Genomic DNA, 72,089 nt, shown 5'->3' with positions numbered 1-72,089 from the left:
GTGGGAAAAAGGTTTTTATCACCGAGTTAAATGAATTAGCTTGCTAATATAAGATTGAGCAAGGCAGCTAGGGAAGAAAGAATAAAGGAAAAAAGTGAAATTTTAAACCAATCAGAGCCAAGAAGGACAATAGTGTTTCCCAAACAATGTGTAAGGAGAAAGGGTATTAGAAAAAGGGCATCACTTTAAAAGAGAGAAGGAGAAATGAAGAATCTTTGAATACTTGCTGGAAACACTGAAGACTAGAATCTTTCTGGTCCAGTGGAGACATGCAAGATGGGGGTGACATGAGAAATATGGGGGAAGGGAGAAATAAATGACTTAAACCTCCAAGAAACTTGGAGAATCAATGAGAGAAAAGAAGTATATATTTTGTGAATGTGTTAAATTTGCATTTGGCTCTGGGCCCATGGGGAAAGGAAGTGAGGGATTATTGTAATTGTATATGAAATGAGGTAACCATGGCTTTTACCTTGGAGAACTTGTTATTAATTACATATAAACTCACTTTAGTTTTGAATAATCAGGGGACTGTTCTGAGAATTTTTCAAGGTTAAGATAGGAGACAACCTAAAATATTTGCACTAGTATTTGACCAATCTTGTTGCAAGAATAGATATTTTCCATTATATAATATTTCTATTTTTTTCAATGCAGATTTCAATCCACAGGAAACTTCTCCTTTATTTCTTTAAATGTTTTCCCCCATCTTTTTTGAGTTTGATAATTTTGCTTTGGGAGAGAGGTGGTAGAAAACTCAGAATTTATCTCTCTATTGGGTTTATAACAACCATGGAAAGGAACCCCAAAGGTTCTCTACCTAAGACAATGGTGTATATCAGTACATTTTTTATTTTGTTCATTGACAAACTCTCACACACCCTGATACTTGGAAGTGTTCCTAATCCTCTACTTCATCGGATCAAAGACAGTCACCCAGTTCTGCTATAATAGAATCATAGATCTAGAACTGAACAGACCTCAGAAGCCATGATGACTGGCATTCTAACAAGCCCATAGAGGGCAGAGGAAAGAATTGAGACCCCTGGTTGATAGGAATTGTATTGTTTATATAAGCTGTTATGGGTTTTATTAAAGTATATGTTTTGAGCATGATGATTACGTTAGCATGCCCACTATTCAGATAGGAAAAGTGAGACACAATTTATTCCAGATTTCTTGAATATATGGGCAAATAAGGATAAGTATCATTACATCACCTGATTTGCATCCTGAATGGCTCTTTTCTTTCTCATATCCTATAGAGAAATAGTCTTTGTGAAATTGACTTTTAATTGTCTACTATTCCATTTTTTCCAACAGTTTTTGAAACCCCCTTCAAGTGAAATTTTGTGCATACTTGGTGCTGGTGTCCAGGCCTACAGTCATTATGAAATCTTCACAGAGCAATTCTCTTTTAAGGAGGTAAGGCAGAAAAAAGTAAAGAAAAGAATGTGATTACATCTGTCAGAAGCAGTGATAATTATTACTCACTTTTTATATAATACTCAGTTTTCCAAAGCATTTTTCCTCCCCACACTGGAAGAATGGAAATATAAATATTATGCTCCTGTTTCTCAGATGAAGAAACTGAATCTTGAGAGAGATTAAGTGACTTGTCCTTGGCTACAAGGCTAGTTAATTTCAGAGACAGGATACAAATCCCAGTCTCCTGACCCAAATCTGATATGTTCTTTACTGTATTTGATTGTCTCCTTTATATAGATGTATATGCAATAATAATTTATATAACTATATCAATATATAGTATAGTATGTAGTATGCATCCTATATGATATATATTAATTATATAGCATATAAGTATATAATAAATAATATGTGCTAATTATATAATATAATGTTATATACTATATATAATTATATAATATTTCATATAGTATATAACATATTGATATAAACAATATATACATATTACCTCCCAAACATGATTAAATCAGTGAATTACATGGAAACATCTAGAATCAGTAGATAATACAAAATGTTCCAAGTATATTAATTAAGTTATGAAAGCTTAAAACTGCACTCAGATTTTTGGGACACATTATATACTGCAAGGTTGTGATCTGTTTTGGTAATGGGATACCCATACTTATGAACTCCTCATGGATATTTTAAAGTGTTAAAAGAAATCTACTTCAGTGTTTCCTAACATTTTTATCTCATGGATCCCTGGGACATTAAGTATATAGGACTACAGTGGAGCCATTGAAATATATTTATCAGAATATTTTTAAAATAATAACAAGAGGAGCTACAATTTATATAATGCTTCAAGGTTTGCATAATACATTACAAACATTATTTCATCTTCACATCCATCTTATTGAGTATCCCGTTTTATAGATGAGATAATAGTGTTTGAGGCTGCTTTTGAACTCAAGTCTTCCTTACCTTTCCTCCCTTCTAAGATCCAGCACTCTCCACTATGTCCCAGCTTCTTAAACTGACTTGCCACCCTATATAATGTCTTGTAACTGAGTGTGGATTTTGCAAAATTGTGATTTATTATCAGTAAATGTTCTATTTGTATTTTATATACCTATGTATCCAGGATCATGTAAAAATTTCTTGGACAAAAAGGGATAAGTGGAAAAAGTTTAAGAAGCCCTGCACTGTGCTACCTAGTTGCCTAGCAAAACAAGCTTATGGAATCCCAAGTTAAGAGAGTCTGGCCTAGAGTTTAAAAAATGAGGCCATGTGACTGATTTCCAAAAATTCAGTTCATCTCTATTTTTTCAGGTTTTTTTCTCACTAGGTTCATGGAGATCCCATAGCTAGTCTTTAAAGTATGTGTATTAATAATACACAATAAGTTGTCTATCTTGCCTGGATTTTGGCTTCCATACTTATTATTGTTACGTGCAACAGTCTACTGGGAAACCAAAAAGGGGATCCAATCACTGATAATCTTGAGGGATACTGAGTATAGCATCCTTCTGGCTAGTAGATCACATGAGACCTCATCAGCTGCTTCCCTTGATTGAGTTACAAATTGGTTCCATTTTTCTGACTTCATATATTTTAGTGTGATTCACTAATAATACTCAATCCTAAACACTAAAACCTCCCAAACCCCAAAGTCTCAACTCCTGATCCTTGCTTGTGTTGCTGCTTCCATTTCAGTTCCTTTCCTAGGCCTCCTTTTACCTGCTACCACTCAATCAATAAGCATTTATCAAGTATTTAGTAAGTATCAGGTATCGCTGTACAGATAGGCATTAGTAAAACAAAGACAAAAAAAAAAAAAAGATACAGACCATGACTTCAGTGTCTTATGTTCTGTCAGAAGAGACTTACATATATGTGCACACATACACATGTTTAAATAGATACAAACTTACATCCAGGTATGAAGGGGTGCGGGGAGGAAGGGAAGGGAAGAAAGGGAAGACATTGGAAGCTGTGGAAGAGGACCAGGTAAGATCTTATTCTGTATGTTTGCCACTATTCCATCCTGGCCCTGGGTACAAAACATTGCATGGAATGCTGTAAGTTATCAAGATACTCCATCCTCAACTACATCCTAAATGAGCTAACTATGTGACCTCTATACTCCCTACAACTCTTTTATAAGTTGTGCTGTGCAGTTCCTTTATTGATTAGCCCATGTGTCTAGATCTGTGCTGATGACCCAAGAAGATTACAAAACATTGTCTCCTCTCTAGCAAAACCAATATAATCTGTCTGGAGAGAAAAAATTCAAAATAGATTATATGAAATGCTAAATCACAGACTAGAAATGTTAAGTTTCTGAACCCTTTTGATATAGCAGAAAGGACATCTTTTTAAAATAAAAAATAAGAATAATAATATCATTTGTATTTTGTTTTTCGGTCGCTTTTTAGTTGTGTCCAACTCTTCGTGACTCCAGTTAGGGTTTTCTTGGCAGATACTGGAGTGATTTGCCATTTCCTTCTCTAGCTCATTTTGCAGATGAGGAAACTGAGGCAAGTAGGGTTAAGTGATTACCCAGTAAGAATCTGAAGCCAGATTTGAACTCAGACATTCCTGATTCCAAACATGGTATTCTATCCCATGTGTGTGGCACAGTGCTAGCTGCTCTAGCATTTATATAGCACTTTAAATTTTTCAAAACATTTTACATATTACATTTGATCCTTACTACAACCTTGTAAAATAAGTGCTTTCCTCTTTTAATGTAAGAGGGAAAATGAAGTTGAAAGAGACGATGACTTGCTCAGAGACAGAATAACCAGAAAGTAGCTGAGGCAAGATTTGAATTCAGGTCTTCCTGACTCCTGATCCAGTGGAATTATACCATTTTTTTGCCCTAGACTATTCCCTTTATCAAATACCTAATTGCCTTACAAAGTAATTCCATCCACTCTGTAATTATCTTGCATATAATAATAATTATAGCAGTACTGCTTACTCTGTATCAGGCTTTACTACTATTATTTCATTTGTTCCCACAGGAAACAGGAGCAAACAGAGGTTTTCGAGTTATTTAAATTTGCCTGGGGTCACCTCACAAGTGTCTGAGTTTATATTTGAACTCTGATATGATTTGTATGTTGCCCTTACTCATTAGAATATAAGCTTTTTGAAGGCTATTTTTGCCCTTTTTCTGCACCTCCAGAGCTTAGCCCAGTACTTGGCACATAGTAAGCATCCCATAGATGTTTCTTCCTTTCTCCCATAATTTAGACAACCATGTCGCCTGCTTCTTCTACAGAAAGCACTGTATTCTAACCCTCCTTGGAATTTGCATCATTGGCAAAAAAATAATTCTCCTTTGCCATTCTGGTTAAAGGTCAGGATGTGGAATCGCACCAAGAAGAATGCTGAGAAGTTTGCTCAGACAGTGAAGGGAGATGTACGAGTCTGCTCATCTGTCCAGGAGGCAGTAACAGGAGCAGATGTGATCATTACTGTCACCATGGCAACAGAACCCATTTTATTTGGAGAATGGGTGAAGCCAGGAGCCCACATCAATGGTAGGCAAACTGGCTGAGATAGTTAACTTTTTAAACAGGATATAAATAGAGTCCAGAATAGCTTCTGGACTAGGGAAGGGATGGAAGGGATTGGGGTTGACAAGTAGCATAAATACTCCTCACCATGTAGTTTATTGAGTTACTAAGGTTTAGAAGATAAGGTATCAAAAATGTAATGTATTGCATATAGGAACTAACTTTTGACTCCAAATGCTACAAGTAAGATTAAGACATTGCAGCAATAGCCTAGGAAAGCCTTGAAAGAAAAGTCCAAGCAAATCTTTAAAGTTAGTTGAAGGCAAAGGGCCTAGGATAGAGAAGTCAGATGAGGGGTTATTTATTCAAGAACATAAAGATTCAAGCATATAAAGTGATGACTTATTGAAGTTAGGTTCCAAACCAGGATTTAATTTAGTGTATGGATTCTTAATCTCTTTTGTTAAACCATGTCTTATTAACTACGATATATAAGACCCTTTTGGTAGTCTGGTGAAGTCCATAAACCCCTTCCCAGAATAATGTGAGGTACCTACAGTCATATTTGAAAGAAAGGCTAAACATCAGTTATAGGTTAGTGAAAATTAAAGATGTATTTTTTTTCTCCATCCAAGTTCATGTTATTGCTTTTTCACAACCTCTGTGCTCTTAGGGCTGTTAAATTCCATTTAATGTGTTTCTGGAGTTAGGAGTCTCACCAAGAGTTCTGCTTTACTATTTTTGATGGGTTTTCTTATTGTTGTTTTGTTTTGTATGGTATTTAGCTGTTGGGGCCAGCAGACCTGACTGGAGAGAATTGGATGATGTAGTTATGAAGAATTGTGTGCTGTATGTAGATTCCCGTGAAGCAGCCCTCAAGGAGTCTGGAGATGTTATATTATCTAAGGTAAAATTCTTTCTTTTATTGTTGAGCTTAGAGTATCCACTTCCAGAGTGTAGAAGTGCTGAACCCCCACAAAAATATGTTAAGGTTTCAGGACTCTTCCTGTATAGTCCAGTAATGTAGGAGCAGGGGTTGAACCTAAAAATACATTGGGGTTTCAGGCCAGTGTCGCAAAGTGTCTCAAAAGTATTTGTAGGTGTAGACCATCTCCAAATCAAGAAGTAAAGATTTTATTATTATTTCAGGCAATCTAAGTTCCAAAGGGGAGTTAGCTATTGTGACTCTTAGTAGGCAGATTAACTCTAAAAGGAATTAGCCATTGTCAGGGCTAACCCTAAAAGGAATTAAAGCAAAGGAGTGGGATGACAGTAAGTTATTTTGTAGGAGAAAAATAACCTTGGGAGTTGATATTGATGAGGCGAGTGACAGTGAAGATGTATGAGAACTGGGGTGGGGAATCCCCTCTGGTTGGCGCAGATCCAATGCAAAAGAATTCACAAACCTGAAAAGTCTGTATGGCAAAAGGGATTCATTCTTGACACTGAGAAGCCAGCCACTAGGAAGATAGACTTCTTAGTGGCTAAAAAGGTCCTGTTAGGGAAATAACAAAGGTTAACACTGAGAAGAGAATATCTTCACAGTGAACAAAAGTCCTGGCAGGTAGTTTTGCCAAGAAGAGAGCTTCACTGGCAAAGCCTAATCCTGTTTCAGACTTCTGCAGAGATTTGGTGTTCAGAGTTGTCTTTTATTAGCAGTCTGAGCCTTGCATTGTAAATTGAATGAGATTCCTTGATTCCTTCAATGTTGTCAATGCCCAGGGCTTAGATTTCCAGTTAAAAAGATATGATTTGTATGTTGCCCTTACTCATTAGAATATAAGCTTTTTGAAGGTTATTTTTGCCCTTTTTCTGCACCTCCAGAGCTTAGCCCAGTACTTGGCACATAGTAAGCATCCCATAGATGTTTCTTCCTTTCTCCCATAATTTAGACAACCATGTCGCCTGCTTCTTCTACAGAAAGCACTGTTTTCTAACCCTCCTTGGAATTTGTATCATTGGCAAAAAAAAATTCTCCTTTGCCATTCTGGTTAAAGGTCAGGATGTGGAATCGCACCAAGAAGAATGCTGAGAAGTTTGCTCAGACAGTGAAGGGAGATGTACAAGTTTAGAGCCATTCAATAGGGTTATCAGGTCGAGATCTCTAACTGAATGAGACCTACTAAGAACATTGTCTGGGAAAGGCATGATTTTCCCAGGGGAGAACCTGAGACCCCGATCACCCTTCTTTTACAGATTAAAGGGGACACAGTTTCAGGATTCACTCCCATCAATATCATAACTTGGCTTTCTAATTGGATACAGTCACTATGGAGTCATGTTAATTTTGTCACTGCAAGGAATTCACTAGGAATTCTGCAATAAAGATCCACTTAAGGATAACAGAAAGCCTACTTGAGAACAAAAGGCCCACCTAAAACCAAGATAATCTTGTCAGTGCTCCTCCTGGTTGGCTTCCTGATTGTAAACAGTAATTCAGGACCTCTGTTGCTAATGGCTCTCCCTATGAGGTACCCAGCTACAAAAGACCAGATCTTTGCTGGGACCCCATTAGCTCCAAAACACTGTTGCATGTTCAGTGGGCTGCATCCTGGTAAACTATCTTGACAGACAGGCTAGCCCAGGTTGAGGTAGCCAGCAGCCTCCAAACCTGTCAGTGAGTTAGGGGGATGTCTTGTGCTGCAGCATGGGAAGACTTTTCCTAGCAGAATAGGCAGATGAGAACAGTTTGTTCCAACAACTTTAAAGGTGGCTGTGGACCGTTTAGAGCTTATTGTCAGATACTGAAGACACTTTCCTTTCTTTCTCCTCAATGGCCATGGGAGGACAGCCAAATACTGGTTTAATCTGCTATTCCCACTGAGGTAGATCTAATTTCATCACTGTATGTTTATGTCATAGGCCGAAATCTTTGCAGAGCTGGGAGAAGTGGTAAAAGGAGTGAAGCCAGCCCACCGTGAGAAAACTACAGTTTTCAAATCTTTAGGTAAGAGTCATCACCCTTTGAATACAAGTATAACCAGAAAATATGGTGGTTTTCCTAGTAGTAGAAAAGGAAATAACTCCTCTGGAAACTGGAGTTAACTATTAGAAATATATATGGTATTTATTAATAAAAAAGTAATATAATTACATGATTTATGTACTAGGGGGACCCAGAAGGGCATATTCTTTTCATTTTAAATGAACGTGCATTTATACTTGCATACATCTAGCTTCAGATACTTATGAGCTATATGACCTGGGGAAGTTATTTAACCTTGGTTAAATACCTCCATTTTCTCATCTATAAAATGGGGATAATAATAGCAAGGGTTGTTGTGAAGATAAAATGAGATAATGGTAAAGTGCTTAGCAGAGTGCCTGGTACATAGTTAAGTACTACATAAATATTAACTATTATTATTATTGAAAACCTCCAGAAGCTCAATGAAGGGCAAATAGTAAAAAAATGGTCTCTCCTCTTGCTTTTTGACCATAATTCCACCTTCCCTCCCCTTCCCTAATTCCTCTCCTCCCATCTTGATAATACTTCTCTATCCTGGAGGTTCCTATGGAGAAGACCACATTGCCCTTTGAGTAGTAGAGAAAACAGATCCAAATAAACAATGAGATTTTTATGTCCTGATCTATTTTCATTTAGTGAAAAGAAGCCTGGATTTGAGCTGGGTTCAGATCTTTGCTCCACTCTTACTTTCTAGATATCCTTAGAACAAATTACTTGATCTCTATAAGTCTCAGGTTCTTCATCTGTAAAATAGGGATAAAAATGCCTACAGAATGCCCATCAGCAACATCTATTTATAGAATACTAGACTTAGTATTAGGGGAGACTTTGATTTGAATCCAGCCCTGGGCAAGATGATCCTGAACAAGTCTTGAAAGCCTTCAATTTCCTTATCTGTAAAATGAGAATAATAATGACTATAGTATTGTGGTGAGGATCAAGTGAGATAACATATGTAAACTTTTTGCAAAAATTAAAATGCTATAAAAATGTTGGCTTTTATTATTATTGCTGTTGTTAGTATAACTTCCTCACCCAACTTCTTTCTTTGCCTCTGCCAGATAAGTATTTGTTATGAGACATACAAATGCAGCTTAAATATTGCAGGGTCTGGCTAATGGATACTGCTCCAAGCCAAACATGATAAAATGCATACAACAAACTGTCAGGGTTAGGGCTTGTTTCCATTGGTTGGTTCTTTCCCTAAAAAAACATTCATTGGTTACCTTCTTTTCTTTAAAGCAGAAAGACATTAAAAAAAAAAAAAAAAAAAAACAACTTGGTCCCTGCCCTCAAGGACCTTTTTTCCCAGTTTGGAAGATAATACATGTACTCAAATAATTATAAGGGAGCAGATAAAATATTCCATATGAATAACACAGAGGAGTACTCCAAGAATTCAGAGAAGAAAAATAGGACTGGTGTGGTTAGGAAAGAATAGGTTGGATTTCAAGTAAGTGACACTTCCTACATGGACATAGTGAGAAATAAATTTTCTAATTCATACTATATAATAAATCCAGTAGCTAATAAAATGTGATTTTGCCAGGAAAATCAGATGAAATATTCACCTACTTTTTGCAGGAATCTGCCAGACATTCCTGAACTTCTCAATCTTAATTCTATTCCAAGATCTTAGTCCTAGCTAATGGGCAGTATAGGGTTTTTTTCCTCTGATTTTGTCTAGTTAACAGGAATGCCAGAAATAGTAATAATCACTTAGCCTTCAGAAATTAAGACCTGGTTGATCATGGTTTTTTTTTTTTTTTTTTTTTTTTTGAGGAAACAGAATTGGCCAAAGATTAATTAGATTTTTTTTTTTTTTTTTTCCATTCCAGGAATGGCAATAGAAGATACAGTTGCAGCAAAATTGGTCTATGATTCTTGGTCCTCTGGTAAATGAAACAGAGTACCTAACATTGAGACCCATTATTTCTGGTATTCTCCCATAATTTCTCATGGGGGAATGTACTTTTGCACTTAATATTACCTGCCTTAAAAAAGTCAACTTGCCATCTTTAATTTGTTGTGAAAAAAAATTACAGTATTGTGTATTTCCTTTCTTTTGCCTTATTGTATCTTAGTATAGCATTCTTTGCCAATAGATATTATTATCTTTATTTCCCTTAAATAAAAAGTTTGCCAGTCCTTATCTGTTTGCTACATTTCTTGTCTATTGAAGTCATGGGAGCCAAATATTTGCTCTTCTCTTTGGAAAATGGCAGAGAGCAAAGGTCAACAAAAACACAATTATAGTCTAACAGAAATTTTCCCAATGGAAGCATGTCACTCTCTGTATGATTGCGTACAACTTGTTTAACTTTTCTGGGCATTTGTTTCCCCATCTGTAAAATGGATGAGTTGAACTGAATGGCCTTTAAAGTCCTTTTCAGCTCTAAATCTTTTGTTTGTGATTATAGCAGCTAGATAGCACAGTGGATAGAGTTATTAGCCCTGAAGTCAGGAGGACCTGAGTTCAAATCTAGTCTCAGACACTTAACACTTCCTAGCTGTGTGACCCTGGACAAATCATTTGACCCCAATTACTTCAGGGGGGAAAAAAGAGTTTATGATCAGGTTTACTTAGGATGAGTAATTTATATTTTTTAAGCATTCAGAGTTTAAAATCAATATTAATATGTTCTGAAAATTCTTTTAATTTGAAATTTTTTTCATCTTTCTAATAGTTGCTTTTGCCACAGTGATAATGCAGCATTAATGCTATGAAACTTGGGGTAGTAATTTAAACTTCTTACTAGCCATATGGCAAATCATTTAACTTGTGTTTATACTTAGTGTTTAAACCTGTATTTAAAATGGAGTTAAGAATACTTATACCACTTATCTCACAAGGTTATTGTTAGAGAAAGTGTTTTACAATGAATTGTAGAGTTAATTTGTCTTTTGATCAGTCAATCAACAAATATTTATTAAGTGCCTAGTGCCTTCCAGGTCCTATGCTAGCCTCTGAGCAAGCAAAGTTAAAAATGAAACCAGTTCCTGCCCTAAAAGAGCTTGTATTCAATAGAGGAGGTAACATGCACATGAATATAGGCATATACAGAAATAGACATATAGAGTTTGAAGACTTAAGGAACTAAAGACTCAAAAAAAGCTCAGGTTGAAAGTAGAATAGAACTGAGTCTTGAAAGGAAGTCCAAAAGGCATAGGTGAAGGGGGAGTGCTTTCCAGGAATGGGAAACAGGCAATGCAAAAACAGTGCAAAGATGGAATGTCATGGATGAGGAGCAGCAAAGAGGTCATTTGGCTGGACTCTTTAGTGCCAAAGGACCTTTCTATCCCACATGTAAAGTGGTAGAGCCAAGACTGATGATCCATGGATCCTGAGGTGTCCAAATTCAGTTTCAAGGTCAGCACCATGCAGCCTCTTTCATACTGCATTTGGAGTCTCCTATCTTTGTGAAAGGCAAAGGGGACTCCACGTCCTTTTCAGAAAGGTTCCTAGAGGTAGGAAAAGGCTCTGAAAAAAAAGACCAAGTTCCCGACTCCAGACTCCTCACCCTAGGCATGGAGAGTTGAATAATCACTCCATTAATGAAGAATACTAGGCATTGGACCTCTGACCTTCCCTTGTCCCAACTCTCCTGAATCAAAGCTGCTTCTTTGAAACTTTGCCATTGAGAAAAATGACAAATGGTCAAAGGAGAACTATTAAGGTTTATGTCCCCTTCTCTATGCCAGGTCAAAATAAAAATTTGGCTGTTACTCCTAGGACCTCACCAAATTTCACTGAGGGCTTTAAAGCTATAGCTCTAAAATTTGATATAATGTGGAAAATATTATTTCCTTTTGTGCACAATAAAGGAAAAGAAATGCAACCCAGAAATTTGGGGACAAATTGGCCAAAGCCTTACAAATTAGCAGATACCCTGTCTCTGACCCTGATTGGGACTATCAGAAGGAAAACTCACATCAAGATTAGAGACCATTTGCTGACAAGCCTTATCTTTGACATGAAAAAGGGCATTGAGAAAAAGGAAAACTATGGGAGGCTTAAGGCTTACTTAGGCCTATCTGAAGAAAATCTTCCCCTCTTTCCGGGTAGGTGAGACATTCATGAAATATACTGACTTGGATACCACTCCCCCTGAGAGGGGAAATCCACACCAAATATTTGGAAGGAAGCTACAGAAGTTAGCCATAGCTCCCAGCAAATTGGAAATGGCTTTCAGAGTATTTAACAACAGGGAGCTAGTGGCTGCAGAGGAAAAAGACTGCAGAGCTAGGGTAAAGAGCAAAGAACAGACTCAAAGTTTAGCCATTAACAAATTCAGTGCCAAAAAGGGCCCTGCCCACAAAAATTTCAGTGAAGGTTTGTGCTTCCAGTGCCATAATAAGGGCTGTTGGTCTTATGAATGTACTCAGAAGGCCCCCAGGCCCATCCCCTATATGTGGCCAAGAAGGACACTGAAAAAGAGACTGCTTTCAGGAAGGTTGAGCTGTCTCTTCCAAATATCTGCCTCTCTAGTTTCCTAAGGACTTGGAGTGACAGGAGCTAAGACTTAGCCAGGTTCCCTTTTTCTATATCACCATGGCTGAACCATGGGTTATTATGGATGTGGCAGGTAAGACCATTAGTTTTCTTATTGATATGAGAGCCACCTCTTCTGTCCTGCCTCAGCTCTCTAGGGCACTCATCCCTCACACCACCAAATTATGGTGATTGAAAGAAAACTTAGGAAATGCTTGGAGATATTCCCTCTACCCTGTCAACTTGAGGACCTTTTATTTAAAACACTTCTTTCTTGTCCTCCCTTCTAACTGAGCTTCTTTGCTAGGATCTTATCGTAAAAATGGGCACCCACTTCTCTCTCCTAAAATTCTGCAACAGCTTTTACTCTAATCACCAGGCCCATCAATAGTCCACCCAAAATTTGAGAAGAAGTGAACTCCTTGGTCTAAGATCAGGGAATCCCTAGTCAGGTCATCCATGTGGGTCTGGCCATTTTCTACTTCCAAGATCTTAATGTATTCCCCCACTGGCACAATATTCAATTAAGTCTGAGCCTGGGAGGGATTACAGTTCCTAACATGTCAATCTCCCTGCAATATTCCCATCTTCCTAGTCAAAAAGCCAAATAGAGAATAGAGCATGATTCAAGACCTCAGAACTGTTAAGGAAGCTATTATACTAATCTATCCCATAGGACCCAATCCTTAGTTCTTATTCAGATTCCAGGAAGCAACCAATGGTTTTCATTCTAGACCTTACAGATGCTTTTTTTTGAGGGTGCATAATGCTTCATAGAGAATCCTAATTAATCTTTGCTTTTGAATATATATCCCCAGTGAAATCAATTCCCCTCCCCCAATTAACATAGACAGTCCTCCCCCAGGGACTGAGCATGTTTTTTTCTCATTATAAAATGAAAAGTTTTGTGGTTGGTTGTTTTTACTACTGAAATGGCCCTTACGATAAAAACCCCTATATATTGTTTTTCAATTTCACTTATGCTGGATGTACTTCTTGTACTGGTCTTAATAGTAATTTCTTTATTTTTTACTTTTTATAATCTCCCTACTTGTCTTGGCCTCTTACTTGCAAATATTCCCAAACCTGGAGTCTCAAGACTAGGCAACTCTTAAAAGACTCCAATTTGTCCTACTTCTACTTTTTGGTGAATCTCATAATGCCCCTAATAGCTCATCCTCCTCTCCCAGAGTGAATAATTTCTTTGCTCTTACCTCTTGTAAACAACACAGCATCTGCACTCTGGGCTACTAGCTGTCCTTCATATACACCACCATGGGAATATGCATGGGAAATGCATATTTTTGACAGTTTTTGGGTAAAAGTGGCATTGTGATAGGTATAGTTCATTGGGACTTAAACCTGCCTTAATGGCATTTTCCCATTGTTAATGGTGAGTTCTATTAGGGAATTTATCTGGAGTCTTTCCCTTGTTAATTCCTAAAACTCCCTTTTGGAAATTAACCCATTGCCAACAGCATAATAAAACCTTAGCTTCTTGATTTGGAGATTGTGTAAGACAGCTATGACCCCAAGCCAAATTAAAATCAGAGACTCTCAAGACAGAAAACAAAAAAGAATTTACTATGATCTTGCAAGAGAAGACAACTCCCAACAGACAAAGTGTCAGTAGAGAAGTGGGAAGTGCAAACTGCAAAACACAAAATTACATAGACCCTAACCAGAAGCCCCCACCTTCCCCTGACCTTTTGTCTCATTGGTCTGGGGGAGTCCAGGCTTACATCCTAAGCAGAAATCTATCTCAGAAACTAAAGAATACTAGTAAATAATAAACTTTTTACCCATTAAATACTTCAATGCTAATTAAGAGGTGGGGGGGGAGGAACAGGAGGGAAATGTTTATCTAAGAATAACTTGCAGCTTTTAGCTATAGCTCAACTTGTTATTGCAAAGTTTCAAGTCACAATTAAGGCATAAGTCAAGTTATATTCTTATAAGAGTGATTTTTACTTCTAAAATATCTCTTTCATCTGATCTCTTTATTCACTTGATGAGCTCAGGCCCTCATCACCTCTCACCTAAATTATTGAAATGGACTCCTAATTGATTTCCTTGCCTTCAGTTCTTCTCACTGCATTCTGTCCATATGATGTAATAGGATTCTTTGATCCCCTGATCTTTGTGGGGGACCTGGGTCAGAAAATCCTGAATCTTCTGGCTTTGACTCACCATCCTCCATCCTTAATTCACTTGGAGATTACTCCTTAGTTTCTAAGCCTAAACTTCTAAAATAATTACCACCATTAATTCACCTGGAGATCACTCCACCCTTAACTCATCTGGAAATTGCTGTCTAGTCCACCACCTTGATTCATCCAGAGGTTTCTCCTTACCTTTGGGTCATGGAAACAACATGTATTCCTTAGCCTTAGGAGACAGAAGATGGGATAAAGCTATATTCTGTCTCTCAATTCTCTACTTTTTTCCTAATCAGGATCCTAGTCCACTGAGAATTCTTAAGTGTCAAAATAAACCCTCTTTTTAGCCAACCTTAACTTGGAGACTGCAACCTGCAACAAATCACCTGAGGACCCCGAAATGCTGTTAGGGTGTCTCATCCCCAAAATGATTTTTCTTAAATGAAGACGTGACCACTAAGTCTTACACGCAGCTATTTCTCATTCTTTTAACTACTTTCTTGTTAATTAGCTAGTATGTTTTTATTTATTCTATATATACTTGTATATTCTTTGAATTTTTATCCCCAGTAGCTAACAAAAATGCCCAGTAGTTACATAATTAGTGTCTTGTTAATTTATTGATTGAAGAGGGAATGTGATCATGTGCTCTATTTGGAAGATTAATTTGGCAGCTGTTTAAAGAATAAATTGGAGAAGGAAGAGAAACTAGTTATTAAATTATTAAAGTAACCCACAGGAGAAATAATGAGGAGTTAAACTTGTTCTCCAGTAAAGTAATAATTTTTTTTTAATTAGATTAAAACTATCCTGGAAAATAAATACTTTTATTCAAAGTCTGTATTGTTGGGTGGGGGGTTAATCTGTATAAATCTTGTGAATCACAGATATTTCTTATTCAACTGCAATAATTAAAATACCTCAATTGTTTTTCAATTATAACTGACTCTTGGTGATCCCATTTGCGGTTTTTTTGGGCAAAAAGGCAAGAGTGGGCTTCCATTTCCTTCTCCAGCACATTTTACAAATAAGGAACTAAGGAAAACAGGGTTAAGTGATTTATCCAGGGTCACACAGCTAGCAAATAAATGCCTAGAGCCTGATTTGAACTCAGGCCTAGTGCTTTACACTGTGCCACCTAGTTGTCCAGTATCTATTTTGTACCAGCCTTGATGAAGGTGAAATTATAAAGTCTTAGAAGTTTATCTTCTCTCCCTATCCTCCACTGCATCTCCTTTCCCAGTTCTGTGGGGAAGTTTTCTTCCTGTATAATATATGTTAGACCGAATTCTAGATGTGGTATTTGAGAATTAATTCATATTCCCATTCCACTACTTTTACTACCGGTGTAGTGTTGAACAAATCAATTAACCTTCACTTGCCTTGTAAAAACAAAAACAAACAAATCAATTAACCTATCTAGTCTCCTTTCCCTCCTCTGTTAAGTGCAGACTAGATGATCTCTCAAATCCTTTAAGGCTGTACAATTTATCACTTTCACCAAAACAAGGGAAAAACTGATTTGTTTGTATTTGTCACTTGTATTTACTTTGGTACTACAATTTGCAAAAGCTAACTTTTGAGCAGAATAACTCCATGATCAAACTAGAATTATTTGGCTAATTGTGAAACATAGATTTCTTTGAGAAATATTTGGAGAGGATTGGGGGAAGGAGCTAAGAGGTATAATCTTTAACTCCCAAATTCTCTTTTAGAGAACTGGCCCAAACAGACTTCATTAACATTTCTAGAGCTACTGAAAATGAGAAATGTTTTTCCTGGTTTCTTCTAGAATCTGAAGTCTGCTTTGCTTAGTATGGTTCTGCAGTCTGACTAGTCCTCCTTTTCTACTTCTTCTTGATGCAGTATAAGAAGTCATAAAGATAGGGAGTTGTCAGAAAGAATTCACAGGCTTAGGCCATCTTTCAGTCAAAGGGCAAAAGCATCATTATGATATTATAAGGTGAGCAAAGTTCCTTTTGAACTCACAATTTATAAAGAGAAAGAAAGGACTTTTTATCAAATACAAAAAACTTCTGAGGCTTGACATCTCCCTATGCCCCTCCCTATCACAAACTTAGACAATGGGTGGCAAGCAAGGACATGGCCTTTCACTGGGGTCTTATTCACCTTATCATTCTTGTGTTTATTTCCCAACTTGAGTACAAGTTGCATCTTTTCTCTCACATCCCCTAATTTTGCCTTCACTTTTTTTTTTTTTTTTTTTTTTTTTTTTTACTAAGATTCTCAGATACATTGTTTTATGTCTAGTGCTCTACACAGTTCTTAAACTTGTTCTGGTTTATAATTTGTTTATTAAAGCATTACCCACAAGTCCCCATTTTTATTCTGAACTTCTCCAACCAGAAAGAATTAATTGTGGAACATCATAGGATACTTACTGAAATGAGGAAGGGGAGGGTTTCAGAAAAATCTGGAAAGTTTATGTTAACTGATGCAAATTGAGCAGGACCAAAAGAATATTGTACACAGTAGTAGCAACATTGTAAGATGATCAACTGTGAAAGACTTAGCTAATCACTACAATGATGCATAATAATTCCAAAAGACTCATATTTAAAAATAAATGTTTATCCATCTCCAGAGAGAAGATTGGTAAACTTTGAGTGAAGGGTGAAGCATATTTTTCACTTTTTTCTTCTTTCTTTTTTTTTTTTTTTTTTTTTGCTTTTTTGGACAATATGGTTAATATGGAAATATAGTTGCATGGCTTTTACAAAAGAATACATAATTAGAATGCAAGAGAGAAGAATATAACAAGATACAAAAAAAGAAAAAAACTAAGAAATAAAAACTCTTATTTCATACTTTTCAAGCAACAATTGCAAAATATGCAAAGAAAATATAGGGAATGAAGATTGTAAGCCTTCTTAACTCTACTTCTCACACCACCATTTTAGTCTAGCTTTAAAATGTAAAGTCCTTAATGATAGGATGATGTTTTTAACCTTTCTTTTTTAAACCCTAGTGCTTGGCAATAATAAGCACTTAAAAAAGGTTGTTGAGTGACTGAATAGCACCATGACCTACTGATATGATAGGATTCTTTGGTCCCCTGACTTTTAGGGGGGAGGGGCTGGGTCAGGAAACCCTAATTCTTCTGGCTTGAAGTCTGTTTCAGGAAACTCTCTTGATTCTGACCACTGTTTAGCCCTGTCACCTTCCACCTTTAATTCATCTGAAGATTACTCCTTAACCTCAGATCATAGAATCAACATGTACTCCTTAGTCTTAGGCTATAGAAGACTGGATAAAGTTGTTCTCTGTCTTTCAATTCTTTGCTATTTCCAATCAGGCATCTAACCCACTGAGAATCTCAGCCATCAAAATAAATCCTTTTTTCCCCAACTTAACTTAGAGACTGGGACTGTGAATTCTGTATTGTGACACCAACCTGGGAACCCCCAAACGTTATTAGGGTATTTCATCCCTCAACACTACTGCAATAAGAAAATCAAGATTGTAAGTTCACCTTCTGATGTATGTTAGTATGTTGTTATTATCTAGAAAAAATAAAGGAGTGTTAACAATTTGCTTGGAGCTGCTTAGGTGACACAGAGGAAAGAGCACCATGCTTGGACTCAGGAAGATCTGGGTTTAAATCCAACATTAGGTAAGTCACTTTGACAGGGAGTGAATCCTGAAACTGTGTCCCCTTTAATCTGTAAAAGAAGGGTGAAGGGGTCTCAAGCTCTTCCCTGGGGAAAGACCTTTCCCAGACACAAGTTAAATGGTCTCATTCAGTTGGAGATTTGGCCAGAGATGTGGTCACACCCTCTATTGAGTGATCACTCCCAGTAGCTCAAATTCCCAGTTAAATGGTCTCAGTGAGTTGGAGATCTCAGCCTAATGTTCCTATTGAGTGGCTCTAAATGCCAAGATAAATAATCTCTTTTCAGCTGGAAATCTAAGTTCTGAGTGGTGACAATTTTGAAGGAATCTCATTCAATTTGGAATGGAAGACCCCACCTCAGACTGTTAATAAAAGGCAGTTCTGAACTCCAAATCTCTGCAGAAGTCAAAAACAGGAATTAGCCTGGCCAAGAAAGCTCTCTTCTTGGCACTTCTGCCCACTGTGAAGATACCCTGTTCTCAGTGTTAATCTTTGTTATTTCTCTGACAGGACCTTACCCATTGAGAAGTCTGTCTTCTTAGCAAAGCTGGCTTCTCAGTGCCAACAAATCCTTTTTTCCACAGATTTTGGGTTTTTGAATTCTTTCGCATTGGACCTGCATCTCCCACCAGAGGGGATTCCCCACTTCAATTCTTGCAACTCTTCACTACCACTCACCGCATCACCTTTACCCTGTTTGCCTCAGGTTCTTCATCTGTAAATTGAACTGGAGAAGGAAATAGCAAAATCACTCTAGTACTTTTACCAAGAAAACTCCAAAGGGGGTCAATGAAGAGTTGGACATGACTGAAATGACTGAACAGCAGCAAAAGACAATGTGTTCAGTGATTAAACCTCAGAGCCTAAGGTCAGAAACATATTAGCATCACATCCACAAAGCACTAAAATTTTTCACCCATGACTTCTTATGACACAAACCAAAGCTGGGAGGATATCAGTATTTTCTGGCAGAAGAAAAGAAAAGCCTGAAAGTTTCCTATTAATAGCATAGCAGCTGGGCATAGCTTTGGGTCAATTTCTTGGCTCTATACTCATTTTCTTCTCTTCTATGATTTCTTAAAATTTTTTCTAGTAAAATTAACTCACTCATATTTAGTAAGATAATTGTTGAATTTGTGTTTTCTTCCATTAAATACATTCGTGTGCACACACATTTTTCTCTATGCATATGGCATTTATATTAGATGTTACATATATAAAAATCTAGTACAGTGACTCACCAGGCACTACTTGGCTGAGACCACAGGAACTAGGAACCTGTGATAATCCCTGTCCTGTATCTACCCTGGAGATTTGTCTTGGATTCATGGCTTTAGCATTGCCTGTCTTCTCAGTAGGGAAAAGCTAAATTCCACCCCCACTGCAGCTTCCAGGGAAACAATTCTATTTTTGGCTCTAGTCAAAAGTTCTTCTCCCAACAAGAGGGTAATGTAAAAAGATACCCAGAGAAAAAACACCATGAAATAGAGACAGAATAGATAGATTTATTCCCACACAAAAGAGGTAATTCTCATCAATAAAAGATCATTGAATGATTAGAACAGAATCCATAACTTATCACTACTTATATAATCAGTTGAGAGTATTTGTGTTTTCTTTTTAAGGACTGAAAATTATGGATTATATATTTTATCTCTACTAAATAAACCTAATCAACATCAAATAGGCTATTTCTTTTTGTTCTTTCTTATTGGGTCACTTTCTCTTTTGGCCAGTAACTACTTTTGCCACTGTAACTATTCCAGAAAACAGTAACCAGGAGTCCAGGAAGGGAATACACCAGATACCTTTTGAGATGTCACAAAACCTTATACTAAAGGAAAGAAAATAGAAACAGGAAGTGGCCTCCATCCCAAACTCAAGACTTGCCTCAGAGGCCATAAGCTCATGGTTTATGTCTGAATGTACTATTTAATAAGAATAAAATGGGTTTATACTACTCTTAGGCAATTCTTAGGCAGCTGATAATAATTTTATAATTGGATCTTGTTCAAAATCTTGTTCTGGTTCTGCCTTCACTAGGTTAAAAGCAAAAACACTGTAGGTACTGATACTGCTGGAACCTTATTCTATCATGCTATGCTAGAGTGATCATTGCTTTTCTGTGCCTGAGTCTAACTCTAACCTATTCAGGAGCAGAACATTTCTATTAATCTGTATTTCCACATCTGGAATCTTACTTTGCCTATTAAAACAGGCTGAATGATAGCTCTGTATCCAAACCTTATTCTGGCCTCCTTTGCTAGACAGAAACACAAAACCCACTCAAAACAAAACAAAAGACATAGAAGTTTCTAAGCTACCACATATGTTCTATCTCCCATAATAACCATTCCTGCCAATATGGGGGAGGGTTCCTGGGACCTGAACTTTACTGAAGTCCAGAGAGAGAGAGAGAGAGAGAGAGAGAGAACCAACAACTGGCACATTTGCCCATATTTCCTATTTCAGAAAGGTCTCCAGGCATCAGGGAGAATTAAGCAATCTCTTTTCAAATGGCTCTCAACAAAGTCCACATGGTACAATTGAAAACTCAAATTAAAAAAAATTTTTTTAAATTATTTTTACATGTAATGGGAAAAAATAATTTTAGAAAGGAGAGGGTGAACTTTACATGAATTCTTCATGACTTCCTGAATGCCCAATAAGTTCCTTTAACAGTTTCTCAGATTATACAAAATTATAGTCTTGGGGTTGAAGAGGTAGGCCCTGATCTAGATAAGTCTATAAGGTGATGGTCCTAGAGATTACTCTAACCATCACCCTCATATAGTTGAAATTTTATGAATTCAGCCACCAGCAGATTGCTGTAGTTTTCTTCGTGATACAGTTATTAATGTCACAAGGTACATTTATAATGTTCTCTCCTTTTTGAATGACTACAATTCCTATCTAATCTCCCAGGATTTGGAGAGGGTGATACACCATGTGGTAAACAACTTCTCTCTCTTGAGACATCACCAAAAGCACTACCAGAAATATGGAGGCCAATGTGGGTTCTGTTTCCTGCCCTCCTTATCCCTCACTTTGACAAGATCATTTCATCCCACTTCTGCCTGAGTCCATCAATTATTCCAGGCTGATTCCAACCCAGGCCAATACCCTGGTAGTTTAAATTCTCTTGGAATCAAGTACTAATAGGTTATTCAACTGTTAACAAAAGAAAATTTATTTAGCCATAATAGGAGGAGAATAATCAATAAGGTTGACATAAATTAACTATCCTAACCAAAGCTTTCCTACCTCTCAATTGTCCATCAGGGCAACCATCCAATCCTCAGTTTGAGGCTGCAAGTGTTTATGGTTATTTTGTACACAGGCTATCAGGAAGTGATAACAATTAGTCCCTCAAAGCCATCAAGTCAAGGACAGTTTCAATACATTTTAAAGGAAAAACTATCTTAACTGACATGGAGAGTTAGGGTATTTTTCTCATTACATATTGGTTACCCAATAATTCAACCCTTGAGTGCTATACAACATATAACGACAAATCTAGAAATTTCACTTGCCAAATTTCTGAAACCAGAAAAACATGTCCCCCTTTTCAGCCTCCTTTTACATTAAAAAAAAATCTCCCCATAAATTCCTTATCTACAACACTAATATGTATGATTTTATGACCATGAAAGTACTACATGATGACTACTACATGTAGTAGTACTACATGTAGTATTACATGGATTGAGAGAATGAAGTAGAAACAGGTCCTGCTGACCCAAAATGGTGGCAGTCATGATTAAGAAGTATGAGATCTGGGGCAGCTACTTGGTACAATGGATAGAGCATCAGCTTTGAAGTCAGGAGAACTGAATTCAAATCTGGCCTCAGACAATTAACACTTCCTAGCTGTGTGGCCTTGGGCAAGTCACTTAACCCCAATTGCCTCAGCAAAACAAAACTAAAAAAAAGAATGATATCTGTGTTTGATGTATCCAGAGAAAAATACTAACAACTCACTCTGTGTAATTGGAGAATGGAGGTGTTAAGAAAACTTTTGAACTTTCTACATCAAATTTTTATCTCTGTAATAAAGTAGTAAAAACCTGACACATCTTAGTGATAATATATTTTACCAAGTATATCCAAGAATCTAAAATTGCAAACCAGAAAATTTCTCAAGTTTCTACATGTTTTGGAGTTTCAAATGATGAAAGATACTATGTATTATAATTCAATAAACTTGTCTTGAACTGAAAACTGGTACTGAAAATACCAGTTCAGACAGAATAAACCCAGATACAACACTTTTTTCTGCTTAGAACTTCAATTGTAGAGACTCCTAAATTATAAAGATAATTCATGGAGTCTGAAAATTTTGATAACCTGCTGGTCCTTTATTAGATCAAATTTATCAGTGCAAATTTATTAAATCCAAAGATGATGATTATGATGTAATAATAATAATAACATCTAGTATTTAGATAGCTCCACTTGTGCACTAGGTACTGAGCTAAGCCAAAACCTTTACAAATATTATTTTTTTGGACTCTCATAATAATCCTAGGAGATAGGTGCTATTATTATCCTCATTTGATAGTTGAGAAAACAGACAGAGGTTATTTGCTCAGGGTCATATTATTTCACTAGACCGTCACAACAATCATGGAGGTAGGTGCTAATATTATCCCCATTTGATGGTTGAGAAAACAGAAGAAACAGGTTATTTGCTCAGGGTCATATTTCTAGGAAGTGTCTCAGACTGGAATTGAATCCAGGTCTTCTTGGTCCCAAGTCCAACTCTGTATTCACTGTACCATTTAGCAGCCTCACCATCTATCCCCCCTAATCATTAACTATTTCAGGCATCAGGACAGTAAAGTATGAATAAAATAAAATAATGTAAATATAAAGATCCATTCAACCAATAATCATTCTAATACTATCACAAGTGAAATTGGAGAAATAATTGCACATATAGTCAGATGATAATAATGTTTGCTCATATAACATATGCCTTATATGTGTGATTTATATGTGTTAAGATATATAGATACATTTATATTTATGCAAATATTACATGTTTCTGAGTTATGCTTCTATTTTATTATTTGCTGCCTCCATCTATTTATTTATTTATTTATTGTTAACATCATGAATGTTCTGTTAGCTACACATTTTTGCTGGTTATTTAGTTGCATCTTAGCTAATACATTCATTTCTAGATAGTACAGAGGATAGAGTACTGGGCTTAGAATTAGGAAAACCTGAGTTCAAATCTGGCCTCAGATACTTGGTAGCTGTATAACCCTGGGGAAATCACTTAACCCCAATTTACCTCAGTTTCTCAGCTATAAAAATGAGGACACAGTGAAGAAGGAAATGGCAAACCACAGTCTGAACACAATTGAACATAACAACAAACTGTGGTTTATTTTTACATTTTTGCGAATAATCTGTATTTTCTTTTATATTCTGCACATGTAATTTGTTGTCTATCCTTCATTTTCAAAGAGGCCCAGGGGAATGTCTTAACTTGTGTAATAATTGGATTTAAGTGAGTTAGAGTTGCACAAAATCATCAGTCTCACTCTCTCTTCCGGAGTCATTAAAGGCCAGTAATAAAATAGATGTCAGGATGGCTGGTGATGGCCCAGGATGCAGTGAATAAGGCTGGCATCTTGGATGTCTGACCAAGCTCTAAGTGTTCCACAGCACCTACTTTAGCTGCCTTCATGACTACCGAAACAAATTGTTCATATCAAACTGTTCCACCAAAGAAAAATTTTTCTTATACCTGGGGTAGACAGCTTTCCTCAGTCTGGTTTAGTTTTACCAGGATGTGGCTGCTGTTCCTATTTCTGCTTCTTGGAGCCACAGGTGAGAGTTGGGACACAGGTAGACTACAAGCAGGAAAGCAGCCATGAAAAGCATTTGAGAAGCCTTTACACTGAAGGTGTTATTCTTCCTAGAACACCCACACTCCCTGGACATATAAATACTGTCATAATGTATGCATGTTACATGCCCTGCAGGTAATTTAGATATTCAGCCATTAAAGTAGATTATCAAGGTGTGTTTTACACTATATTGGGGTAGAATTTTTGAAAGCTTAGATTCTAAGTAAAACATCAGTTTATTAGTAATGTTAACAATCACTAATAAAGGGGTCAATGGCCTCTCAAGAACCAAAGACAAACTGAATTTTATAGAGCATTTTTATAGTCAATAAAGAGGAACTATGTTCCTGAAATTAATACATATTTATGACATTAATGATTATTCATAGGATTTATAGGAATAGGGAAGTATAACAAGAATAAGGAAGTAAGTCAGTTTATAAGACTGAGCTTCTGACAAGTTAGGAAGGATGGTATTACATGCATTTGGGGGATGTCATCATCATTAAATTGTCTGTCTACAGTTGTAGCATTACAACAGTTACAATTGTTAGCATGAAATTGTTAAGCCAGATGAAAGAAGAGGAATATGGTTCAAAGACTTAAAGAATGGGGAACTTGACTACCACAATTTGAGAAACTGAGCATGTCATTTCAGCTCTGCAGGCATTCTGTAAAAATGAGGAACTTAATCTCTTACTATAATAATTGTAAATTTTTAAATCTAAACTTATTAATCAGGCTTGGCTTTCTAAGCTAATGGAAATCAATGGGATAGTCAATATTAACTTAAGAATTCTTTCTTTCAATTGTGCAATGTCAAATACATGTTCTTGTGTATTGCTTTTACTGTGGAATAATTTCTTGTGATGTTAAGATAATCAGTCTTATTTTAAATGTTGATGTTTATATTAATGTTTGTGACATATAGATGTCATATATACTACAATTGATTTTGCAAGGGACTACACACATACACATGTTAAAATCATAACCCACATACTTTCATTTTGAACCCCCAAAATAAAGAAATCTATAAAGAAATGTAATAAATTATATGAGAGGTTGTTTTGGGTGATAGTGCCCTAATCATTTGAAGGTAACTGAAGTTGCTATAACTACTACTAAATTTACTGGGTATGAAGGATCCCTGATTAAATGCACTATACTACCCCTAATTTTTGAGTCCTATCCATTCAGTGGAGTTTACTTAAGTAATCGGTGATATTTTTATGATCTTTTCTCTCAAAGATAATTGCAGATGGTGACTGAAGTCATGAAATTAAAAGATACATGTTCCTTGGAAGGAAAGCTATAGCAAATCTGGACAGCATACTAAAAACAAAAACATCAGCTTGCCAACAAAAATCATAGCCAAAGCTATGGTTTTTCTAGAGTATATGGCTGTAAGAGTTGGATTATAAGGAAAGTTGAGGAGATTTTTGAGAGTCTCTTGAACAACAAGGAGCTCAACTCAGTCAATATTTCAGGTTATTCACTGATAGGTAAAATATTGAAGCTGAAGATTAAATATTTTTGCTACATAATGAGAAGATAGGATTCATTGGAAAAGGTCCTGATGTTGGGAAAGATTGAAGGAAAAAGGAAAAATGGATGACAGAATGAAAGGAATAGATAGTATCATGGAACCAATGAACATAAACTTGGAGAGACTTTGAGAGAGTAGCAGAGAGAAGGATTTGGAATGCTATTCGTTCATGGGGTCATGAAGAATCAGAAATACCTGAATAATGGAACAATAACTCAAGGGAATTGAGAAAAGATAGATGATAATGACAGTGATACCAAAAAAAGAAAGAAAAGAAAAACAATCATGAACCATGTTTAAAAAGGCATAGAAGATAAGAGAAGGAAGTTCAGAAAAAGATAAATAGCACAGCTTTGAAACTAATTGTTAAATTTCTAGTACATTTTTAAAATGAGGAAATAACAAAGAATAACAATTTCATATATAATTTCCTTTTCCTGTTTTTCTTTATGTCTGGAAATCTTCATATTTCTTAATTTTTGTCAGGTTCAGAATAACAATAAAAACAAATTGCCCCAAAGCAATTTAATAGAAAGGAACTATGTTTTCTTTAACTTTGTTGCTATGTTAATATTGACTTTTGTAGTTGACCAGAGAATTTTTTGTTTCTCAATGGATTATATTATTTTTTTATCTTTGTATCTTCAATTTATGTAGTAGAAGCTTTATTGGTCTTACATGGGCATTGAGGGGGGTGCTATCACTGGAAGGAGTAGCTAGGCTATCACTGGAAGGAGTAGCTAGGCTTCCAAAACCTAGATGGAACTTTCTTGATCTTTTCCCTTTTCACCCTACTCTTCATTCTTCCTTTTATCTTTTTTATGGGTAGTTCCACTATCATATATGTATATGATATATACACTATATGTGTGTATAAATATGTATTTACATGCAGACACATATACATATGTATATGTAAGTATATATATGGCTATATGTATAGGTATATGCATATACATACATCTGACTCCAGTGGCAGGTGAACTAAATTGGTTCTTTAAGAGAGGCAGGCCATTTGACTATTTTGTTACTTGAAGTATAAAAAAGGAGGAATACCATCAGAGTATATACTTGTAATACTATGAATTGCAGATGTTGAATGGTGAAATGTTTTCCTGAGTTCTTTAACTAGGTAATTATGGAGATAGTAGAAAGTAACATGTTGTATCCTTTTAACTTTGATGTTGATTTTTTTTAATCTTTTAATTAATAAATTGGTTTTTAATTGCATTTTAAAAAATCAGTTCTTGTATTTTAACTCTCAAGTCAAAAAAGCAATTGGACTACTCAAGCTTAGACTTGCCCCAGAACATAGTAGGTAAAATATGTTTTTTGACTTGAAGGGAATTTTCTGATCATCTAGTTCAAATACTATTTCACAAATATGAAAAATAAGGCCAGAGAGACAAACTTATTGTGCAAGGTAAATAAGTACTGAGGCTATTTAGGACTTTTCCTGTTATACCACTTATCTCATCAAATAGCTACTTCATTAGTTGGGGCCAGTGGAATGATGCTAACCCTCTTTATTTTCTGAGATGTATTGCCTAACAAACATTTCTGATGAACTGGCAAAATTTTATTTGCCAGGTTGTCTTGGCAGAGAACTTTTCACTGTGATTAAGCACATAGTTTCTACTAACTATAGTTGAATGTGTATTTTTCCTCAAACCTTGAGAATTTTACAAAGAAAACAAGGGAAAATTGGAAAAAATTGAAATAGAACATAAGCAAAATTAAAATGCATGGGCCATAAGCCCAGAATTATCTTCCCAACAAAACTCAATATGTTCCATAAAATCAGGAAAATGATATTTGAGAAGCAGACATTAAAAAATTTACAGATGTATCCATTTAAAGATTTCAGAATAATAAATTTCTAAGACAAAAAGAGAAGTATTTAAAATAGTTCAAACACACAAATCAAGGTAAACCAGTTGCTAATGAAATTTGAGAAACTTCAGAATATTATATAATCTAAATCATTAAAGGTTTTGAAAGGTTGTTTCAGAAATACTGAGGAGAAAAAATAAGGAAAAAGGCTAAAAGCTAGTTAAATCATGTTAATTTCCTACCATTGACAAAAAAATAAGTCCAAGAAACTTACAAAGTTAATAAAATAAGTTAGAAGAAACTTTATTTTAGAATGCTCTTAAAATTATTTAGTTTAATTATTGAAATAAGATTGTATATACTTTCCTCTGAAAGACTAGCTAAAGATGGTAATAGGAAAGATAAGAGAGAAAGGTTTGGGGAGAAAAAGAATCATATCACCACTTTTGGGAGTTCATATATCTTTGGTTCTGACAGGGCTATCCACAGGAAAAGGAGAAGAGGTAAGGCAAAAGGTTACTAGAGAGGCCAGCCAGTGCCAGCTCAGATAAAAGCAATATAGGCAAAAAGAAGATATGAAAATGAAAATGTACTAGATTCTCTAATTCTCCAATTACAGAAAACATCAAAAAGCAAAACCTAACAATATTCTTACATGAAATATATTTAATCCAGGAAAATTCAAATAAATTCAAAATGAAAAGATGGGTGAATTGCTAAGTAAAAGTAAGCAGAACCAGTAAAATGATGAACAAAGTAAAAGCAATATTGTAATGGTAATCAATGTCAACCTTTTCCATGGCTCAGTCTAAGAAAGAAAGAGTTAGGTCGTATCTGTGGGTTTATTTCTTCTGAGAAGGCAGACATATATATAAATGGGACCACAGCTAGAACTTACATGCACTTAGGCAAAATAAAAATTACAAGGGGTAGGGGGTAATTGCACAATGTTATCTTTGGGCTAGGTTGTTTTTCAGAAAGGACTATTGTGGCCATATCAGGTTTGGTCATTGGGCTGAGAGTTGATGTAAGCCAGTCTGAGTTGTTTCTGTAGACAAGAGGGGATTGCTGGGTTCAGCACACAAATATTGCAAGGAGTTTGTGATGTCATCATTTTAAGGTATACTCTGACTCATGCTTGGTTGATTCTGATTTCCAGGTCAGTCTGGCCTTCTCTATATAGTAGGCACTGGAACTGAAGCAATTAATGATTTTTACTGATTTGTTCAAACTTCCCTACTATGAAGTTTGAACAAATCAGTAAAAATCATTAATTGCCTCAGTTCCACATCAACTGTGAGGATTTAGTAACTCTAATCAATGTGATGATCTCCCACATCTCTAAGGGACTCTATTAAAAAATGCAATCTACCAAAAACTGGGCATAGAGTTCAATTTGAAACATAATTTTTTCCTTTATTTTTATTGTCCCTCCCCCAACCCTGCTAATATGGTTATCATAGAAATTGTGTGTGTGTGACTTTTTATATATATATGATGGGCATCACATTTCTTGTCTCCTCAATGAAGATAAATAACTATTCTTTATGGTATACCTATTAGGAAAATTTTCATGTAATTAAATTTTGATTATTGATTTCTTCCTTTCAAAAGAGTTCTTTGTTTTTTTTTCCCTTGAAGGTAGACCTGACCTGGGTCAGATTTTGTGTTATAAGGAAAATTTGTCTTTGGGATTCTTCCTTTTTTTTTTCCTCACTGTCCAATTCCTTAATACTTCACCCCTACTTTTGTTAAATTTTCAGTAGTTTCACCCACTTTTTTTTCTTTATCCATCAAATACTGCCTTTGGGAAAGAACTTATCAACTCATTAATACTGATATATGTAAATGACTAATTATAATGAGAGACCTTACCTAAAGTTATTTGTGTTTAAATAGAGGACAAAGAATTAAAGCTAAGGAATTGGTTTCTCATTGTGGAATTTCAGTCATCATCTAATAACAGAGGTCATTTTCAAGTTAGATTTTATTTAGACTTCAGAAAAATTGAAGATCTTTAGGGTCAATAATGGAGACAGTAAATTGTGTGGATGAGGCCATTTCAGGTGTAAGTGAAACATTCTATATGTTAGTAAGGATTCTGATATTTTGAGTAACTCAAATTCATATAAAAGTTCAAATAAACATTACGAATTTCCTGCAAGACATAGAAGGCCTCTGTACTTTATTCCAAATCATTCATCCTGTATAAAACCCAATAGGAATCTAGGAAATGCAGCTGTATGGTTTTTAAAAGTTAAACTAATGTTTACTGAAGGAACCCGGTTCTGAAATACAAAGAACTACTGAACAGCAAAGGTCCACCTTTCTCACTTCCGATCTGGAAAGATGAAGCTTCAAAAGTAGGGCCTGAGAAGTAAAACTAAAGGAGCTTTCTCAAATCCTAAACTGAAGATTTCTGTCCTCTCTGAATGAGTACTTACTATAACACTGATTGAAAGAGCACTGTAACACTCATTCATTTCTAAGATAATGGAAATTGTAGCTGTCCATTGAATTGTAAACACTGAGAATCCAGTAGATTGACCTGTCCAGCATAGACATTCCTTGGCCTGTGAGGAACTAGCCCAGTGACTAAGCAGCTTTTCTAATCCAAAAGGTCAAAGGTAAAATTCAGTGCTCTATTAGGAGCCAGCCTAAAGATCAAGCACACTGTTCTACCCAACACATTCTGAAAAGTCTGTGCCTTGTAAGGAACAAGCCCAGAAAAGTCACCCAGATATCAGAGATGCAGTGTTCTAAAGAGAGCTATCCCAACCTAGCAGCAGAATGGGTTTGTCCATCATTAACACTGATACTCCCACCCCACAGTGCATTTCTTAAGCACTTTCTAGAGAAAGGACATTAAGCCTTGCTATTCTAGAATTAGAAATTGATTTTGCTACATTTGTTCTCTACAGATGTACCTTACTATCATTTTATTTTAAGCTTGCATTTATCTTTACTCTCATGATCTGAGATTTCTGAGAAAGTATGCCCCAGGTTTATTTTTGTTGTTGCTTTTTGGGAAAATATTTTGGAACTATTGTATTTAATCTGCTATTTTAGTAAAAATATACATATATATATATATATATATAAATATATATAAATATATATATATATTTTTTTATATTTATATATATATATATTCCAAAGACCTGAGACTATTTGTTATTGGGTTGCATCCACTTGAGGGGTTTATGAGCTACAGTATTTAGGGGTAATCACTGTAGGATTTCCCTTATAACTCAGGGTAGCACTGAGGAATTGACAGAAAAACTATCATTAACAGAAAATTGTTAATACCTGTAATGTTATTTCCCAATCCCTTAATGAATCTAGTAATGTCAGAATTTCAGGAATGGCCCAACATTCCTACTGATATTTACTGTCAATTAGGTTAAATTGAACCACACTCTTTTAATTTTCTCCCTTCTTTCTCTTTCCTCCCCACACTGGAAGATAAATAAATTTTTTCTTTTCGAAAAGAATCTTTTCATTGTTTGCTTAGGTTTTTGTTGTTGCTGTTTTGGTTTTTGGTCTTGGCTTGCATTTTTGCCAATAGGGAGCCCCTGATAAGGACATCTAACCCATGAGGAAACTTTCTCTATATCTCCCAATGAAGATTTATGCCATCTCTGCAACTTCATCTTTTCTTTTGTTTTTGCTGAGGCAATTGGGGTTAAGTGACTTGCCCAGGGTCACACAGCTATGAAGTGTTAAGTGTCTGAGATTAAATTTGAACTCAGAGCCTCCTGACTTCAGGGCTGGTGCTCTACTCACTGCGCCACCTAGCTGCTTCTCTGCAACTTCATCTATCTTAAAGAGTTACCTGGAGGGCAGTACATGACAGAGGACATACTACAGTAAGGGGCATCTCAAGCCAAAATCATTCCCCAATGGGACAAGACAAAGAATATATTGCCCCCAAACAGCATTATAGTGAGAATTCTGGCATTTTTTTTATAATGGAAATACTAAAGTAAAGAGTAAATAAAATAAAGTAAGAGTCTTAAAATGATTCAGCACTTATATTTATTCACCATTTGTTGGGTTTGGCAAAAAGCACCTGATAAATACATTTAATTTGGGAGCATGGAATACTAATTAAGAAGATGGTGTCAAGAAATGTGATTTGGACACCATCTGGCTTTGTGCTATGAAAGCCAGAAACATCTCATTGCTGGAAAGTGATTTTGGTGTTATGGGTGGTTAGTAAACACAGAGTTTGTGTGGGTCACCCTGTGAAATCAATGCCAAGTGATCATCCAGAGGTGAGGTGAGGAACATCTCTGCGTATTCAGATCACCCCTAAACAATGCTTTTGGTTTCTAGTTCAGAAATGTAAAGAGATTTTTTTTTAAATGGGATTATCTGCTCACTTTAGAATTTGAATATAAGAAATAGGTCATAATATGATGAGAAATGATAGTTCAAATTCAAAGTTCAAACTAGAAAGCAGATGTTTTTTCTTCATTATCATTTACCAGACTTTTCCTAAGATGAATCAAAAAAGACACTTGAAAAGGTCTTGTGAAATGAGATACCATTTTTATGTTCCCTGAGTCTCTTCATGATGCTCAGTGGAGATGTATTTGGAAAGAGTATTCCTAGAGTTCAGGATGTGAAGAGCATCTTCAAGTCGAGATAAAATTTCCCTAGAAGGCAACGGGCAATTTTCCAAATGGTCATTTGGATTTTGGCTTTTATTTGCTTGTTTTTAGGTTTAGAAAGAGGAGAGAGAGAGAAGCAGTGACCTAGCATCGAGATATTTCCCAGATCTACATTATAAAGATCAATTAATCACTCCTCATGAACGTACTTATTCATCAGAGGCTTGTGTCAGTCATCTGACCAGGTTGTTGCAGTAATTGCTTCCTCCTGCTTATGGCATTGAGGATTTTCTTCCTTGGACCCAATTGCATTTGTATGCTCTGAAGATCCTCATCTGAGCAAAGTAAGAGGGCATCTAGATCTATTTGTTCTCTCATAAAGATGGGGATGAACTCACTCAGGTTCTGAGACATCAAGAACAATTCAAGGGGGCTAATATCTGCTTCATCTTCTTCCCATTCCATTTCATTCTCATTCCAAGGCACATCCTCTTCATCCTCTTCTTCTATCTCTGCTTCTGGGTCAATCTCATCAGTGCTTCCTGTTCCTCCTTTTTGGAGCAATCCAGAAACGATATTAAACCCCATCTCTCTTTTTCTTTCTAAGATATCTTCAATAGCTGAATTTCTTTTAAACACAATATTGCCCAGACCAGGACGGTTGAAAATGGACTCTTGCTGCATATCAATATTCTCATCTTCTGTGAGCTGTATTTTGTCTTTGAAACCATTTGTGAAAGACTCTTCTTCATCTTCTTGGAACACTTCCATCACATTTCGCTGTCCTCTCCTGTTCTCCTCTGTTCCTTTTCCCAAATGTTCTTCTTCTGTGCTCCTATTTTTTTTAGACCTTATCTTGAAAGTATCTTTCAGACCCTTAGAGAAAGTTCCAAATGCAGTGGGAAAGGAGGAGTTTGAAGAAGATGCCTTGGAATAAGTGCCCTTGGAAGAAGATAGAGTCCCAGCCTTCTCCTTGTTGAATGTGCGATTCATTTTATTCTGATGTTTATCCTGAAGCTTTTCACAGTCTTTAATCTGCTTCCTGGCATTTCTTTGGGCCTGTTCTTTCTGTCTGGCAACCTTTTTGGGATTCAGGATGCTCTGGTCCCTAGCAGCTTTGTCTAAGATGTCAACACATTCATTCTGCTCTCTACTGGCAGCAGCATCTAGTGGAGACTTTAAGTCATTGTCTAGGGCAAATATATTGGCTCCAAAGTTGATCAAAAATGAAACACAATGGGTGTGTCCATTGGAAGCTGCAAAATGGAGGGGAGTATTTCCCCAAATGTCACATTTGTCAGGATCCCCCCTAAAAAAAGAAGATATAGGAAACATATTAGTGTCCTGTCATTCACTCACTCAGCAACCCATTATATATCAGGAATCATCCTACATACTAAGGATGGAAAAAATCAAAACCAAAAAAGTTTAAACAGTTCTGGACCTCAAGAAACATATTTTCTACCGGTAAAAACAGCATAAACACAGAATAGTAGAAATAAATAGATACAAAGTACTTTCTCAGATGGGGAGGAGCCTAACTAGCTGGGAGATTGTAGGAAGTGGCTTGTAAGTTGAACACTAGGGAATCTGTGAAGCAGGGAGATGAAGAGGGTAGGTACATTTCAGATTTGGGGGTAAATCTTTGTGTAAAAAACAGAGTTGGAAGATATATTGCTAGGATGGACTTAAAAGTGTAAAACTGAGAATATTGAAATAAGCCTAGAAAGGAAGGCTGAAGATAGATTATCTTAGAAGCCCTTAATGGAGAAATTTTATTTTATTCTAGAGGCAAGAAAGAGCCACTGGGCTTTCTTGAAAAGGGGAGTAATTAGAGTCCGAACTATGTTTTGGGAATATCAATTTGGTATCCACACTGGAAAGAAGAAAAGACTGGAGGTTGGAAGACTACTTAAGCTAATGAAATAAGCTAGACAAGAGGTGATATGGACCTAAACGAGGGTGATGGCTCCAGGAATGGTGAGAAAGTTATGGACAAGAGAGATTTATTGGAGATAGCATTGGCAAGACTTGGTAACTGGTGAAATGGGAGTTGAGGAAGAGGGAAAAGCCCAAGAAGGATGATTTTAGTATTTGAAACTAGGATGACTAAATGGATAGTGATCATCAGCACAAATAGGGAAGTTAGGAAGGGTAAAGATTTAGGGGGAAATGATAATTGTTCTGTTTTAAATGTGTAGCAGTTGAAGTGTTTATGGGAGATGTGTAGAAGTTGAAGTGCTTATGGGACATCCAGTTACTAGGTAGATGATAAAGTGACACTAGGATTCAAGAATGAGACTGGATTCCCAATAAGATCAGGAATGAAACAAGGATGCCCATTATCACCACTATTATTCAATATTGTACTAGAAATGTTGGCTTTAACACTAAGAAAAGAAAAAGAAATGAACGGAATAATAATAGACAATGAGAAGATAAAACCATCATTCTTTGCAGATAATAGGATGATATACTTAGAGGATCCTAGAAAATCATCCAAAAACTAACTGGAAACAATAGCTTTAGCAAAGTTGCACATATCATCTTCATCCTATTCTTCTATCTCTGCTTCTGGGTCATCACCAAAACAAACCCACACCAAGCATCAGTATTCCTATATATTACTAAAAGAACCACTGAAAAGATTGAATGTAAATTAACACATAGTATGTTTACTTCTTTTTTATGTTTTTTTTTCCTTTCCCATGATTTTTCCCTTTTGTTCTGATTTTTCTCTTTCGACATGATTCATAAAGAAATGTATACCAAAAAAAAAAAAAGAAAGAAAAAGAATGGGTTGGGTTGGATAGAACAGAGTTGGAAGAAAAATTGTAGAGAAAGAAGAATAATGGGCCCTGGGATTCAGCCGTGGATAGGAGACTAATGAAAAAAGAAAGTCAGAAGAAGCAGCCATGTAGAAAGAGGAAAAAATAGGAGAAAGCAGTCACTAAGTCTAAGGAGGAGAAAGTAGTCAATATTATTAGAAACTGAGAAGTCAAAAAGGATAAAGACTGAGAAAAAGTCGTGAGATATGATAATTAATAAATCATTGATAACCATGGAGAAAATATTTTAATTTGAGTAGTGAAATCAGAAATGAAATATTTTAAAGTGATTGAAAAGTGTGAAGTAAGAAAATGGAGGCAATATGTATAGATAACTTTGTCTAATAATTTAGCTACGAAGGGAAGAGATGAGAGATAGTAGTTTGAGGGTACAATAAAGCTAAATAAAGATTTCTTTTTTAAAGATTTGGGGAAGATCTGGAAATGTTTGTAAGGTATCCTTTTGCTCACGCTTTACTTATCTTTCTGAAGCGTCATTTACAATTCAAAAGTCATTTTCCTTGGCAAAGAAAGTCAGCACAATGACAAATAAACAGCTCTATTTTTTCTCTCCTATTATCCCATCCATTTCCATTTCTAGCAATAGACCTATTCTTTCTATTATCCTCTTTTTTTTTCTCCCTTAATGTAGCTTTTTTCTCCCCTTCAAAACTCAACCCCTTTTTGTTTGACTCTAGCTTTCTTCAGCAAATTCAATTTATTCTGAGTTTTAGGACTCTTGCCACTTTTTTGCCTGGCATTTGATAAATGATTAAGAATGCTTTTTTTCCTTCATTTATAAGATTATGACAATCTGTACCCTTCCCACTTATTTTTGTCCTTCTTCCCAAGCATGCAATGTTTATTCTTTTCTCACCAAATTATCCTGATATCTTGGCTTTTTCATTAGAAAGATGGCATTTAAGAATAACTTCAGGAATGTCTAGGACATTCCAGTCCCATCAATGATGATCCCGATAACCCTAAATTCATGGAGACATGCACCATAATTCAGCTCTTTCTTCACAGGTCTACACTTCAAATCATCTTTATGTTATTCCTTTTTCTTTCTTCCTTTGTTCCAGTCTAAGGAGAAGAGCTGGCTCTTCTCCTGGACAATGGCACTTCCTCTACTCGTAATCCTGATTCCATTCCCTTCAGACTCTTCTGGGAGCAAGTCCTTGCTCCGTTAGCTGCTCCCTCTCTCCTTTTCAATGTCCCCTTCATCCAGTGGCTCCTTTATTACTGCTTACAAACATGTAAAGTTTTACTTAAGTTCAAAAAAAATTTATCCTTTCCAGGGTACTTTTTATCTACCTTTTCCATTTTCTAGAATATAGAATACCATGTCTAGAAATATAGATGGGGTAAAAAAAGATTATAAAGATTCTTAAAAGCCCAAATGATGAGTTTGAATTTTATCTTTTGAGTCTAGACATGATCACACCTACAGTTTAGTAAGGCATCTTTTGGAGCGCTTTATATGTCTAAAACACACTTACTTTAATTTCATCCTCCAAAGTCCCTTGAGCCAAGGGGAAAATGTAGATAAAGTTTATTTAAATTTTAACATAAATAAAGTATCTCATTATTTTTGTAGATGAAGTAGAGAGAGATTCAATGATAATTTATTTTGAAGGATTTAGAAATGCTTGGAAAAAAATGAATAGTTAATAGTTCAATGACAGTTCATTTAAAGGTCTCCATTGGCCCAATGCATGTTTTTTGTTTTTTTTATTTTTTGTGTTGTTTTTTTTTTAACAATATTAGATAAAGGGATGTTAGATGGCATATTTATCAAATTTGTCATCCAGTGTGTTGGCTACCCCTCCCAGTTTTTTTTTTTTTTTAAATATCTATAGAATGAGGTTTTTAAAAAGTTTTAACAATTTAGCACATTGGTTGACTCTAGTAGGATGGCATTCAATACAGAAATCTAAGTTCTCACCTTAGGTGAAAAAAACAGCATGAAAAGTATAGCATGTTTAAACAGTTTATCTGAAAAAAAAGACATGAGGTTTAATGGACTCTAAACTTAATGAGCCAGCAGTATGAAGTGGGAGCCAAAAAAAAAGCTAATGTGACCTTGTACTGTATTAGAGGATTCCTTAATTGTTCTGCCTCAATCCCCCTGGTTGCAACTCCCCTTTTCTGTTCATTGGGGCTGAGATAATTAAGGTTATAGAAATCTGGCCACTCTAGCATTCCAAAAGATAAAACTCCAGATGTCCTATCTCAGATATCTAATTGGCATCCTTTATCTCTAAGTTCCACACTTTCTGCCTCTAATTAACTACCTCCAGTTTATCAGAATTTATGGTCTTACCCCCAACCTGTTAACGGATGCTCAGATTCCACACTTTGCCTTTGTCTCCCTGATCTTGGAGCCATTTATAAATTATTGGAATCTCACATTCGATGCTGATGTTAATGCTGAATGCTTTAAGACATCAACCCTGGGACCAAAATGGATCCTTTAGTCCCAGAAAATTTCTCCTTCTCAGAAATCCAAATAAAATATTTAAAACTCTATAATCTCTATCTCGCTTCAGTTTCTCCAGCATTACAGTAGTAGGTGGCAGAGCCAAGATTTGGATCCTGCTTCCTGCTGGACCAAACCATCTTAATTATTTCAAAGAACAACAAAACACAGACATAAAAGAGCAGCTCATTTTCAGCTTTTAATTTGTTACAAGGAGCAAGTCCTTTCCCAAAGAGCCTGTTTGGGCATTCAGATTGCCTAGGTTTAGAGCACTGGATCAAAAGGTGGCTTTTTTAGGTCTGATATCCCCGTATCCTGACCAAACATAGTATTTCATTTCTGAAATCCACTGTTCTATTTATTTTAAAGCAAAACTGTTGAAAAGCTCTTTAGAAATCCTGACCATCAAAGGCTGATTATAAAAAAATCTCAATAACAGCAATATAAATAATTTTAAAAAAAACATAATTATATTTTCCTGAAATTTCATTTGAGTTGAACTAAAACTGAGGCTGGGGGGAAAAAAAGGCATGGGAAATATATATATTTTTCGCCAAGAGAAGACAGAATTCTGAATCCAATCATAAATGCTTGGAACTCCCCCAGGAAAGTTGGATTTTTCTGTGGCATGGGGTTGCAAATTGCTTTTCAGTATGTATAAATTGGATTAGAAAGCGCTGATTCTACAATTGTGCTCTGCTTTAAGGACATCCAATTTACAAAATTCCACATTTACAAAATAGACATATAAGGAAATAAAATGTCACATAATGAAAGCATTAAACACTTCACAGAAGAATCTCTTGCAAAATTCCTTAACAATTGAGGTAACTCTGAGGGATGGCCACTGAGGTCCCTTCCAGCTTTAGAACCAAGATATCATGACTATCCAGAAGAGATTGCTACTTAAACCTTGGTTCTTAAAGAAGACCATGTCATCACAGAAGGGATGGCCATGACATGCAAATGAACTGGATTTGAATGAGGGAGGCTTGTGCAAAGTCACCTGCCTCACTTTCCCCTTCAGAGCCATCTGGATCCAGTGGTAAGATAAATCAAGACTACTGGAGATGGTCCTGAATGCAAGGGGGAAACCTAGTACTCTACATAATAATTGAGATTTCAGTTTTGGTTTGTTTATTTAATGGCTTGTGGATATTTATAGGTATTTACAACTCAACCCTAAGCACCTACTTAAAATTTTTCCAATCAGTTAATGTTACTCAACTTCCTTTCCTTAGTATCAATTTCACAGTCACATTTCCCTCCTTTTTATCCTTGCACCAGTTTTCTATAGGTTTCACTTAACTTGCCCCCCTTACTAATCACCTCTGTTAATTTGCTTTATTCTCTAATTGTTTCAGTAACCTCTTCTTACTTCCCTTTTTCAATTTGAAACTACCTCTTCCTTATCCTTCTTAAACTTGATAATTTCTCAGGTATTACTAACTAATCATATGCTACTAGTAAGTGGCACAGTATTCTTGGAGTCAGGAATTTTGGGATTTAAATCTAGTCTCAGGTGCTAATTATCTATGCAACCCAAGGCAAGTCACTAAACTATCTGGCTCAGTTTCTTTATCTGTAAAATGGAAATAATAAAAGGGTCTACCTTCTAAGAGGTCTGCTAGGTAACAAAGTAGATAGGATGCTAGTCCTAGAGTCAGGGAGATTTATTTTGAGTTCAAATCTGGCCTGAGGGAGCCAAGATGGCGGAGAAGAAACACACGACTCTGTGAACGTCCTCACTCCCTCAAAACCAATTAGATAAATTAAGTCTCAAAATAAGCCCAGGACTGATAGATACCACAAGGACTGGAAGCACGACTTACCAGCTGAAGAGAATCTGGAGTTTCAACAGAAAAGGTCAGTCCCCAGGGGAGGAAGAAGAGAGGCCAGCACAGACGGCTGGGTGCTCCCATACTGCGCCCATTGCGCTGGGAAGGGCTCTGGGATCAGAGAAGCCACTGAGATAAAGGAATCTGGCACAGGCTGTTAGCTCTTCTCTGCTAATTATTTAGCAGTTCAGAAGAGAAAGCCAAAATACTTTAAAAACTCAGATTAGATTTTCCCCCCGGATCCTGGAGGTGACTCAGCAGATCTCGGCACCAGGGGGTGTGGCCTCAGCTACCACCTGAGAATAGTTAAGAGATTGACAAGTGGGTGGATACGGCCCAAGGCAACACACACTGCCTAGTTTAGCTGGAGGGAGTGGAACTCAGCTCCAGGAAGTCCCAGAGAAGTGGAACCTTTGAACTAGGGACCGCAGTTTCTGGAAGACACTTCCAGTTTGAGCACAGGGGCTTTTCACGTCACCTGCTGCAGACATCCACGCCCCACCGGGACTCATAGGCTGGGCTTTGTGCTGTCTTTACTGTTCAGCGCCCTCGGGCACAGCAGTGCTAATCACCTCTGAGGCACTTCCAGGGAGGGGGTGGGGAACTCTCTCCCAGAGCTCTATCTTAGCTCAGGCGCAGGAGCCGCTGCATCCATCCGGTCTGGGAGGAAGCTGGTAAAGAAGTAAATAAATAATTTCCTACCCCAGGGACAGACCCCAAAAGATTTTTTAAATATGAGCAAAAAAGCCAGAAAAACTATAGATTCCTTCTATACAGAGAAAGAGCGGGTATCCAACCCCGAGGAAGTTAACAGCAGAGAGACAGCAGATAACAACCTAAAGGGGAACGATTCCTGCCCCCCATCACATAACTCTCTCCTAGAAGAAACTCTTAAAAAATTAAGGGAGTTTGAAGAAAAATGGGGAAAGGAAAGGGAAGCTATGATAGAGAATAACAACGTCCTGAAATTGGAGTTGGAAAAAATAAAGAATTCACAGGAGATGCAGGGAAACAAAATTTATGAATTAGAAAAGGTTAAAAAAACACAGGAAAGTAGGATTTCTGAATTGGAAAAGATAAAAAAGTCTCAAGAAAATAGAATTTCTGAATTGGAAAAAGAAAATAATTCTCAAAAAAAAAAATTAGGGAAATGAAAAAAAAATTCAATAGAGCAAAATAATTCATTTAAAAATGAAATTGGGCATTTACAAAAAGAACTAAAAACTGTGAAAGAAGAAAATAACTCCTTAAAAGTCAGGATGGAACAAATAGAAATGAATGATTCACAGAGAACCCAAGAATCAGTCAAACAAAACAAAAAAAATGAGAAGCTGGAGAACAACGTCAAATACTTACTGGGAAAATCTATAGACCTGGAAAATAGATCTAGGAGAGATAATCTGCGGATTATTGGACTTCCAGAAAACTATGACCAAAAAAAGAGCCTAGATTCTATTTTACAGGGAATTATCAAAGAGAACTGTCCAGAGATAATAGAAACAGAAGGGAAAGTAGATGTGGAAAGAATTCATCAAACTCCTTCTGAAATAGACCCTAAAAAAAGAACACCACGGAATATAGTGGCTAAGCTGCAGAATTACCACACAAAGGAGAAAATCCTGCAAGCAGCTAGAAAAAAACAATTTAAATACCAAGGTGCCACAATAAGGGTCACCCAAGATCTGGCTGCCTCCACATTAAAAGATAGAAGGGCCTGGAACCTGATATTCTGTAAGGCAAAAGATCAAGGACTGCAACCAAGAATGAACTACCCAGCTAAGTTTAGCATCTTTTTCCATGGAAGAAGATGGTCATTCAATGAAACAGAGGAATTCTATATGTTTCTAAGAAAAAAACCAGACTTAAACAAAAAATTTGATCTACATCCACAAGACTGAAGAGAAACAGAAAAAGGTACACAGAACCCTTGAGAACTGTAACTCTGTTGTGGGTATATAAAAAGTACTCAAGGATAATTTGATTTTACTGATATAAAAGAAAAAAAGGGGGGTGTAGTAAAGGGAAGGAGGTCGGTTCAGAAAAAGGGGAAGGAGTGATAAAAAGAAGGAAACTACATCCCAGGAAGAGGCATAGAAAATACACCATATCTGAGGGAACTTAGTGAGGGGGAGAATCATTGTGTGAATCTTACTCTCATCAGGAGAGGCTCAAAGAGTAAATAATTAACATATTTGTTTTTCAGAGAATTTTCTCTCACCTCATTAAAAGGGGGGAGAGGAAAAGGGAAAAGGAAAAGGAGAATAAGTGAAGGGACTTGGAGGGAGGGGGGAGGGATCCTAAAAAAAAAAAAAAAAAAAAAAGAGGGAGGGTTGCGCGTCACAAGGGGGGTCTGTAAATTAAATATCGGGGAGGGGGATCAGGGGGGTCAAGGGAAAAAAACATAATCTGGGGATAATACGATGGCAGGAAATACAGAATTAGTAATTTTAACTGTAAATGTAAATGGGATGAACGATCCCATCAAACGGAGACGGATAGCAGATTGGATCAAAAAGCAGAACCCTACAATATGTTGTCTACAGGAAACACACTTAAAGCAGGGAGATACATACAGAGTAAAGGTAAAAGGTTGGAACAGAGCCTATTATGCTTCAGGTAAAGCCAAAAAAGCAGGGGTACCTATCCTTATCTCAGATCAAGCAAAAGCAGAAGTAGATCTCGTTAAAAAAGATAAGGAAGGAAACTATATCCTGCTGAAAGGTAGCATAAATAATGAAGCCATATCAATACTAAACATATATGCACCAAGTGGTATAGCATCTAACTTTCTAAAGGAAAAGTTAAGAGAAATGCAAGAAGAAATAGACAGTAAAACTATAATAGTGGGAGATCTCAACCTTGCACTCTCAGATTTAGACAAATCAAACCACAAAACAAACAAGAAAGAAATTTAAAAAGTAAATAGAACATTAGAAAAACTAGGTATGATAGACCTTTGGAGAAAACTGAATGGCAATAGAAAGGAATATACTTTCTTCTCAGCAGTTCATGGATCCTATACAAAAATAGACCATATATTAGGACATAAAGATCTCAAAATTAAATGTAGGAAGGCAGAAATAATAAATGCCTTCTTCTCAGATCACAATGCAATAAAAGCTACATTCAGTAAAAAGTTAGGGGTAAATAGACCAAAAAGTAATTGGAAACTGAATAATCTCATCTTAAAGAATGACTGGGTGAAAGAGCAAATTATAGAAACAATTAACAATTTCACCCAAGATAATGACAATGATGAGACATCATATCAAAATTTTTGGGATGCAGCTAAAGCAGTAATAAGGGGAAATTTTATATCTTAAGAGGCTTATTTGAAGAAAATAGAGAAAGAGAAGATTAACGAATTGGGCTTACAACTTAAAAGGCTAGAAAAAGACCAAATTATAAACCCCCAACCAAAAATTAAACTTGAAATACAAAAATTAAAAGGAGAAATCAATAATATTGAAAGTAAAAAAACTATTGAATTATTAAATAAAACCAAGAGTTGGTTTTATGAAAAAGCCAATAAAATAGATAAACATTTGGTAAATTTGATCAAAAAAAAGAAAGAGGAAAATCAAATTGATAGTCTTACAAATGAAAAGGGGGATCTTTCCATCAATGAAGAGGAAATTAGAGAAATAATGAGTTACTTTGCCCAACTTTATGCCAATAAATTTGATAACTTAAGTGAAATGGATGACTTCCTCCAAAAATATAGGCTCCCTAGATTAACAGAGGAGGAGATAAATTGCTTAAATAGTCCCATTTCAGAAAAAGAAATAGAACAAGCTATTAATCAACTCCCCAGGAAAAAAATCCCCAGGGCCAGATGGATTCACATGTGAATTCTACCAAACATTTAAAGAACAATTAGCCCCAATGTTATATAAATTATTTGAAAAAATAGGGGATGAAGGAGTCCTACCAAACTCCTTTTATGACACAGACATGGTACTGATACCTAAACCAGGTAGATCGAAAACTGAGAAAGAAAATTATAGACCAATCTCCTTAATGAATATTGATGCTAAAATCTTAAATAAGATATTAGCAAAAAGACTTCAGAAAATCATCTCCAGGATAATACACTATGATCAAGTAGGATTTATTCCAGGAATGCAGGGCTGGTTTAATATTAGGAAAAATATTAATATAATTGACCATATTAATAATCAAATTAATAAGAACCATATGATCATCTCAATAGATGCAGAAAAAGCATTTACAAAATCCAACATCCATTCCTACTAAAAACTCTTGAGAGTATAGGAATAAATGGACTATTCCTTAGAATAATCAGGAGCATATATTTAAGACCTTCAATAAGCATAATATGCAATAGAAATAAACTGCAACCTTTCCCAGTAAGATCAGGAGTGAAACAAGGTTGCCCACTATCACCATTACTATTCAATGTAGTACTAGAAACGCTAGCCTCGGCAATAAGAGCCGAGAAAGAGATTCAAGGAATTAGAGTAGGAAATGAGGAAATTAAACTATCACTTTTTGCAGATGACATGATGGTATACTTAGAGAACCCCAAAGACTCTGCTAAAAAGCTACTAGAAATAATTCAAAATTTCAGCAAAGTGGCAGGATACAAAATAAATCCACATAAATCCTCGGCATTTTTATATATCACTAACAAAATGCAACAGCAAGAGATACAAAGAGAAATTCCATTCCAAACAAATGTTGAGAGTATAAAGTATTTGGGAATCCATCTACCAAAGAAAAGTCAGGAATTATATGAGAAAAACTACAAAACACTTGCCACAAAAATAAAATCAGATTTAAATAATTGGAAAGACATTCAGTGCTCTTGGATAGGCCGAGCGAATATAATAAAGATGACAATACTCCCCAAACTAATCTATTTATTTAGTGCTATACCAATCAGACTCCCAAGAAACTATTTCAATGACCTAGAAAAAATAACAACAAAATTCATATGGAAGAATAAAAGGTCGAGAATTGCAAGGGAACTAATGAAAAAAAACTCAGAGGAAGGTGGTCTAAGTGTACCTGATCTAAAGCTATATTATATAGCAGCAGTCACCAAAACCATTTGGTATTGGCTAAGAAATAGACCAGTCGATCAGTGGAACAGATTAGATACAAAGGACAAAAAAGGGTACATCTATAGCAACCTAATCTTTGCCAACCCCAAGATACCAACATTAGGGATAAAAATTCATTATTCGGAAAAAACTGTTGGGAAAACTGGAAATTAGTATGGCAGAAATTAGATATGGATCCACATTTAACACCATATACCAAGATAAGATCAAAATGGGTCCATGATTTAGGCATAAAGAGGGAGATAATAAATAGATTAGAGGAACAGAGGATAATCTACCTCTCAGACTTGTGGAGGAGGAAGGAATTTATGACCAGAGGAGAACTAGAGATCATTATTGATCACAAAATAGAAGATTTTGATTACATCAAACTAAAAAGTTTCTGTACAAATAATACTAATGCAAACAAGATTAGAAGGGAAGTAACAAATTGGGAAAATATTTTTAAAAACAAAGGTTCTGACAAAGGTCTCATTTCCAAAATATATAGAGAATTGACCCTAATTTATAAGAAACCGAACCATTCTCCAATTGATAAATGGTCAAAGGATATGAACAGACAATTCTCAGAGGAAGAAATTGAAACTATATCCACTCACATGAAAGAGTGTTCCAAATCACTACTGATCAGAGAAATGCAAATTAAGACAACTCTGAGATACCACTACACACCTGTCAGATTGACTAAGATGACAGGAACAAATAATGATGAATGTTGGAGGGGATGTGGGGAAACTGGGACACTAATACATTGCTGGTGGAGTTGTGAAAGAATCCAGCCATTCTGGAGAGCAATCTGGAATTATGCCCAAAAAGTTATCAAACTGTGCATACCCTTTGACCCAGCAGCGCTACTACTGGGATTATATCTCAAAGAAATACTAAAGAGCGGAAAGAGACATATATGTGCCAAAATGTTTGTGGCAGCTCTTTTTGTTGTAGCTAGAAACTGGAAGATGAATGGATGTCCATCAGTTGGAGAATGGTTGGGTAAATTATGGTATATGAAAGTTATGGAATATTATTGCTCTGTAAGAAATGACCAGCAGGAGGAATACAGAGAGGCCTGGAGAGACTTAAATCAACTGATGCTGAGTGAAATGAGCAGAACCAGAAGATCACTGTACACTTCAACAACAATACTGTATGAGGATGTATTCTGATGGAAGTGGAAATCTTCAACATAAAGAAGATCCAACTCACTTCCAGTTGATCAATGATGGACAGAGGTAGCTACACCCAGAGAAGAAACACTGGGAAGTGAATGTAAATTGTTAGCACTAATATCTGTCTGCCCAGGTTGCATGTACCTTCGGAATCTAATGTTTATTGTGCAACAAGAAAATGATATTCACACACATGTATTGTACCTAGACTATATTGTAACACATGTAAAATGTATGGGATTGCCTGTCATCGGGGGGAGGGAATAGAGGGAGGGGGGGATAATTTGGAAAAATGAATACAAGGGATAATATTATAAAAAATATATATATAATAAAAAATTATTAAGTAAAAAAAAAAATAAAAAAATAAATTTATCTATTGAAAAAAAAAAAAAATCTGGCCTGAGACACTGACTAGCTATGTGACCCTAGGCAAATCATTAATCCTGTCTGCCTCAGTTTCCTCATCTGTAAAATGTGCTCCTGAAGGAAATGGCAAACCACTTTAGTATCTTTGCCAAGAGAACTCAAAATGGGGTCATGAAGAGTCAGACATGACTGAAATGACTAAACAACAAAGCTTCCAGGGTTATTATGAGGGGAAAAAAATATATATATTTTGCAAAGTTTAAAACAGTGTATAAATCCTATCAATTATCATTAATATTATCATGTCCTCTTTTTTTCAGAAATAGAATGAGGATCAGCATCTGGGTTCCTTAATTAATGTCATTTCACAAAGTTTTTCCTTGCCAAATTTGATCTCTAATATACCTCAATGGCCTAAGCCCCTTCAAGATACTTGCTTTATGTCTTCTTCTTAATCTGACTCAAGATTCTCACATTTTCTCATATTTTTGGTATTTTCCCTGCCTTTAGATACCTGTGAATTGCTAAACACACTATCTTCATACTTGTACCACATCTAGAACAAATCTCCTCTAAGTATACTTGAACCAATCTACTTCCTTTTCCCATCTTGCTTCTTTTTAGTATCATTTCTACCTTTTCTTTGAGAGTACAAGTGTAATGGCTCTCCTGTTCTTTTGGTAAAAAACATTCATATAAAAAATACTTAGAAATCTTTTCCATTTTTCTTATTTGTTATATTTCTCTAAATTTTCTTAGAATGAATGTTTGTTTTCTTTAAATTGGTTCTAGCCTATATTACTCCTTTCTGAAAACCTTCACTGTTTCCCTGATTTATCATTGAATACTGTTTATAATCTTCCATCATCCCTCTACACAAGATTTTACAAGTGAGTTTTATTGTTTGGGTTAATGTCCTTTCTACCATTATCATCCCTTTTTCATTATCAATAACTTGTTTGTATATGTCAGGATTACATGGTTTCAATTCCACGCCATATATTTTGTTTCATTTTATTCTTTCTTCTAGCTTTGCATTATTAATTTTTATCTTCGTCTCACAAATCTGATAGGGCAGGAATGACTCCCACACTAGTAATGAACTGTTTCCAGATGTTTAAAAGATAATTAATTTTTTTTTTTTTTTGTGGTGCTATTTGGTGCTCACCATGTCTAGAACTTAATTCTTTTCTTGAAGACAATAATCATGGCATTTAGGATTAAGGTTTCATCTTTGGACTCTCATTTTCTTTTGCTCAATCATTCATTTTTCCAATATGTTTCTTGCCATTGTTATCTAGGCTTTGCACTGAAGTAACTAAGTCATTAATTTAATTTAATTTGGAAGAATTTATCAAGTTCTTTAATTTTTCTACTACTTCATTTTGCATAACAAATGTTAGTGCATAAGATACAATTATTTTCATAGTTTTTTGGAAATACTTATCATGAGCATCATGAGATGACTAAATATGCTATGTATTGATGTTTCTTATTATTTTGGGATGCCTAATAAAACCAATTGTCAATTCCTTTGTCTCTTTAAGGAATACCTATAAATCATCTTTCTATTTAGCTGCAATTTCTTCTAATTTAGTTTAAAGTAAACTTGTCAATATAAATACCTTCATTTCCATATTTAAATATGCAATAGTGGCCATCCCAAGAAGCATGAATGTATCTGAGCTCCCTTGGACAATTTCTGTCAGGTCACATATACTGGATTTTTTTTAGCTGTTTGGGATGATGAAACATTCTCATTATTGGTCTGTTGGGCCAAGTGACAGTGTTAAGGGGTGACTGTGTTAAAGAGGGTTAGTCACTGTTTTTCATCATATTATTAAAATAACCAAGAAATTACTTATTCTATTCTGAGACTAGAATGGAGGACCTTAAATTCTTCCTTCTTGGAAAGATTATACATAAATTAGACATCTGTTTTTCCAATTCTTAAAGATCTCTGTGGAATGAAATTTAAGATATGTGATCTTTTTTTCCTCTTTCTTATGACATTTCTTTCCTTCACTACTCCCATGTCTCCATAATAAAGCTCCCCATGTTAATTCTAACCCTGTCATATATTTTGCCTAGGTTGACAATTTTTGAAAATGTCTAGCTGAGATTCCAACTCTTTCCCCCTAGTTTTTTTTTTTTTTTTCTAGTCTGAATAATGTAATGAAAGTGTCACATTCTCCCCCTGGCTACCAATTATCCCATAACACCCTTTATTCAATCTGACAGAATGGTGTTGTGTTGATTGACCAATGTTCTTATATTTTGGTGAGGTCCCTTTTCCATTTCTAAATAAACAATCCTTTTTGGCAGGGATTAGATTTTGTATTTTGTTCCATTATTCACAGAAAATTAATTAGCACCTTAAATGGAATGCAAGGGATTCTATGATAATCTCCCCTTTGTTATTTTCTCTTTTGTACTTGGAGTAAAGTGGGTAAACTAGATCCTGAAGAAATTATTAGTGGCATTTTGCTCAAGGCTAACTCTATATGTAAATTAGGGGGTAGGAATCATCCTAGAGGTTAATGGAAAGCTCACTATCTAAAACTATTTTTACCTTTCTGATCTGATCTGAAATCATCACCAGTAGATATAACAAATGGATTCGAAGACAAAGTTGTAAAGTGCTACCATTAATGTCATCACCAGGGATGACTTTCTTAGGGAGATGCACATTAGGGAAAGCTAGTTTATTAGATTATCTTTTAGTCTAATAAGAGATGTTAAGTAAATGTCAAGGAGAAGATAAGTAAAGAAAGGTTAGGGTGAGGGAGGCAGGGAACATCACCAGAATATCAAATTAGGGGAGGCTCGTTCCCATAATTCAGACCAGGAGAAGGAGACATCAATATCAAAGTTGAACAGAACACACAAAACTTTGCTAACTTCATAATTCTGTTTAGGGACTGTCCTTGACCCTGATATTTCCCATCATAAGCATCTTTTAATTTCTTTTCCCCTTCCTTTCTGGATTATGTCTTGTTGTCCTACCTTTTTATTCTCCCATATCCCCCACATTGCTTAGTCCATTAGTAGTCTCAAGATTAAGCATATTGTTAATGTCTCAATTAGAGCAAAGAGAGATCATTATTTAGGCCTAAATTTGGATAAAGTGGTTTCCATAGACAGGCAAACTCCTATTTATAGCTTATTAAATTGCCTCATAGGTGATTCAAGCCAGTTTCAATAATCTTAGGATGAAGAGAGCTATTTGTACCCAGAGACAGGACTGTGGGGATTGAATGTGGACCACTCAGAGAGAGGACTGTGGGAACTGAATGAGGAACACAACATAGAATTTTCACTTTTTTGTTGTTGTTTGCTTGCATTTTGTTTCCTTTCTCATTTTTTTCCTTTTTGGTCTGATATTTCTTGTGCAGCTTGATATTTGTGGAAATATGTATAGAAGAATTGCACTTGTTTAACATATATTGAATTATTTGCCAGTTAGGGGAGAAGTGGGGGGCATGAAGGGAAAAATGTGAAACACAAGATTTTGCAAGGGATGAATATTGAAAATTATCTATGCATGTGTTTTGAAAATAAAAAGTTTTAATAAGAAAATAATAATAAAATGCAAAAACCCTGGAAGGACAAAAAAAATAAATTGTCTCATAAATTAGTCTGCAACCCAATCTTGAAACTTGGTGTTGCTATAGAGTGGAGTTCACCCTACAGAAAGGAAAATTTCATGCTGAAGATTTTATAGGTGAAGAGAAAATTAAAATTTTATAAACTAGAATTTATGCTGATAATATTCTTGAAAATGGAACTTCTTAAAGGTTGAGCATTTACTTTGGGGTAAGAGGATTCATGAATGACAGAATTGTTTCTTCCATACCCCATCTCCTACCCATTTAAACTGCATTTAAAACCATGATAGATACATAGAGTTTATCCTCTTGAAAACCTTCAGCAAAGATGTTTATGTATTTATCCTTGGTAACGTATTCTGGTGTCTCTGGCTTGTAATAGCTAGAACATCTTTTTTTTTGCCATTACAACATGGGTTGTCTTGTTCCCTCCTCAGAGACAAGGCAAAACAAAACAAAGCCAAAAACCCAAACCCAAAATACCCAACAAAAACTTAATGTCAGCTTAGTGGTTAAAAAATGTATTTCTCTATCCATATATTTATCATTATTCTCATAATTATTATTATTATTGAAATTGGCTTATCATTCAAGATTGTAAAACTCAAAGAAGGGGTGCTAATTATATGATTTCCTCCTTTCCCATGGAAACAATTTTAAATAACTTCAGGAAAGAGCCAGAAAAGATTTTCCCTCAGTGCCATTCATATTACTCCCATTTGAAAAAATCCCCCAGGTAATTTGACCTCTATCAAACTTACCCCCTGCTACAGATGATCTCCAGCGCTTCCAAGTTTCCATGGTAGGCTGCCAGGAGTGTAGGGGTCATACCATCTTCATCAGAAAGATTGAGATCTCGCTTGGTAGCCTCTTTCAGAATTTCCAGGTAGCCATCAACTGTGGCGTGATGGTAACGGGTTGACATTTTAAATTAAGCTTTTCCCTTATTCCACCCAACACTAAATCTTCCACCAGGCAAAGTGACCTACGAAGCAATCCTGCCTCAACGGGGAGGGTTAATCAGTGACCATAAACTACAGTACCACCTTCAGCAAGGAGGAAGTCTGAGGGCAAAGCTCATTACCTGTGTTCCTAGAAGGAAGCCAGAAAAGTACTTTGGTCTAAAAGTGGAAATTTTTCTTCCAGAATGACTGTTACTGATTATTTTATTTCCCTCATTCTCCCAAGTATTTCACAGTTTGGGGGAAAATAGGAACTGAAACAAAAGATAAGTCACTAGCTGATTATTATAATGTGACATAGGCAAAATGGTCACTGAACAATAGAAGACAGTCATCGTTGTCATATGATCTAGCACTCCTCTCCAGATTTTATTGGGAAAAGCGTTCCTGTAAAGTCTGTAACTTTGTTATCGTCTTTCCTGTTTTCTTTGTCCCATTGTTACAAAGATATTATTCTAGGGGGAATGCTTCTATGTTTCACATATACTCCATTCTCAGCTACCTCCTAACAATAAATAGAGATGAAAGTTACCCTTTGATCCCTTTCCTGGTTGCCATGTAAACAGTAGTAGGAGTAGATGAGATGATGAATCATTTGGTTACAAAGCAATAAATTCTGCTAGGGCAGGGTTGCTTAGTTCAGGGGTTAGGACTAATTTAGGAATAATGGAGACATCAAGCAGAAATATTGATTTTGATTCATTTAAAAAAAAAAAAACCACCTTTTAATCCACAGAATGTTAAATTTGCTACCCTTCCTAGTTTAATCCTTTTAATTCCTTTTGATCCTAGATAATCTCTCTTTGTCTCTCAATCAATGTAAAGGTTTTTAAAAAACAAAAACAATATCCACATTTTACCCTTAATCCATAAGAGAAAGTTCGTAATTACATGGAATTCTTTTTTGCTTCTTAACTGTATCTATTTGCTTTTCTTGCATTTCTCCCATTTCAAATACTTATAGACCAAAGAACCTGTTCATCTCTAGTTTTTGTTTTTCTTTTTTGAAAGAATGATGGAAATAGCTTTCTTTTGGGGAGGCTTTGAAAGGGAAAAGATTGGGAGAAGGGAATATACCAAAATGTGATATAACAATATATTTAATATTTTTATTTTCCCCAGTTGCAAGTAAAACAATTTTTATATTTGTTTTTAAAACTTTGAGTTCCAGATTCTCTTCCTTCATCCCCACCCCCAATTAAGTACATATGAAATTATTATAAAATATTTCCATAAAAATCATGTTATTAAAGAAAACAAAGATCTCACCCCCCCAAAAAAAAGCTTTCAAGAAAAATGCAGTTTAAAAAAAGAGTATACTTAAATGTGATGTGATGTGATGTGAAATGTGATGTGATAACACAATGTGAAATGTGATGTGATAACACAAAGTCATCAATAGCTTTTTTAAAAATGGGCTTTCCCCCCCTTATTTACTTAAAAAAATACTATTAAAGCTTTTTATTTTCAAAACATCCGCATAAATAACTTTTAACATTCGCTCTTGCAAAACTTTTGTGTTCCAAATTTTTTTCCCTCTCTTCTCTCCACCACCTCCTAGATTATAATCCAATATATGTTAACCATGTGCAATTCTGCCATACATATTTCCACAATTATCATGGTGCACAAGGAAAATCAAATTTAAAAATGAGAAAGAAAACAAAATGCAAGCAAACAACAAAAGTCCTCTCTCTGGATGTTGATGTCTCTCTTCATCAAAAGACCATTGGAATTGGCCTGGATCATCTCATTATTGAAAAGAGCCATGTCCATCATAATTGATCCTAATATAATTTTCTTGTTGCCATGTACAATGATCTCTAAGTTTTACTCATTTTACTTGGCGTCAGTTCACATAAGTCTCTCGAGGCCTTTCTGAAATCATCCTGCTGATCATTTCTTATAGAATAATAATATTCTATAACATTCATAATCCATAACTTATTCATCCATTCTCCAACTGATGAGCATCCACTTAGTTTCCAGTTTCTTGCCAAAAAGAGCTGTCACAACATTTAATAGTCTCTTTTGTTGTTGCTATAAGTGCATCTTCTTTATTAATGAATATGCTCCATATTGCAGGGTATGTTATTTTGGATGGATCCTAATGACAACCATTTTTGAGAGGAGAGAATATAGCATATTCCAAAGATTATTTGGATAGCTTTTCCTTAGTAGCTAAAAGCCTCTCTCTTTTCTGCCTGCAATATTTGTTGTTGGATACTGAAATTTTGGTGTTTAACTATTATGTTGCTTAGTAATTAGAGATTGTGTTGTGTTCCAGAATTTTTATCAATCAGAAATCTGCCACTCATTTTCAATATTTCTAGGTATTTTTATGCATTGTTCCTACAACACTGTTTTTAGACTTTTTATATCAATAACATTTTTTTCAGGGAAGGGAGTGGGGGAAAGGGGAGAAAATTTGGAACACAAGGTTTTGCAAGGATCAATGTTGAAAAATTATCCATGCATATGTTTTGAAAATAAAAAGCTTTAATAAAATTTTTAAAATGCCTAACAGTGTGTTTGTCTTCTGGTCAGTAGTTATTTTAACTATGGCCTGGAGTCTAATGACCCTATTCAGTATACAAATTGAGGTTCTGTCCCTTCATTTCCAATCTGGGGCCACCTATCTTCCCAAGAAAAGACACTGGATTTGTTAGCAGATCAGGCCACTCAGACTAGAGAAGCAGTATTCCAGCATAGATTGATATTAGATTACTTGTTGACTGAGTTTGTGGGAAAGTAAATTTTTTGCAGTGTGAAAATTGATGATAATGGACAGGTAGTGAAGGAAATCGTCAAAGACATCAGAAATCGGTCCATGTTCTCACTATTTAATACCTCTTGGTGGTCTTGGTCTGAAGACAGCCGATGGAAATAGGTTCTTTGGTTTCTGATGACAGTTTTAAGTGGAGTCTTACTACTTCCTGTTTTTGCCTCCCCACTGTGATACAGCTTATCCCAAACACACACCACTGGTCAGGATGGTAAAGATTAAACAACCTGGAGGGAGAAGTCCAGTTAGATGTGGAGTATTAAAAAGATTAAGGATGGACCCCATAGAGAAAAAGGACAAACCAGGACCAGAGGGATTGGAGAGTGAGAACAAGATTATTGAGGAAATGTATCAAGAATGATGTGAGAGTGATGTAGGTTATGATCCCTTTAAGATTCCTTTCTGATTCCCAACCCCCATGGCTGAAGAAGCTAGGACCTTTGATTCACAAATCCTGGTCAAAAGCACCCTTTTGAATTCCACTGGGAGATATCGGGCTCTCCCAGCCCCCATCGGATCTGAGCTAACTTGGGCTCTCTCAGCCCCTATCTAATGATCTGCTCAGGTTTCCCAATCCCCACCTAGCAAATTCTAGCCCTGGCTAGAACTCAAGCCAGAAGCCAACCTGGGACTCCACCCACGAGCCCCTTCAGATTATAAAAAGGGCCAAACTGAAGTCCATTCTTTGCAGAGATCCCAAACATGGCATCCTTACATTGGTCATGGCAAGGGTTTCTGCCCACTGGACCTGTAGTTCTGGTGCCCTTTTATTTTTATCCTCAACTTTACTAACTAAACCTTACTCCCAAACCCCACAATAAACCTCTTTTATCAATCTAGGTTTTCAGGTCTGTAAATTCCTTTACAGGGGACTCTTGTGCCACTACTAGATCTCATTTAACTCTTTATCCTTGCGCTGAATCCAAAGGGGTTGCAAGGGAGCTCCATTTGACTCCCTGTACCCGAACCTGCCACTAGACCTCAATTAAACCTAATTTCATTTAGATACTCCTTATCTAGTTCTCATCAAGAAGCCTTCAATGCTTTGTAAATAAACAGAAGGAACTGAATGGGATAAACTGAATGAAGACCTCTCAAAAGAATGTGGCCTTGACCTATGCCCTAATTGTGACCTGAGACTTCAATAACACAAGTTGTTATAGCTAAAAACTCCCAAGTGTTTGATTATCTTGGACAAACATTTCTTTCCTGTTCCTCCCCTTCTCCCCCCTCCACCTTTTCATTAGCATTTAAATACCTAATACAGTAAAGAGTATATTCTTTGTTTCTGGGCTGTGGGTAAATTAGAATTCCTCAGTCAATGGCAGAAAAAGTCAGAAGGGGAGTTGGGGGCTTCTGGTTAGAGTCTATATAATCTTGTGTTTTGTAGTTTGCACTTTGCATTCCTCTACTGACATCTTGTCTGTTGGGAGTTAACTCTTTCTCTGGAGATCGCAATATATCCTATTTTGCTTTTTTACCTTGAGAATAAAGTCAAGACTTGAGTTCAAATCTAATCTCAGATACTTACTGTGAGACTTTGTCTCAGTTTCTTCAATTGTAAAATGGACTTGATAATAATACTTACTTACCAGGTTTGTTATGAGGATCAAATGAGTTAATATTCATAAGGAATTTAGCACAGTGTCTGGCACATATTAGGTACTATATAAGTGCTATTATTGTTGGTCTAATTGTTTTTATTATCTTAAGTTGGACAACCATGACTGATGGATTTATTAGTCTATTCTTAATGCCACTTCTGGGCATAGGGGGGGTTAAAAAATAGGATCAATTGTCCTTAAGTGATCCATCTTGGTAGGTTCTCCCACATCCTCCTCTGAGACCTCCTATCTATTGTATAATAACTTTTTCAATTAAGGATTTGGTTTACAAGGTTTTTTATTCCCACAGATTTACAATTTCCCCTGCAAATTGAACTAAATGAAAGACTGCAAGTTTGAGTGTGTTCATTCTGGGTCAGATACATTAAAGAGCCGAATTCAAATTCACTAAAAGTAGCAGCAGTAAAATTATCTTATTAGGACCTGCAAAATATTTCATTCCTGTGTGGTCATTTAGATGGGGAGAGGGTGTAGAGAGGGCAGAGAGAAGAAAACAAAGGTTATTACAAATTCATGTGTGTGCAGATTTCTAATCCACCCTGAGAAAAACTTGCTAGCAAACTTCCAACTAGATTTTTTTCCCTTTGTTCTCTAAAGCCATTCATTGCTAATTGCCAGAGAAATTCAGTGGCTTGGGTGGCCCAGAAATACCAATATTCATGTAATGAGCAAAATCTCCCCCCCTTCTCCCCAGAGAACTGGTAGTTTGCAGCAAGCAGTTTTTTTCCCCCAGTCTCTAAAACTATTCATTTCTAATTATAAAAGAAACTAGCTTGCATGGAACAGAAACCCACACATATTTTGGTAATAAAGAAAAAGGCTATGAGAGGAGATTTGCCTTTCACAAGCCATTTTTAATTAATGTTTTGGTTTTGTATTTTACTTAAGGCAAAACCAACAAGGAAATTTCAAAAAACTCCCAGTTACAACATCACCCACAGGAACCTAGTAAAGCCCAAACAATACATTTCTTTACTATCTTGCAATCTGTTGTGAACTTGTGCATGATCCTATAAAATCTCATTATCTGTTCAGATAAGCACATTGTTGTCAGATGAACTCTCCAGAAAATGACTGCTAAATCTCTTTTTTCCTCTTTATCATTGGGCCAAAGTTGTTTCAGCCAAGTTGAATAAGACTTTTCTTGTTCAACTGATTTCAGATACAAGGAATAATTGGCATGTTTTCTTATTAAAAGGATGTAAAAAGACACTTTTTCCTCCCATAATTACCACTGCCTCCCCATTCTTTTTTCTCTTTCATATTAAAAAGTAAAAGAAAAACTAGGTGGGTAGATTGACTCATGAAATTTTAATGCCTCTGAAGGACTGGTGGGACTTAATTTGTTCACAAAAAGTTTCATACTATTCACAGTCCTATTTTCTTGCCAGAATAAAAAACACAAAGTTGCTATTGTACCATCTGGTTTGCATGAGGTATTATTTGGCATTTCTCAACTGCACATTTTAAAAATGCTAAATCCCAGACGGTATTACAGTCTAATTAGGACTAGAAACAATAAAGAGGGTTTTTTTGTTTCTCGTTTTTTAAATCCAGCCAAAAAAAAAAAAAAAAGAAAAGAAAAGAAAAGAAAGAAACCAACCTTCTCTTAATTTGGATGTGCTTTACAATGAAGAATAATGGAAAGGAAGGGGTGGGGAGAGGCACTTAAACAGTAGGTGCTATGAATTTTAATTCTATTTTTGCAACTAATTGGCTTTTGTGATCCAGGGAAAGTTCTCTTTCTTCCCTATTTTTTTCAGATTTCATATTAGGAAATTATTATGATCTGATCGTCTCAATCAGAATAATCATATACTAGTTATCCCTTTTTCAATAATAAAGGTCATCAAGAGTCATGCTAAATTTCAGAAGAGATAACCTCTTGAAAACTTTTATTGGCTCTGTTTAATTTTAAGATGGCAGATTGAATTATAAATCAAATTTAAAATGACACACAAAGGATCATCAATAGGAAAGAATGATGACCTGATCAGCTCCCTTGACTTTTCTCCTAAACAAATTCTCCTAGTGAATCATTTATTCACATAGTTTCAATTGCCATTTATCCCTTCACAGTCTCATGTTATCTTCTTTTTGGTCCCTCCTTTTTTTCTGTGTACAACTTATTCCAGAGTGAAAAGTACACTGAATTTAAAATTGGATGACATGATTTTAAAGTGTGTCACTTTCCATTTTTGATTGTCCATTCCATCACCTATAAATCTACTCTAGGTGGTAGAGTAGGTAAGAAAACTTCTTAAGCTCCTATTGATGAGAACTAGATAAGGGGTACCTAAATGAAATTAGGTTTAATTGAGGTCTAGTGGCAGGTTCAGGGTACAGGGAGTCAAATAGGGCTTCCCTGCAACCCCTTTGGATTTGGCGCAAGGATACAGAGTTAAATGAGGTTTAGTAGTGGCTCAAGAGTCCACTGTAAAGGAATTTACAGATCTGAAAACCTAGATTGATAAGAGAGGTTTATTAGAGGGTTTGGAAGTAAAGTTTAGTTAGTAAAATTGAGTAAAATAAAGGGCACCGGAACCATAGTTTCAGTGAGCAGAAATCCTTGACATGACCAGCGTAAGGATGCCATGTTTGGGACCTCTGCAAAGAGTGGACTTCAGTTTGGCCCTTTTTATAATAGGAGGGCTTTGGACAACCTGAAGGGACTCTGGGTGGCTTTGGGCTTGAGTTCCAACCAGGGTTAGAATTTGAATAGAATTCAATGGGTATTTAGATAAGGTTGAAACTGTGCTTGGGGTAGAGTCCCTTCCCAGAGGCTAAGTCCAAGGAACTTTTAAGAGTTTTGGGTTTCCTCATTACTATCAACTCCAAATTATATAAACTATACAAAGTATATCCTTCTACCTAAGGCAAAGTATAAAAGAAATAGAACTCATCTGAATCCCTTCCAAATTTTTCTTCTCTTGGGCTATGAAAGAGGGATACATTAATGCACTGTTGGTAGAACTGTGAATTGGGTCAATCAATTTTGAATTATACTCCCAAAGTCACTAAACTATGCATATTTTCTGAGCAACTATACCACTAGTAGGCATTTACCCACTAAAGAGATCAAAGACAGAAGGTATAATGGCAGAGAAACTGAGGCAAAACAGAGATTGGTTTTTTATATTTTAATTGTGGAGAATTTAGAATAGCCAAGGCGAGCTGACTGCATGAGCATTCAGCAGAGAGCAACTAAGTCAGGAGACTTATATAGCTAAAGGAAATAAAGGCAGATAAGGGGTGTGTGTGAGGATACTTGGTACCTGGACAAACCATAGTTCCAGGAAAGGATCATAACTTAGTCCTGACAGGATAAAGGTAAGAAGGGGTGAGGACACTGGGTGAGTGGATAAGTCATAATTCCAGGAAAGGACAATAAGTTAGTCCTGACAGGATGAGGGTCAAGATAAGAGGGTGGAGGGCAAGAGACAGCAAGTTGAGGGGCAGTTACTCAAATGGAAGGAGAATTATCCCAGCAAGGACTTGAGATAAGCCACCTGGAGTTTTTTGATACTGGAATGACCAGAACTTCAAGGTTTCAATTCTCCCATTCCTAATGACAAGGGAAAAAGGAGTAGAGCTATAATAATTTTAATTGGGGTATAATGATTCAGGAGACCTGAGACATAACAAGGAAAAGGGCTCATATATATGAAAACATTTATAGCAGCCTCTTGTAGTAAAGAACTAGAAAGCAAAGGAAAACTACTCAACAATTGAGGAGTGGCTGAACAAATTATGGTACACAAATGTAATGGAATATCTTTGCTCTGTAAGAAATGATAAAAGGGTTAATTTCAGAAAAACGTAAGACTTTATGAACTGATGCAGAATGAAATGAACAGAATCAGAAAAATTTAAACAATGATTACAATGATGTGCAGTAAAACAACTTTGAAAGACTTCAGAATTCTAAGCAACTCAATGAGCCTCTAAGCAACTCTAAGCCTCAATGAGCCTCAATGTGTCTTCAGAAAATTGATGGATCACATTTGCTAAAGAAAGTGACACACTAGAGGTAAAAAATGAAACATACAGTTTTAGATACAGTCAGTGAGTAAATTTGTTTTGCTACTTTATACTTGTTTATTACAAGGGAGGGCTTCTATTTGGGTAAAAGTTGAGTAAGAGGGGAAAATATTGGTGGGTAATGATAGTGATGTAAAAAAAAAAAGGTGTCAATCAAACATTTAAAAAATATACAGTAGAGAACAAAAGGAAGTTTACCAAATAGACAAGGCAATTTTGTTACTATTATATTAAATTTAATATTACTATTATATTAAATTTAATATATGCTTTGAAAATCACAACCGATCATTTATTTCAATAAACATTTTAACATTGACTATGGGTCCAGCATTGTTAAACTCTGGGGATACACATTTTTTAAAAAGTGACAGATTCTGCCTTCAAGGAGCTTACATTCTGAGAACACACAAAAAGAAAACACTGGATACCACTAGGGAGTAATAGGTTGAGATCAGGTTATTCCCCCAAGTCCAAGCGAAGCAGAGTTGGAAAATGGAGTTACAAGAAGATCATGAGCCCTCATTGAAGGAAAGTTTGGGGAGAAGTTTATGGCTCTTTTGATAATAGGAAGTTTCATAATGCTTTTCTTTTCTTTGTTTTTTAAGATGAATATGTGTATTTATGTCTGTCAAGTTCATGATGGGAAAGGAAATTAAAAATAAAATTCCCCTACATCTAATTCCATTATCATAAACTATTCTATCCTCTTTGTCCTAAAACTTTAGAACTGGAACAGACTTTTGAGTCATTTATGTGGCCAGTCTGAAATTTCTTTTAGAATATCCCTGGCACACATATGTGTGTCTTGAATTGTATAAGATTACTCTTGCCTTTGTTCTTCATGCATCTTATTTTACTTTTTTTTTTTTTTAAATAGAGATTTCTATCCATTCTTAGTTACAACCTTATGTTTTGTCTTACACGCTATGCCTCTATTGACTCTTACCTTTTCTCCTCTCTAAAAATCTCTCATATTCAGTAGAGGATAGAGTTTAGACCTCAGTTTGCATTAATTACCAGATAAGTTACTTGCCTACTCTACTAAGCCTCATCCATGCCATGCCTTCTGCATGTCAGCCATCATTTCTACTTTCTCCCCACTGCCTCTAGAACTATCCCCAATTCTGACAGATGAACTTTTTCCTTACCATGCTGGGGTCTAGTTCTCTACCTCATTTCCAGATCATCACTATACCACGACTCCTCTTCTACCAACTATTGAATGTGTGTGTGTGTGCCACACACTCTATTTCCCACTTACATGTTATCTTACTTCTTTATAATGTAAGCTCCTTAAGCATAGGGACAGGGACTGTGTTGTCCACTTGTATTTGTTCTGTCTAGGGCTGAGGTGTCAAACATGAAGCCTATAGGCTACATGCAGCCCACAATCCTTCCAAATGCTACAGGAACCAGATTAAAATATAACTGAGGAAAATTTAACAAAATAATTAATGTACAAAACCCCACAAATATTAACATATGGTTTTCTAAATCAATACGAGGTCTGCAAAGATTCTTATGTATGAGTTAACAGCCTCTATTTCTATTTCAGTTTGACATGACTGCTCTATTTTTTAGGGAAAAACTAGCCCAGCCTAATGGTAGGACCTTATATGGTTGCTTTGCCTATAGCAAAGGTTAAAAGTTTAGAACAGTTTACTGGGTTTTAGACATTAATTTTCATTGCAGAGAGTATGTGATTCATGACTCAGGCACTCCTGTTCTTGAATAACAGAGTCTCACTTCATCCTGACCTGAACCAAAAAAAGGAACATGGGTTTTTCTTATTTTTGTGGCTTATTATATCCCTACTCATTCCCAGAGTAGGAATACTAGGGAAAATCCCGATACAAAGCTTAGAAAAGGCTCATACCTCATCTCCCCAAAGGGGAATAACAAGGCCCCTTTTAGAAAAGGTATTCAAAGTACAATATAAGTATCAGGTGGAGAATAGCTATTTATTCCTCCACTACACCAAAAATATACTTAAAAACATGAAAGACTTCTTCTTAGCAGTGTCCATCACACATTCATCACTTAATACAAGCTCTATGTATTTGTTTATTGTTGTTATTCAGTTGTGTGTCCAAAATTCTTCATGAACCCCTTGAGGTTTTCTGGGGTTTTCTCCATCTTATTTTACAGATGGGGAACTGAGGCAAACAAGGTTAAGTGAGTTATACTGTTAGTTACACAGCTAATAGGTTTTGAACTCAGGAAGATGGGTCTTTCTCACTCCAGGCTTGGCACTCTATACACTGTACCATTAGTATAGATACCTATTTATCTATGAATAAATAAACAATAGTCCATCATCATCATTATAATTTCTTCTTAAATATAAAGACATTTTGTGATACTACTGAACAGACACTTCACTTTCAGGCCTGTACCATCTGAGTTACTCACAAGGTCGAATTCTCCTGGGCAAGGCATAGCTCTTTAGTTTTATTAGTTTCAGAATGATTCTTTCAGTGGTCATCTCCAAGGAATGGTGCAAGCATCAAGAAACACTTCTCTTTGGGGAGACAAAACCAACTGGGAATCCAGGGACTTATGGAATAATTACCAATACTAAATCATCCTGTGCTCAAGGAGGAAACACAAAGGCAGAAGGGGCAACCATCCAGACAAGCACACATTTTCATAGTCATTAGCATAGCCTCAATTTCTCATATTAAGGAAAGAAATCTCTTCTCTCACTCTCTAGAAGTCTAAGAGAGAGCTGACAGTCCTAAAGGGATATTGTCAAGCAACAAGAGAACAGAACTGCTCTCCAGCTATTTTATAACCTCTTGGGGATTGAAGATTCTTCCTGACTCTAATTCAGCAGAATGTTAGTCATTGGAATCAAAAAACAGAAACTTAATCTGTTTAGTAAGAGCCTAGATCTTTGGGAAGTGTCTCAATTTGTCTTTTTATGTATCATTTCCCCCTCCCCTCCCAGGTTAGCTGAGGGAGCAAGAGTGAAAGAGGCCCCATGGGTGGCAAGGGTGTAGTTTCATGACTCAGTGGGAGGCCTTTGGACTTCTTTTCCCCTGATCCTTCTCCAAAGGAGACTTTAATTTCTGCCAGGAGGGAGAGTGGAAGCCACTGGGAGAGAAGGTATCAAACTAGAATTATATCTACCTACTCCTTTAAATATTACTAGTCTAGGGTTCCATCTAACTATTAGTCTAGGGTTCTATCCAACTTCTGGCCACTTCATTTTTGAGGGAAGGAGGACCCCAAGCTCTATATAAAAAGTGTGACCCCTTTCCCACCATGAACACAAGTAAAGAAAGCAAAACAAAACAAAATCAAAACAAACAACTTTTTTTTTTTTTTTTAATCCAAATTGGTAGCAAAACAAAAAGCAGAGAAGTTATACCTAGGAGAATATGTATCAGGCAACACAGCATGAAGGAATTCTCTCACTGAGAACAAGATAGCTTAACCAAGAGAAAATGTCCTGGAAAGGGGACGCTCCAAGGGGAAACATTTCACCAAAACTCTGATGTTCTACACACGGTCCAGGAGACTGGCAGCTCCTCTCATTCTTTCTAGAATCTTTTTCTTCAGCAACTCAAAGTGGAATTGATTTTTCCATCTTCTTTCTCAAAGCTGGAAACTGAAAGTCCTATAGCAATTCACCCCTTGAAAAGTCTCCAAAGAGGATTTAAAAGAGACTAGCAAAGGCTAAAGTTGTCTCTGCTTTTGATAACTCCACCTGCCTTTCCTTCAGTGTATTCATCTCAATATATAAGAAGAGAATTGCACATCAATGGATACTGGGAGAAAGGTTACATCAATTTCATGGCATCATAGCTTTTTGTTTTGCTACCAATTTGGATAAATATAATATATTTTTTGTAGCGAGCTGTCGTCTCCAGAAGCTGCCAGATCGCTCTCTGGGAAGAGATCTGCTGTGTCTACTCAAATCTTTCAGACAGATTCTTCTTCCTGTAGTGAACCGTTGTCTCCAGGCAGTTGCTGTTAACTCTTGTCCTTAGAAGTGACTTCCCTTCCTGCAGAGAGCCCCGTCAAGCCTGATGCAATGCAGAGTCTTTCTCTTGAATCCTGGCTCTGAATCTCCTCCAACTCTTATCCTTCTTCAGGCCGATCTGCTCTCTGCGCCCAGTGCTGTCTCTTTTTATCCTCCCAGAGAATGGGCGTGGGATAATGCAAGGGCTTCTGGGAAGAACCACCCCAGCCAATGAGCTTGCCCCCTCTATCAAGTCAACCTGAGTTCTCACCTTGTAATTGTCCAGAAAACCTGAATTCTCACCTTGTCACCATCCAGACAACCTGAGTTCTCACTTAGTAATCCTAACATCTCCCCCTTTCTTTTGATTTAGAACATAGGACAGTCATGACCTTGAAACATAAATCCATCAATATGGGAAGTATTACAGATAATTACATGAATTACATAAGCACATAGTAACATAGTAACATAACACATGCTAGAAGTATATAACATAATCATAAATTGAAAATTTATAAATGTCCATAAGTCCATTGTCCATTAGTCTCATCTTGTGTGAGGAAGTCCAATGATTCCTGCTGGTTTTTAAAGTTCTTTAACAGTCTTCTTATTATCTTTCAGTGTCAGATGTTTCTTAGATCTTCTCCTTTATTTTGAGGTCTTTCTCTCCCCAAGCTTTTATTGCAGCCTTAGCAATTTGTTCATATATTGTCATGGTATAATTAATCTGTTCCGAATTCTCTCCATATTGACCTTCACCAGCTAAGTGCTCAAAAGTGAATTGTGTGTTAACTCCTATTTCCAAATTGCATCTGACTTGAATTTTACATAATTCATGAAATTCTGCAAGCCATAATAAATTTTCTCCAGGTTCCAGACATGTCCTTGCTATGGATTTCCAATCATTCGGGGTTAGGACTTCATAAGACAAACCATCTAGTAACATTTTGACATAAGCTGATGTAGCCCCATAAAGGGTACAACCTTCTTTCAAATCCTTAATTTTATTCAAATCTAAAGGTGCATATCTTCTCCTTTTTTTACCTACAGAGTCAGTATTTTCAATCACAGGATATGCATGTATAAAATCACTTATATCCTGTCCTTCTCTCTTAGCTTTAACCAATGCTTTTTCTAATCTTGTCATAGGCTTAGGCTTCTTCACAGGCAATTCTGTTTGTGTTTCTGCCTCTTCCCCTCTTTCTTCCTCCATCTCTGAAGGTGGGGTTGATGTGGGCCTGTCAATAATCTGTTCTCTAGGCAGGGTTGAAGCTTCTTCAAGAGAATCATACCATAATTCCTCATTTAAATTCTCTTGCTCTAGGGAAAGATCTTGATCTTTCCTTTTTTCCTCACACTTCCTCCTCTGTTCATTTTTAGAACTTTTCCTTCTCCTACAACTTGCTTGATAGTTTAAGGCTAATTGAACTATGTTGTAGATATAAAATACTTCTGCAGAAATTGAACGAGGCCCATTTTTTGCTTGAAATTCTTTCATTTCATATCCCACTAGCTTCCATTTATCTACATCTATCTTTTCTTCCTCTAAGAACCAAGGGGATGTACGTCTTAATGCAGCCAAGAGTTTAGCAATTTGTACCCAGGTTACAAGTAAACTCTGCTCCTCAATTATGTTGATTATACTCTCTATAGTACCACTCCTGAATGGAGCTGAGGTTGCTTCTGGGGCTGGGGTTGAGTCGGCTGAGGTCCAGGGATTGAATATAGCTAACATCTGCCCCATTTCAGCTATAAGAGATTCCTGGTTTAGCCCTTAACAAGTTAAGTTCCTTATTTATCTATTAGCACGCTCACTTAATCTTTAACAAAGTTTCCTCCTTACTCACGGTTCTGGGTCAGAGAGACTGAGATCTAGATCGGAAGCTTTTCCACTGGAATCAGGACTGTGTCTGTCCCTGTTCGGGCGCCAGATTGCGAAGGTCTGGTCTAGCTCCTCTTGTCAGGATAAGCAAAAGTCCTTGCCCCACGTTGGGCGCCAATTGTAGCGAGCTGTCGTCTCCAGAAGCTGCCAGATCGCTCTCTGGGAAGAGATCTGCTGTGTCTACTCAAATCTTTCAGACAGATTCTTCTTCCTGTAGTGAACCGTTGTCTCCAGGCAGTTGCTGTTAACTCTTGTCCTTAGAAGTGACTTCCCTTCCTGCAGAGAGCCCCGTCAAGCCTGATGCAATGCAGAGTCTTTCTCTTGAATCCTGGCTCTGAATCTCCTCCAACTCTTATCCTTCTTCAGGCCGATCTGCTCTCTGCGCCCAGTGCTGTCTCTTTTTATCCTCCCAGAGAATGGGCGTGGGATAATGCAAGGGCTTCTGGGAAGAACCACCCCAGCCAATGAGCTTGCCCCCTCTATCAAGTCAACCTGAGTTCTCACCTTGTAATTGTCCAGAAAACCTGAATTCTCACCTTGTCACCATCCAGACAACCTGAGTTCTCACTTAGTAATCCTAACAATTTTTGGTTGTTGTTGTTTTTTTTTTTTTTTTTTTTTTTGCTATTTTTCATGTATGCTCATGATGGAAGTTGTATTTGGTGAGAAAGGGAGTCAAATCTTGGAAATTGAGTTTGGGATCCTCCTTCTCCCCCAAATGACAATGTGACTAGAAGTTGGATGAAATCCTAGAGGACTAATATTTAAGGGAGTAGACAGATCTACTTCTAGCCTGGTAGGAGCCTATGGTAGGATCAAAGAGCTGGAAGGCACCAAAGGGCATCTAGTCCAATCTCATTTGACAGATGAAAAAACAACTGAGACTCAGAGACTTAAATGATTTGTTCAAGTTCATATAGCTATAGTCAATAATAGGTCAGATTTCAATTTAGGCCCTCTAATGTCAAAGTTCTTCATATTAGTCCATGTTATTTTATACTGTTTTATTTGTGGCTGGTTATATTTTCTATATTTCTGATTAATCACAGAATATCTCAACTATAAAGAAGGAAAGATCACTTACTGATGAGGAAATTGGACCCAGAAAGGTGACATAACTTTGGTGACTTAGTAGCAAAATTTAAGTTTCTTTATGCCTAGTGTGTACTGTGGAATATTTTCTTTTATTTTTAGTTAAATAATTAATTAAAATCTAAAAATAGAAAAAAACAGAAAAAGAAAAAAATTGCATGTACACAGCAGAACATAAGAGAATTCAAAATTTGAGAAAAATTTCCATTTCAAGAAAGCCTATATAATAAAAAATATTACACGTTGTGTTTAGAGCTGTCCATAATTTCTATGCTTTCATATAGGTTTTCTTTTGTTCTTTGCTATGTACTTTTTTCTTTTTCCTTTCTTCCTCCATCCCACTTCTGCAAGAAGGCTACAATTAAGCATGGGATATATTTATATATGAAATCATTTGCTAAGGCAACTTCAGGTGATGAGCTGAAAGCAAGGTATAACAACGTCCCATTGCTTGAGCTCTATTAAGTTGATAATTTTATATAGTTAATGAATGATTGTTATGAATATCCAAATGGCTCCTGGCAGAAAAAAGGTTCCCCTAATATACTACATTTGTTTATCCTCTACTTCTCTGAAGGTCAATAACATCATACTTCTTCATAAGTTCAAGTCTTTTCATATGTTTCTAAACCCACCAACTCCAACATTTCCTGCACCACAAGAATATTCCAATATTATACTATCTAGTTATTTTAAATAAACAATTTTGACCAATACAGCTGACATTTTTTCTCTCTTGATTAAACCAATTTTAGCATTAGCTTTATCTGAGATCAATGACTACTCCTGCTTTTCATTTCTAATAAATTCTACTCCTGATCATTGTTATTATATTTGTGTGTATCTCTTATTTCTTATCCCTGCTTATTCCTCTGCTCTACTTCTACCCACTGCCTTTCTATTGCTTAATCTCCCTCTCCCTCCAAGGATCCCTCCATTATTCTCTTTCCCCATCTTTTCCCTCCCTCTTTATCCTATTCCTGTTAATCTATACATCCTATCCCATTCCCATTAATAGACACAACTTTCTATACACCCCTTCCCCCTTATCCCATTCCCTCTCCATAAATTTAGAAGACTTTTATACATTTCTAGTATATATAAATATGTACACACATATTGTTTCTTCTTCAACCCATTCCCTATGTGAGTAGGATTCCAGAACTACTAGCTCCTCTGCTCCACTTATTTCCCTGTGTTAGTAATTCTTGCACCTCAATCATATGATTTAATGACTGTTTTTTCCTTTTCCTACACTTTTTTGTTTTTTAGAATCACAGATACTCAGTTCTACTACAATCTTTCTTTCAAACTACCCACTAGTAATGAAAATATTAGATGTATGGTTCATATTTAATTGTGAAATATTTCCCTCTCTCTCTCTTTTTTACCTTTTTAATGAAATATTTATTAAACTCAGTGATTTAGACCAGTAATATTTCAAGAAATATCTTTGGAAGGAAACTTGAAATAAATTGGAAACTCACCTACCAAGCTCTCAGTATACCCGAGAGGGAAAAGAGAGCAAGAGAAGATTCCTATGACTTATCAAGTCTATCATAAAAGAGCGTATCACCACCATCAATAAGAACAGTCACGGCTGTGATTCTTACAGCAAGTAACTATTGAAGTTCAAAGCAATTACAAATTGAGCAAATCAATGTGCTTCCTTTTTTGAAATTGAAGCTTTTTATTTTCAAAACATATGCATGGATAATTTTTCAACATTGACCCTTGCAAAAACTTGTGTTGCAATTTTTCCTCCCCTTCCCTCTCCTCTCTCCCCTAGATGGCAAGTAATCCAATATATGTTAAACATGGTAAAAATATATATGTAAATCAAATATAGGCATACATATGTATATAATTCTCTTGCTGCACAAGAAAAATCTGATCAAAAAGAAAAAAAATGAGAAAGAAAATAAAATTCAAGCAAACAACAATAAAATAAATGAAAATGCTATGTTGTGATCCACACTCAGTTCCCACAGTACTCTTTCCTATTCACTGATGGCTCTCTTCATCACATCATTGGAACTGGCCTGAATTATCTCATTGTTGAGAAGAGCCACATTCATCAGAATTGATCATTATATAGTATTGTTGTTGAAGTATATAATGATCTCCTGGTCCTGCTTATTTCACTCAGCATTAGTTCATGTAAGTCTCTCCAGGCCTTTCTGAAATCATCCTGATGGTCATTTCTTACAGAACAATAATATTCCATAACATTCATATACCACAATTTATTCAGCCATTCTCCACCTGACAGTCATCCACTCAGTTTTCAGTTTCTTGCCACTACAAAAAGGGCTGCCACAAACATTTTTACACATGTGGGTTCCTTTCCCTCCTTTAAGATCTCTTTGTGATATAAGCCCAGTTAAGAATGTTGCTGGATCAAAGGTTTAATCACAGTTTGATAGCATAGTTTTGAGCATAGTTGACTATAGAATATTTCTAACTAATCTTTATACTCAGGAGCAAAGTGTATGGGCTGAAACTAGAGCCAATTGCTAAATTTTCAATGTGAGTATTTATATCTTGAAAATCAGCAGAAGTTACAAATCAGGATTTGAGATAATGTTTTGTTGATTGCCTAGACTGGTGAAGGGAATAGAGAAAGTGTGAATGCTGTAGATTATTATTCAAATTATGTTCTGTATTTTCAGATAGAACATCCTGCTGACTGTATGAAGTCTTTTTTTTTTTTTTTTTTTTTTTTTTTTAGCATATAGAATTCCTAAGAAGAAAAAAAAAAAGCTTTATTGATGCAAATCCAAAACTATTCTGCAATTTACATTCTTGGTTGAGAGGCAAAGGATCTTGCCCAGGGTTGCACAGCCAGTCCTTGTCAAAGGCTAGCTAGAACCCAAGTATTCTTCTGGGTTCACTACAAGTTTCCCCTTGTATGTGAAGTTTACAAATATACTTGTTTACAAATACACGCACATTCATTTATTCTGGACATTCAGCTAATGTGGTTTCTGGTTCCCTTTGTTTCATAGAGCAACAAGTCAGGTTGTCTCTATCTATCTCTTTGGCTTCAGTTTTTTCATCTATAAAATTAAATGATTAAATTAGATGATCTCTAACTCCAACTCAAATGCTTAATATGTATATTAAAATACATATTTTAATGGTAACAAATTCTTGAAGCTGAAAAACTTGAATGCTGAGGAAAAACCTGTCTAATGATGGTATCAAGTATCATGATAGGTCTACCAAGGGGACCTTAAGTGAGACTAAAAAAGCAACTGCCTACATACAAGACCATCCTTGTAAGAAAAAGGGGTGTGTGTGTGTGTGTGTGTGTGTGTGTGTGTGTGTGTGCTAGGAAGATGGTGACTTAGATGCCAAATCTAAGGAAAAGTCTACAGTGGTTTAGCAGCAGCTAAATAGGCCTGAGACACAATCAAAGGGGATTTTAGCTGGAACTATTTGGTTGGTGTCCATGAAACTTAGGCATAAACCAAGAAATTAAAAAAAAAAAAAAAGACTAGCTCTTCATAGCATCCAGATAAAGAGAAAAGATACTGGATTGCGGATCAAAGGCCCTGAATTTTGGTTTAATTGTATGACTTTGAGGCAGCTACCTTATTCTGTCTAGGTTTCCTCAGTTGTTAAATGACAGGTTAAAACCAAATGATCTTGTAAGTTTCTTACATATCCAAATTCTCTGATCCTATTGTAGTGGTGGAAGAGTTAAGAAGCAGCTCAATTTGTTTTCCTCTTATTTCTTTTCTTAATCAGTCTATTTCCTTTCTTTAAAAACAAAACAAAAAACAAAACAAAAAAAAAACAAAAAAAAACTTACATTGATGTAGTCCTTTACAAATTCTTTCTAAATATTATTTTACTTAATCTTTACCACAATCTTGGAAGATAGGTGCTATTATTATCTCCATTTACAGATAGGAAAAATGAGGCAAACAAGTGGCAACCAGGAAAACACTAGTAGTTATGAGGCTGGAATTTTAATTCAACTGTTCGATACTCCAAAGGCGTGAAGTATCATCCACTAGCGGCTGAATTCTGTGAAAACCATTCCATTTCGACCATATCAATTTATCAACCTATTAACCATATCGGGTATCAGGTGCTAAAGGCTGACATTTTCCTCAGCTATTCAGAGGATTCCAAGCCATTCACCTGGTACCTTTTAAGCAATCTGAAGGTTCTTGGCTAATAGAGATTTGCTGAGGGTAAAGGAGTTATTTTTTTTTAAAAAATAGCTTTTTGTTTTCAAACATATACAAAGAGAGTTTTCAACATTCATCCTTACAAAACTTTGTAGTTCCAAATTTTTCTCCCTCTCTTCCCCCTCCCCCCTCCCTTCTAGATGGCAGGTAATCCAATATAAAAAATGTGCAATTCTTTTATACATATTTACACATTTATCATGCTGCACACACACACACACACACACACACACACACACACACACACACACACATCAGATTAAAAAGGAAAAAAAGGAGGAAAATAAGCAAGCAAAAAACAAAAGTGAAAATACTATGTTCTCATCCACATTTAGTCCCCACAGTTCTCTCTGGGTGCAGATGGCTCTCTTCATCACAAGTCTATTGGAATTGACCTGAATCACCTCATTGTTGAAAAGAGACAAGTCCATCAGAGTTGATCATCACATAATCTTGTTATGAACAATATTATCTTGGTTCTACTTACTTCACTTAGCATAAGTTTATGTAATTCTCTCCAGGCCTTTCTGAAATCATCCTGCTGATCATTTCTTACAGAACAATATTCCACAACATTCATATATCATAATTTATTCAGCCATTCTCAGTTTCTAATTCCTTGCCATTAAAAAAAGGGCTGCTACATTTTTTCACATGTGGGTCCTTTTCCCTTTCTTATGATCTCTTTGGGATATAGATCCCAGTAGAGACACTGCTGGATCAAAGGGTATGCACATTTTGATAGCCCTTTGGGCACAGTTCCAAATTGTTCTTCAGAATGGTTGGATCATATCACAACTCCACTAGCAATGTATTAATGTCCCAGTTTCCCCACATTCACTCCAACATTTATCATTATCTTTTCCTATCATTTTAGCCAATATAAGAGATGTGTAGTAGTACCTCAAAGTTGTCTTTATTGAGTATGCAAATTATGATTTAAAGCATTTTTTCATATGACTATAAATGGTTTTAATTTCTGAAAATTGTTCATATCTTTTGATCACTTATCAATTGGAGAATGGCTTATATTTTTATAAATTTGCATCAATTCTCTATTTATTTTAGAAATAAGGCCTTTATCAGAATCTTTGGATGTAAATTTTTTCCCCAGTTTTTGCTTCCCTTCTCAGATTCCACATTTTCTTGGAAACAGAAGCAACATTCCTACTTTCCACTGCCAAGAAACCTTCTTCTTCTCTCTAGAGGGATTTTGTGGACCCCCAGCTTGTGCTCATTGCACTTACCCCAATTTTCTGCCTGAACCAAGTGTTCTCAATGAGACTCAGAAATCATGATGAGTTAGGTACCACCTGTGGGAGAGGGGGTGAAGGAGTAGGAGGAGACCTTGCATGCACACAGCCTTCCCTACATAAGTTCAGGCTTGTGAGCTGAACTTTCACAGTTTTCTGTGAACAATGGGGAAAAGGGTCTCTGGAGCTGGGCTGAATAGGTCTCGTGAAGAGATATGGTGAGCGTGGATGGATTCTTAACTTGTGGTCTGTGAATGGATTTTATGAGGTCTATGACCTTGGATGTCAGGAAAACAAACCAAACCCAAGCATATCCATGCTTCTATCAATCCTGGGTTTTCTTTGTAATCCTTGGTATTTTTATTTTATGCATTTCATAATCTCCTTCTGGGAAAGGTTTCATAGCTTTCATCAGAGTGCTAAGAAGGTCCATGATGGATGACTCTACTTAAGTGCAAAAGACAGATGCTCCTAAGCCAAAGTTTCTCTCCTTTCTTTACAGCCTAGGCCCACAACTTCTCTGGCTCTTGGTCCTCGGGACTCTGGTAACCTCTGTTGTTGCTAGTAACTTCTCAACTACCAATTTCCCAGGTATGTTGGCTGTTCTTTTTCCTACCACTTTATTAGTGAAGTTAGTAAGCCATAGGATAGATAAAACAATCCCCTTCACTCTTTCTCCTATGGTTAGGTAGAAATCGACCCTCTTCCCCCAAAACCTGATAATGAGGAAGAAACAGATGTATGTTAATCACTTTCCTTTGATTTCTAGGCACAGTCACTTGCTATGATGATGAAATGAAGATTGGATTTCCAGAAGATCTTGAGAGCA

General features: G+C 36.1%; 3 protein-coding genes across 4 annotated transcripts in view; 2 read left to right on the top strand and 1 right to left on the bottom strand.

The window, feature by feature from the left end:
* The window catches only part of CRYM (crystallin mu), a 12,644-nt gene extending 2,569 nt beyond the window's left edge, over positions 1-10,075 (top strand). Inside the window, exons 4-8 of one of the 2 annotated variants that reach the window (XM_074280990.1) lie at positions 1,324-1,425; positions 4,796-4,979; positions 5,741-5,862; positions 7,818-7,902; positions 9,762-10,075. In XM_074280990.1, coding sequence (XP_074137091.1) covers positions 1,324-1,425; positions 4,796-4,979; positions 5,741-5,862; positions 7,818-7,902; positions 9,762-9,826 — 558 coding nt within the window. In that variant the 3' untranslated portion in view covers positions 9,827-10,075. Of the gene's footprint in view, positions 1-1,273; positions 1,426-4,795; positions 4,980-5,740; positions 5,863-7,817; positions 7,903-9,761 lie in introns of both variants that reach the window. The other variant, XM_074280989.1, reaches the window with a different exon arrangement.
* Positions 10,076-31,464: 21,389 nt separating this feature from the next.
* On the bottom strand, positions 31,465-50,726 carry ANKS4B (ankyrin repeat and sterile alpha motif domain containing 4B). The gene is made up of 2 exons (XM_074280988.1): positions 50,207-50,726; positions 31,465-33,376 (listed from the first exon to the last, which is right to left on the bottom strand). Exons 1-2 carry the CDS (start codon positions 50,368-50,370, stop codon positions 32,284-32,286), a joined length of 1,257 nt encoding a protein of 418 aa, XP_074137089.1. The 5' UTR covers positions 50,371-50,726; the 3' UTR covers positions 31,465-32,283.
* Positions 50,727-71,340: 20,614 nt separating this feature from the next.
* Positions 71,341-72,089, top strand: part of ZP2 (zona pellucida glycoprotein 2) — a 14,799-nt gene continuing 14,050 nt past the window's right edge. Inside the window, exons 1-3 of the mRNA XM_074280985.1 lie at positions 71,341-71,478; positions 71,763-71,851; positions 72,030-72,089. The exon at positions 72,030-72,089 is cut by the window's right edge and continues 24 nt beyond it. Of these exons, the coding sequence (XP_074137086.1) occupies positions 71,426-71,478; positions 71,763-71,851; positions 72,030-72,089 (202 nt within the window). The 5' untranslated portion in view covers positions 71,341-71,425. The remainder of the gene's footprint in view (positions 71,479-71,762; positions 71,852-72,029) is intronic.

The sequence above is a fragment of the Sminthopsis crassicaudata genome, chromosome 1 (assembly GCF_048593235.1).
Source record: "Sminthopsis crassicaudata isolate SCR6 chromosome 1, ASM4859323v1, whole genome shotgun sequence".
NCBI classification, from domain to species: Eukaryota; Metazoa; Chordata; class Mammalia; order Dasyuromorphia; family Dasyuridae; genus Sminthopsis; species Sminthopsis crassicaudata.
This window is presented reverse-complemented; position numbering and strand designations above follow the sequence as displayed.

Excerpts from the sequence above, each read along its gene's own strand:
- ANKS4B (XM_074280988.1), bottom strand. The coding sequence starts at position 50,370 with ATGTCAACCCGTTACCATCACGCCACAGTTGATGGCTACCTGGAAATT. Across the intron at positions 33,377-50,206 it reads GAGATCATCTGTAGCAGGGG|GGGGGATCCTGACAAATGTG; the intron begins GTAAGTTTGATA and ends TTCTTTTTTTAG.